Raw genomic sequence first — 61,027 nt, 5'->3', positions numbered from 1 at the left:
CCAGGCTTCCCACGTGACCGTCCCTTTTGCAGGAGGCTGTTCGTGTTGCCGTGATGTTGGGTGCTGCTGGCCCAGCTCCATCTTTCTTCCACAGTAATCAATGGAATCGTGTCCTAGTCTTGAAGTCTGGTGCTTTAGGAATGAAAAGCTTAATGGCTTTCCTCAGTATTTTTTTTTCCTTCTTTCTTTTATGAAGCATAGGGTGTTTAGAGCTATGGAAGCAGTGCAAGAAAAATATTAATGAATAACTACAGAGTGCAGACATTAACGCATTCCTTTCTCTTGAAATAACTGGCTTTTCTCTGTGGGCTCTGTAAAAGAAAAATGTCTGCAGAGTCTGAACCTGCTGTACAGAAGCCAAAGTAGATGGTGATTTACAACTTCACTGGCTTTTTTTGCTAAAATGTTACCTCTGCTTTTATCACGTGGCAAAAAATCTCTCTCTGCCAAATGATAACCCTGTAGAGGTAAGATAAACCGAAGGCACAGGGGCAGTTCCTGAGGCTGATGAATTTTTAGGTGATGAAAACTGTGAATGAAAGATGTTTTCTAGGACCCCCTCCCACACCTCAGGCTCTAACCCCTGTTGGGGGGGGGGGGGGGAATAAAAGCATTGCAAGCACTCCACCACTGGAGTGTTCTCCAAGGGTGGATTTTGGGGCACCGAGTAGCTTTTCAGCTTTGGTTTTCCTGCAGTTATGAACAAAGGGTTACGTGAATTGACTATGGGGCTGCACTACAGTAACGATATTCCCAGCTTTAAATCCCAGCTTTCCCAGGTCAGATCAAAGGTAGTGGCCTTTCACAGCCTCCCTTGTAGGAGCTGCCCATCCTGAGAGGGAATAAAATGCAAAAAGGGGGACAGGGGAGAGGAACCCCATTGCTGCCCACCAGTGGAAATGGGAATAACACATCCCTGTCCCCCAGAGGCAGGATGCCCAGATAGATGTTGTCCATGTGTCCTCTGGCAAAGCAGGAAGCTTAGGAACCTGCTTAAGAAAGATACTTTTGGACCTCCGTTCCATGTTTAAACCCTTGGCTCTTCCTCCTCCTTGACTTGGTTCAAGATCATCCCTTCCTCCTGCCTTGGCTTCCTAACGCGCCTTCGCCACCCAGCGTGCCACAGAGGCTGGCAGAGTGCTCGGTGGCTTTGTCCCTGTGTCCGAACCTGCCAGCGATTAAACACTTGCAGTTGAGATTATTGTGCAACTGAAAAGAAGGAGGGGGGGGAGCGAAAAACCCCTCTTTCGAGGCGGTTTTATTTGGCGGGCTCAGTCCCCTCGCCTTAAACCTCCCCCCTCGCCTTAACCCCCTCCCCGCGCCCGCGGCGTTGTAGCCGCTCCCCGGGAGGACTCGTCGCCTGGGCCAGGCTGGGACCGTGGCTGGGGGGGGCTGGCCAAGGGGGTCCCCGTCTCCCCGGGGGGGCCGCAGGGACAAGGCGGCCGCGGGCCGAAGCAGCTCCGTGGGCAGCGCCCGCGGCCCGTCGCCGCAGGGGGCCCGGGGCCCCACCCACCCCCGCGGTTGCCCGGGACCGGGCCGCGGCGGGTGCGCGGGCGGGCGCGGTGCCGGACTACGCGCCCCGGTGGCCCCTGCGCGGCGGCGGGGCGGGGCGGGGCGGGGCGGGCGCGGCCCTACAAAGGCAGCGGCGGCGGCAGGCGGCCGCTACTCACCGGCACCGGCGGCAGGGCGCGGCGCCGCCCGCGCTCCCGGCACAAAGCGCGGCCATGAGCCGGCTGTAGGGCCCCCGGCAGCCAGCCGCCTGCTCCGCTCCCTTCGGCCGCCGCCGGGGCTCGGAGCCGGGGGTGTGCTTGTGTGTGTGTGTGGGTGTTTCTTCTCGTCGCGGGGTGGATGCCGGCGGGGTCCGGCCGCGCCCGGCACCATGCACACCGTGCAGAAGGACACCACCTTCACCAAGATCTTCGTCGGGGGGCTGCCCTACCACACCACCGACTCCTCCCTCAGGAAGTACTTCGAGGTCTTCGGGGACATCGAGGAGGCGGTGGTGATCACCGACCGGCAGACCGGCAAATCCCGGGGATACGGCTTTGTAAGTGCCGCTCTGTGTGCGTGTGTGTCCCGGCCCCGCTTCCCCACCGCCGCGGTGATGGGCGGCGGGACAGCCCCCCCGCCTCCCGACCCGACCCGACCCGGGGGAGGGGGCTGGCGGCGGTGCCCCCGGGCCGGCGGATTCCCCGGTTGCCGGATCCGGGGAGGGTGCGGGGGTCCCCGGAGAAAAGCCCCCCCGGTGCCGGATGAAAGCCCCCCCCCCCGGTGCCGGCCGAGGTCGTACCCCGCGTTTTCAGCACCGCCGGTGCCGCCGTCTGTTGTTGTTTTTTTTTGGGGTTTTGTTGTTTTTTTTTTTTTTTTTTTGGCGGGTTTCCGCGCTGCCCTCGGGCTCCGCATCCCCGGAGCTGCCGCTGCTGGGGGGGATTTTGGGGACCGGCCCCACCAACCCCCTAAAAAAGCTCCGGGGAGGAGGTGGGAAGGCGAGAGAGAACGGCTGGCGTTAGCCCAGCGGAGTCGCTTGGCGAGGGGGGAGCCCTCTCTTCTGTCATTCCCCAGGAGCCCTTCCCGTCTCGCTGGGCACGAAACAGAGTTTAGGTCCGGATTCAAAATAGAATGATAAATAAACTCTACTTAGTGCCTGTTGCTGGAGCGTTTACAAAGTGCCGTTGCTACAAACAAGGCTGTGCTTGATTCCAGGTGACCATGGCAGACAGAGCTGCGGCTGAAAGGGCGTGCAAAGACCCAAACCCCATCATCGATGGCAGGAAAGCAAATGTGAACCTGGCATATTTGGGAGCAAAACCAAGGAGTATTCAAACTGGTGAGGCATCCAGGAGATCCCGTCTCTCTCTATTAGAATAACTTGTAAGACGAGGAAACGAGTTACTCGGGATGGATTCGTCTGATCCGATGATGCGTGCTTACCCCTCACAGTGCTGGTTGTTGGCTGAGGCCACTGTTGCCCGGTTACCTCCCTTCCCTATCTATCTTCTTACTCGTACCTGTTACACCACTGTTATGCACCTAAGTTTGTATAACTGAGTTAAAGCCATTTTATTCCACGGTTAATCTATTTTCCTGTTAATCCTTTTCACTACGTCAGTATTAACAGTAAGCTCCATTTCATCATTCTGCCCTTCGGTTTAATGTCCACAGTACCCAATGTGTAAAATAACGCATTATACCCCATTGTCTCTTCAGTAACAGCACTTTCATACTGTTCTTTAATCTGAATTCCCATCTGGTCCTCGTGCATAGCGCATACGCATATTAAAATTAACTTGTTTCTAAATGGGGCTCTGAATTTGCTCACATGCATAGCAGATGAAATGCATGTACATGTGGTCCGAGGTGTAATTACCTATGTATATTACAAGATGAATATTACAATGGATGCCATTCATTAATATTGCTTTTTTCTGAACGCTTTTTTAGGTTTTACCATAGGTGTGCAGCAGCTACATCCAGCCTTCATTCAGAGACCCTTTGGGTAAGTGGGAATGTTTCTTAACAGTCTATTTGAAATCAAATTCACGAATCAACTTCCTCATTATTTAAAATGCGTGAAAAAAGCCTCAGCCGTCCAACAGTGGACAGTTTCAACAGCTGTTGTTAATGTTTGTAGTACTTTCTGGTGAAGATTTCAGAAGTTTTGTGCATTTGTCAACTTCAATATAATTCCCAAAGATCCGCCTTTATCCTCAGTAAATCTTAGTCATAATAAACCCAGCGCATTGCTTGCTGCTTTGCCAACTTCAAGAATTCAAATAAACGGAAAATAGTTTCTCTATTATAGTACTTAAGGTGTCAAAACAATTAAGCAAATTCTGTTCTCATGTTTCTTAAATAAGATCTTCTGCTTCCTCCGTGCTGTTTCCCACATAATCATGCTTAGGGTACAGTTTTATCCTAGAAAACAAATTGCATTGGAAACAAAGTCTGTTACTTAATGAAAGTAACATTAGGTCAAAAATTGATTTTGGACAGATGTTATACAAGGCTTGAATAGTCTGCAAAAGTGGGCTTTTGTCTGCTGTTTTCAATAGCTTATACCATCCCTGCTCGGTTAGAAAAGTCCTCTTTTTATACATCTAATAGGATCTGGCAGCTGCTCGGCAAAAGACAAGTGTGCTTCACGAGAACAATAGTGACTGTCATACTGCCTTCATTTAACTGTTTAATGATTGATGCAGTTCTTTTTTTTACACCGTTTCAGAAAGTGAATATTGATAGGGTTTTTTATTATTATCTTCTAAGAGCATTAAGAAAGTAGGTGCATTTTTTAAAGCTTTTGAGCGCTGCTCCGTTGTGTTTTTTGTGTGACTCTAATAAAAATAGATGGGATTTTGGCCTTTGTCAACAGAAATACTTCATCCCTTTCCTGCTCTCTGCTCATGTTTTTTTGGGGGTGGTTTTTTTGTGTGTGTGTTTTTGGTTTTTTTTTGTTTTGGTTTTTTTTTTTTTTTAAAGAAAAAAAACCTGCTAACAACAAAACAGAAACTTTCACTCCTCTGCCCTCATGGCTGCAGTTGCCAACTGCCGGGGTAATCTCATTCCAATGAGTTTATGGATGTAAGAGACTGTGTTGCCACAATAGTGCACACCCAGCGTACGTGTGTTGTGTACGGTTCAAGCATGCCGCTTTTCATAAGCGATTACGGCTCTGTTGGAAAGACTCGAAGAACATCTGTCATGAAATGGAGTCTTTTTTTTTTTTTTTTTTTTTTTTTTTTTTTTGGTGCAAGAGCCGTAGTAGTCTATGGAGACAAGATGCTGCTTTTTGATAGCTCTCCTTGCATGGGAGCTACAATAGCTTTCTTAGCCCCCAAAGCAGCGGTGCATTCGAGATGTGAACCCCAGAGGCTTTCCCAGTTGCACAGGAGTGCACAAGAGAGGCTGATGATAAAACCAGCCTGTTAGGAGTTCTTCACGCGTGCTAACAGAACAGAACAAAAGGGTGAAGCACGTTAAACTCCTCGTGTTGGCAGGAGAGCCGGCGCACGCCTGTTCCTCCCGCAGATAATCTGCTGTTCCTGCGGGTGCTGTTCCTACCCAGCAGCCGCAGCCCTGCAGCTCTGGAAAAACATAGGTTTTTTTTCTTTTTGAACAGTTTGCTTTTGGTTTCGGTGTACAGAGGAGTGTGGGATCAACTGACTACGTGTTCCTTGTGATCTAGACAGTTACTGTTCCAGTTCTTAGGCATTGGTTTCATCATTAAACCAGCAGAGCTGCAGTTAGCACATACAGCAGAGAGTACTATAAATTATTTATCGGTTGCCAAGAGACAGGAACCAGGAGAGTGGAGGGGTGGAGGAAGGGGATTATATATCATTATTTGCAAGCATCAGTAAACAAGAATTTCATTGCACTCAGTCATTGCTGGAGCAGAATCACTGTAAATGTGAGTTTGGCAAAATGTGGAGCCATTTACCTGAGCACCACGGCTGGGGCTGCTCTGTGGCTTCCGAGCAAAGCATCAGGTGCTCAGTCAAGCAACCGAGCTCGGCTGCCGGTTCCCTCTTGGGGACCCGGTTGGTCTCGTCAGTAGACCAACAAAATTAAGAGCCTGACAGGCTCCCCTCTTGCATCTCCTTGGCCTTCTGTGGGATTTGAGGATAGACGAGGAGTTTATCGGGGTCTGTCTGTCTTTGGAAGCTTCACCGAGTTGCCGTTGTCCATTTGCTCTGCACGGCATGGAGCGGATCCTGACCTGCCCCGAGTGAAGCTCAGTGGCTCGCCTGTGCTGCCCTGGAGTGGGACGTCGCGGGGTTCTCCCTCCTGCAGTTCCTGCCGCTGCAAAGTGTTTGTGCCCAGGGGTTGGCAGGTGCTTTCCAAAAGATGATTGTTACGGGATGCGGGCTATGAGGTGCCCAAGCTGGACTTGGCGAGGAAGAAATGAATGAACAACCCGCTAACTGCTAGGCAGTTAAATAAGTGCAAGCCAATCGGTCGTGTTCCAGCTATCAAGCCACAAAATGTGGGTTTTGGTGAAACTTGAAATGAATGGAAACTATGAAAATCACCCAAACATCAGCGAGGATTATTTATAAACTGAAGGTTCCCCCTCCCCACTACCAGGCACCCAAATGCAGCTGTAAATATTGCTTGGGGTATGCGGAACAGAAAGAGAAACCACGAGGAGCCTCTGTCCTTCCTCCCACTGTCCTGGCAGGGCAGGCACTTGCATGGCAGACAGCGCGGAGTCGGTAGTAAATCCTGTTTGGGAGAGCAGTCTCTAGATTGTCGTAACCGGAGATCTTAACAGTAACGCGAGGCAAAGGATGCGCCTGTGTCAGGGTGACTCGGAGATCTGGCTTCTGAGTTTGGGGAAGCAACATTAGGCCTGGGGGCTCAGCCTGGAGCTTACAGACGGTGCTTTGCTTGGAGGCAGCCTTTCCCTGCGGCTACCAGCCAGCACCGAGCTGTGCGTACATGACCAGAGAGGGGGGAGACCCTCTGTCTCCAAATGGAGCCGTCTCTGACTGCAGCGGTGTCCCTTTTTAAGAAGTTTTGAGAAACATGGAAGACTTCTTGGAAGCTGCTAGAGCAACCCTGTATAGACCCCTTGAGCAGGAGTACGTGGCAATGTGGCAGAGCTGCTTGGTGCCCCCCTCTTGGCTCCCTCCTCTGGGACTCTGGTCCTCGAGACAGGCTTGAGGCTGTGCAGGGAACGGGGATTCCCTGGTTCTTCTCTTCCCAGCCGTGCTTGCTGCTCTGGACGGAGCAGCGTATGGCAGATGCATTCCTGTGGCTGTGCCTCAGCGAAGGAGCTATCTGTGTGGGAGATCTACCAGTGCCTGAGCGAGTGACTGAGCTGTTGGAAACATCTATCTGTCTCTTGCAGCAGGATCCAGCTCTTTCCATATCTGCACATGGGATATTGCTGCTCCAGAGACCCGGCTGCTCATCTGTGTGTAGTTGGTTTTTCTGGTGGCCCCCTGACTCTGGCCCACACTTGGTCTCAGGCAGCATTGGAAACAGTTAAATCTGAGCTTGAAATTTCACGCATAGATGCTGCTGCAGTTAGGAAGTGAAGAAAGTCCCTCTTTGTGTCAGCCCACCCTCTCTTGCAGCTGTTTATCCTTAAAACTTCTCTATCGGGTTAAAAATAAAAGGAAACTAACTTTCATCGTTTCTGTGGTTATGCTTACAAAGCGGCGGGTGCTGGCCTTGCGCTGCTCAGCCTCTGTCAGCCGGCATCCCCCGTGCCCCGGCTCCCTGTGGCATCACTTACCAAAAGCTGTCCGGCTGCCGGACCCCCGCCTGCTCTGCCACGTGCTCCCGTGGGGACGGCACAGCCGGCACCTGTTGGTTATCGTGTGCCAATAACATGAAAGCTCTGAGGGGGGGATTTCCTAAGAAACATTCAAATCCATTTTCCAAATGGCTTCAGCTGCTAGTTCTCAGGCATGGTTACTGCTCTTCAGACCAAATGTTTGCCAGTCAGAAAGAACTCCTTTTTTAAATTTTTTTTTCTTTTTTCTTTTTTTTTTTTTTAAGAGTAGGCATGTATTTATAAGCAGATCAGATGGCTTTGCGAATTTTCATGAACACCTCCTTCAAGGTGGCAAATGCTGGCGTCAGTCCCAAGGCCTTGCTATACAATTTGTTTTGCTTTTGGGCGTGATTTGCTCATGTCCTGTGTCCAGTATAGGCCTGTAGAAAAGGAGAGCGCAGTCTGATACACTGGCCTTACACTTGACTACGTCAATGTTGTGCCAAGCTCACGGCAGCAGTAGACCTTTTGCAGGGAACGGAGTCTGGATGGAGGGTGCCATGTGCCGTTCCAGTGCAGCCAGGGCACGGACCTGGGCGTGATGAGAGCCAGGCTGAGCTGTCTCTAGCTTTGTCTTTACAGCACACGATTGGAGTTGTTGACGTCTTCTCTGTGTGATTCCATTGCCTTCAGTGGATTTGCTCTTCATCCTTACCAGCGCGAGAGCAGCCGCCTTGGCAGCAGAGACCTCGGTCCCTTTCCCTTATTGCAGGAGTTGGGGAGGGGCAGATGCAAAGTTCTCCTGTTCGGATCTGGCTGGTGCTGCTTAGTCCCAGTGTGGCGGATTCATGCACGCGCCGGGATTTTCAGAGGAGTCCAGCTTGTACTTGATCTCATCTTTCCTTTGCGCAGCTGTTGGCGTACTGGTCCCTAACTCCGTAGTATTAAATACGTGCCCAGTAATTCGAATGATAAATGCAGCTCTGACCGGCCTGAGGACACCAGAGAGGGAACTAGACAGTTGTTGTGCTGATAATTTGGTAGCAAGGACACCGGGTCACTTCTAAATATTACTTACATGAAGAACTTGTTCCCCACAGATGGGAGCAAGCTACATACCGAAGCTAAATATACTCTATGATCACAAAAGATGAAAAGTCGTGGACCTCTAGAGTTAAACTGAGTCTCCTATTTCTCGGTCTCTAAATCCTGTAAATAGGATCGTGCTGTCCCCTGCCATTTCCCTGTGGCCAGCTTTGAGCGTTTCAGCTCTCCTGTGCCATGGCTGAGCTGCCGCCGGCTCTGCTCCGGGGAGAGTCGTGCCGGGAGCAGGCTCGCTGCTCCCCTGGGGTCCCACCTTGTGGGAAGATGCTGTAGATCAACAGAAGCACAACTGGCAGCAGACATCCCTGAAACTCTTAAAATGGAATTTCTTTCTTGGTGTAGAAATCACTTGTTTTATCAGTGTAGGTTTTCTTTTCTCAAAAAGAGATATTTCGTTGCTTCTTCCATAACTAAAGCATTGTACTTCAAAATACTTCATCTATCCAAGAAAGAGGTTTTGATAAATTGAATGTGCAGATGCTTTTAATTAAAAGTCAGTCAAAGGGATTATGTGTAAAGAAAGTCAGTCCATTAAAAAACGGAACCAGTTTAAAGTAGTCAGTTTAATATATATTATGCCAAAACTTGTCAGGCACTTGAGAAGACTTTAGATATGTTTCTGCAGCCTTTGGTTTTCCCCAAATTGCAGAAGAAAATTGGAAAGCTTAGTTCAAGGCAGAATTCCTGGGGCTTCCTGGGTTAATCTGTTAGAGCCTCTGGTTTTGCTCCTGTGTGGACAGGGTGACTCCAGCATCCTCCTGGGCTTCTCACACCGACGCTGAAGGACTCGGGCTCCTGTAGTGCGCTGGTGTGAAGCATTTTCTGTTTCTTCTGTCAGTTCGTTTCTGGTTTGGCTGTGCTGATAACTCGAGAGGGGAGGGGTTTTTCCTTCTCTGGGTAGCTGACTGGTTGCGGATAAACTTCCATGTGGCTTTTTCCTTGGTGCCAGATGGCTCTTGTTTCAGGCAGATGTTATCTCCTGCTACCTGAGTATTTTTCAGCCTGCTTCTCCAAAACTATTCTTGGTCTGGCTCAACATGCCTTTGTTTGGGACTATTTTTTTTTTTTTCTTTTTCCTTAGGGTGTGGGGGAAGCAAGATGCAGAGGATAAAGCTGTAAATTGTTGAGCCCAGTGAACTCGTGGTGGAGCTCAGCATGTTGATCTCAGACTCTTGGTTAAGCTGAGAAAAGGGATTACATCTTTATGAGAAGATATACTCTTGTCTTTGGTCTGCAACCTCTTTTTTTTTTTCTATTTCTTTTGATTTTTTTTTTTAGCTGCTATTTTTTTTTGATTTTTTTATAGCTGCACCAGCTATAGGGGAAGTTGTAGGTGGCATTTCTTTTTACTTGTTTCTGTGGGATCCACCTTCCTCCACTATGGGCCATTAGTCCATTGCATCATGAAGTCAAGATGTGCTAACGCTGCAAAATGGGGACATGGCTGGTCTATGGTAGGTTCTCAGCTACTGCGGTGCCTCCTGTTCCTTAAATTTTCTCTCTTCTGCCAAAATGAAAATAAATTGAAATCATGGGTTGCTCTCGTACTCTCAGTTGGCATTTGTATTTCTCGAGCAATGGTTTTGGTAGGCTCAGCAACCAGCAGGCATTTTTACTGAATCCTGTAATACAATCACTTTTTCTCTTGTACTGATTCCAGCCTGGGACAGTCTGTTGTGGCTGGTTGTTCCTTGGTGATCGCCACCAGTGTGTGGTGATGTCTGGTCCCAAGAAGGAAGCAGGAAACCTATTTTTTTACCTGTTAACGCAGGCTGCTGTGTAAATCTTCCCAGAGGGCCGGAGGAGGATGAGTAGAAGACAGACAGGCAAATTAGTTACAAGATGAGCAGAAATAGAGTTGGTTGGTTTACTATTTTGGGTTTGAGTCCTATTGTAGTAGGTGAGGATAAATACTGTACTGTGGAGCTGTAGAGTTCATCCTTGCCATACTTTGAGCTGGCTGATGAGGCAGAAGCCATTGACATTTCAATGCATGTTTAAATCAGCTTTAGTAGGGACATTTTGGGATTCAGAGGTTTGTCATGTCAGTGGTTGAAGCCCAGCCCATGTCAGTGAAAGCTGATGGATACTGGAGTGGTTTTGGGCACGATGAATGTCCTGATCTGGTCGGAATTGTTGGTGGAAAACTTCATGAGTTCTCCTCCTGGAGCAAGAGTCCTTGTTGGCAGGCAGGGACTGACCTGGCCATGCTCCGGCCTGTAGCCCCTCCTCATCGTGTCTGGATTTGAGAACAGGGACTGATTTCTCATGTATCTACAGCCTTTCATTGTGGCTGGAGCCCGTATGATATGTGTTGCCAAGCCTACCACCGCTGCACAAAGGTTTACTTAAAGTGGCTCCACGAGGTGAGTGCTTGCTGGCTTGGGAGTGTCCTTCAGGAATGATGTTCTTGGGGCATGAGTTACAGCAGGATGTGTCTGTGCATCACCGGCACCGAGGTGGTGTTGCGGCACTGCTAATGCAAGTGTAGAGCTCCTGGAGTGCTGTTGCTTTCCTTGGGGTTGCTGGGGTGTGCCCAGTCTTACACTCATGAACCCACTTCAAAATACATCTTCAAATCTGTCATCCAGGCTGTGGCTGGAGGTGTTACTTCACCAGAGGTAGTTGTCATGTTGCTGTCATGGTCAGCTGTGTCATGGTTCTGCAGTACCACCTACCAACCGAAGCCTTCACCGCCTGCCATCACGTGTTGTGGCAGCGTGGGTGTCCCTGTAGCAGCTAACGGGTCAACTCTAGTGGAAATGGAGGCTAAATTCCTGGGGTCAAATGCCAGAATTTGTGCCTTCACTGGCAGACACAAAGGGCTCTGTTTCTTTTATTCTTGAAGGAATAAAAGGCTGGTCGTGGCGGTGGCATTTGTGTGCTGATCTCTGTGAGGCTGCCAAGAGCCCTGTCCCCCTCCTTGTTTCCCAAGTGTTTGTGTGATGCCGTGTCCCTCTTGGCAGAGGGTTGCAGTTGTCTCCCACCTCTCCAGAAGCAGCAAAAGCAGCTCCTGGTGTGGCTGGCAGAGCTCGAGGAGGTCGGGAGATCCTGCCATGCTGCTCTCCCAGACCCACGTAGCTTGCAGGAGCTGCTCATGGATCATGCGTAGGAAGTCCTGCAGGATGGAGGAGAGCTGAAAAGGTGCAGCTAAAACACATTTTAGGTGTAAACCTGACCTAAAATAATCAAGTATCTAAAAAGTATCTGTGCGATGAGCTCTGCCAGATAGAGCTGCTGACGGGGGAGAGGGCTTCGTTAGCTCATTCCTCTCCCTTGCCATTTGGGAAGGGGTGAGGGACACGTGGCCTTCTTACTTCTCCCTTCCCCCTGGCTGCCCTTGGGGCTGCCGCTGCCTGCCCTGCAGCTCTCCCCCGGCAGCCCTGCCGCTGTGGTGGGGACAACTGGGTGACGGCAGGTTTTAAAAAGTCCGCTCTTTCAGCAGGCAGCACCTCCTGGGAGCCGAGGGCGCTGGCCTCACCTGATGCCTTTGAATATCTCCACCCAGGACCGCACCAAAACCGGGCTGCTTTTGTTCTGCCCTTCGCATTTTGCACAGCAAAAGCAGAAGCCGAGTCGGCGTCTCCTCTGCCAACGGCTCCGTAACCATCTCTTTTGTTCTGTGTCTTGCAATTTTTGGCTGCCAGGGTAGCGTGGCGTCGTGCCACGTAGTTAGGAACGTGGGCTAATGTGGCAGTCCTGCACCGCGACGGTCCTCCCGAGTCCCTCCTGTGGCCACCGCTGGCTCTAGACTTAGGTTTGAACATGCTCGTTGCGTTTTTGTGGACTTTGCCTGTGATTAATCGTAATGCCATAAGCATCTCGTGTCTGCTGTTCACAGGATGACTTTGGTGTGTGGTGCCGATGGCTGATCACTTGGTTGATGTTTTATAATCGCATTGTGTGGACCGTAGATGAAGTTCTCTTCTGGCTGTCAGGGCCTATCCCAGAGGACAGAGGAACGCTGCGGGGAGGAAGGGAAAGGCATCTTAAAACACAGATGTGACTCATTCTGTAGAAATTCAGATTAGAGTTTGTTGATTCCTAGAAAAAGAACTCCAAAAGAGCTGCTTTTTTCCTGGGGAAAAAAATATGGAGGGGGGCGGAATATTTTAAGACCTTCTGTGGATGCTAAATGTAGCCAACAGAGAACTTCATCGTACTGCACTGGTGGTGTGGGGTTTTTTGTAGCTGCAAGACATCACAGTGACCTTACCTTGTGTTGTGTGTTTTGTTTTGATCAATGAGTTGCCATCTGTCTGCCTAGTTCAGACGTCCAAACTGCATAATGTCTTGATTGAAATTTCTAGCTAAATTATTAAAAGCCCGCAGACCAAAAGAACCTTCCTTTTTACATAGAAGCGGATTCTGGAGTTGCTGAGTGTGATTTTTCTAGTGCAGTAAACTATGGTGTGTGGTATGCATTGGGCTGGGATGTATTTCTGGAAACGGAGTACAGAAATACTTATTGTCTTCTTAGCTAATGGTGCTTTTTATTCAAAGTAGCATTGAAGAGCTGGAATTTTTCCTTGCTGAGCAAAACAGTAGTGCAGGATGTCGCGGATTTGCTGTCTCTCCGGAGCACGCCGTGGGAGCTGCAATGGAGGAGCTGTGTAGGTGAAAGCAAAGCCGACACGCAGAGTTTCTCGGGGATGAGTTGTGAGCATGCGCTCGCCCTGATGGCCCCGCATGTGGCCACGTCCTCCCCATGGGGTGTGCCGGCTCCGCAGAGCAGTTGGGTGGCGACAGGGGACACCGGGGGGTGACCGGCGGAGCCGCTCAGACGAGGTGGTGCCCAGGCTGGGTTGCTTGGAGGCTCTCGGACCATCCTCCTGGTCATTCTGCAGGCACAGGCTGGATGCCTGTGTGCTGAAAAAATGCATGCCCCCCACCCCCCGCCTCTGATCCTGCTGGTGGGGTGTTTTTTTAGTGAGTCCCGAGCGTGAGGATTGTGCATTTGCTTTTTTGTTGCATTTGTGGAGTGGTTTTAACTTTATCAAGCCCTCAAGCAGCAGGAAGCCCGGTGGTGGGACACATGCAGGGAGAAGTGACAGGCAGCCAGAGCATCCCTCGCCAGTCTGGGATGCAGGCTCTTGTCCGAGCTGCCAATGTACGAGTGGGCAGAGCAAGAGGCATGCGCGGGGCCGGCTCTTCTCGCCCCCAAGGGTTGCCTGGGCCAGTGCCTGGTCTGCACAGGCTGTCTCCAGACCCTGGCAGGCCAAGAGAGCAGTATCACACCTCTGCATTATTTAAAACGAAACAAAACAAACCCCCAGTGACAAGGAACCTCTGGGTTGGGACTAGGCCCAGCTCCTCAGAAGATGCGAGTGCGAGTTCAGCCCTTGGTCCAAGCTGGTCCATAAGCTCTAGCTCCGACTCAGCCGAGCGGCGTCAGTTTAGGTCAGAGCTAACCAAAAGTGATTCAGTGAATTTCTGCTGCCTTGTCTCATTCTTGTTAGTCACAGGGTGATTTTGGGTATGGTACATTTATGGACTGAAGGGCTGTGACGTCCCTCTCTCCGCACCACACTAGGGGTGGCTCTGGCCTCTGGAGGTGGTCTTGCACTTAATCAGCCAAAGGTTGAGATGCTGCCCCCCACCACCCATCCTCCTCCCTGGTGCTGCACCTCTGGGGGTGGCCTTGTTCTATCTAAGGACCCTGGTTTTGGAGGCAGTGTTGCTGGGCGGGGGGAGGAGAACATCATTCTCTCATCATGCAAATTGCCTCAAGAAAAAGCAAAGTGCATATGTGAGTGGGAAAACGAGAGAAAACTCGGTTCAGATGAGCACTTGTTTGTGAGAAGCCTTTCTCCTGCCTGAAGACTGGGTTAAACCATCCTGTGCTGGTTGTGAAGCAAATAGGAACAGCCCCGTAACTGCTGGATAGGGGGGACCACTAGCTCCAGGTGGTCCGCAGTATGTGGTAGCTGAGACCTAGAATGGACACTCGGGTGGAACGAGGGCAGCCACGAGCCATCCACAGAAGTTCCCAGTCTCTGGCTGCGGGTCCCCATGAAGCACCAGAGCACTGGGTCCCGCAGCGTGGTGAGTCTGCTGGGGCTTCCAACCTGGAGGTCAGATGGATGAACGGGCAAGATATCCTCTTCCCGAGCAGCTGAGCTCGGCCTTAGAGAGCAATTCAGGCACGTATAAGCCTGCGGCTTGTGAAAAGCCTGTGGGAGGCTTTTAAAAGTGGTTGTGTTTAAAAATGTGCTGTCACACACAGCCACACAAAAATCCCCAAAATATTTGAATCTGCACAAGCTCTTTGCGGAGTTTTACCTTGGGTTTTTTTTTTTTGGTTTGTTTGCCAAAACAAGTTGGACTTGGGGGCAGGGTGGAAGGAGCTCTCTGGAGTGGCTTTTGGTTCGTGCTGTTGCCTTACGTGGTTCAGCAACAGCCGGCCAAAAGGGACCTTCTCCACAGCGCGTGCTTCTTGGTGCATGTGTCTCTGATCTTCCAGCGGTCACGTGCCGTTGGCTGGTGGCAGTCTGCACACCCCAGTTTCTTAAACTAGCCCCCGATCGTCAAGCCTGTGCATGATGGAGCTCTGCTGCTGAGGGCTGGGCGGGCAGATGCTGGTTGCCCATTTTTCTCTGGCCTGTGGCAGTTCGTGTGGATGGACCTAAACCTTCAGGTTTCTGCAGTTTTTGCTCTTGTTTGAGGCCTGACTTCTTGTGGGCCCTTTGGAAAACACAGCCCTTTCATTTTGCTGCTTTTTGTTTTTTGTTTTCCTTTGTTCCTCATTAATAGTTTTTAGCAAATGCGTGGGCAATCCTGCATTAACCATCTCCAGGATCTTTCAAGTCTGTGGACTTTAATTGACTGTGGTGGTGTTAAATTCCTCTCAGCAGCATGGCAACCCCAGGGCAGGGGCTGGTGAAAAGCAACGCTTTAGGACCGGCATCGCGAGGGCAGAGGCAATGCCGGGGGTCGGCTGGCCACGGGGCTCGTGGGCACATGGGCATTGCCCCTGGGCCGGGGGCTGCTGGCACGGTCGCTGCTGAGGAGTGTTACTTGGAGGAACAAAACCAGAATTAATATCTTGTGTTTTACTCCAAACACCCTGTAGCATTGCCCTAAACATCCAGTGTTATGGAAACACTGGCTTAAATGTGTAGTAACTGGTAACAGCTCACAAGCTGGAAGGGCCTTGGCTAAGCCTGGGGACAGTGGTCTTCCCTGGTGGGACGCTACCCTGATGGGATGAGTGGAGGAGGGACCTGGTGTCCCCAGTGCCGGGAGGATGCGGGTCCTCGGGAGCCTCTGCCAGGGTTTGGGTGATGGTGGGACTGTGGACCTGGAGGATACAGGACACGGCGAGACTGCCAGCGCTGGCAGGGACAGGCGGGGCACGTGGGGGTCAGGGAGATAACGGCGAGCCAGTCGGGCAGGGGCTGTGTGGCAGCCATTCAGGGAGGTTATTTTGGGGACCAACAGCCTGGATAGTGGGAGATACAAGACATGGAGACCATGGTGTGTGTCTGTTCTTGCAGTCCATGCGTCACCTTGCACTGCTTCCGCCCTTGGGCTCTAGGAGTGTTTTGCTGTTCATTCCCTCCACCCCGAGCAGCACCCTGCCTCAAGGGCAGCACTGGGGGCAGCACCGTGGCTGATGCAGATGAATTTGGGGGGGGGAGGAGGGCGATACGCAGGCTGGAGGAAGCCCAGCCCCTCGCTGACTCTCGCCCTTTGTCTCCACAGACTCACGCCCCACTATGTTTACCCCCAAGCCATCATCCAGCCCAGCGTGGTCATCCCTACCCCTGTGCAGTCCATCACGTCTCCCTACATCGACTACACCGCCGCCAGCCAAGCCTATTCCCAGTACACCACAGCTGCCTACGATCAGTACCCCTACGCTGCCTCTCCTGCTGCCGGCTTCGTGGGATACGGCTACACGGGCGCCGTCCAGCCGCCCATCACCGCCAGCAACCCCGCGGCGCCCGCCACCGCTTTCGTGCAGTACCAGCCCCAACAGCTGCAGCCCGACCGCATGCAGTGAGGGCCCTGCCTGCGCCGCCTAGGACAATCTTTTACACTTGGAAGGATACGACTAGGACAACAGAAGCAACGACAAAAAAAAAAATCCCAATAAAAGAAAAAAACCAAACCCAACAACAAAAAAAATCGCGCCTCCCCTTTATCCCCTTTACATAGGTGCATATCAATACCTAAGCTATTTATAGTGTTAAGGGCGGACCCAAACCCTTGCAGTCTGACTGTGCTCATGAAAATGGACTTCTGGTAAGTTGTTTGTTTTTTTTTTTTGTTGTTTTTTTTCAATCTGGACAGATACTGTCTTGAAGATGTTCTAGAAGTGACTGAAATGTTTCACGGGAAAACTACAGATTCTTGCACACATTGCGGTCTGCTTCCATCACCCGTCGGTCGTCTTTCCGACCCTCCCCCGTCAGCCCTCCCCTCCTCATCAAACCTGCAGTCCTCTTAATTACTGTTGAGGTACAGAGGTACTCGGAGAACATGGAAAAAAGCAATCTTATTTTTTGGTTGTACAAAAACTTTGTAATACTCAGAGATGCCTTACAGAAAAAAAAAAAAAGAAAAAGAAAAACTATTTTTTAATATTTATTGCGATTTTATTCGCATGAGCTGTGAATTGCAGACAGAAGAATAGTAGTAAGTATCTGCCTTGTTTAATTCTCATTTTACTAAATTATTGTATGTAGGTAAAAGTTCTTAAGTAATTGCTGAATCACTTCAACATGCAAAAGGGAATATTGGCTTGAAGGAGAGCAGAATATTCCTTTAGTCAACGCACTGTACTATTTTCTTATCGTAATTGTTACTCTGTTAAGATTATCTCAAATTTAGGTATATTTTTAAATGCAAAAAACCAACCAAGAATACCGAACATTTTTGTCTACTTTGGTAGATCTTTTGTTACAATGCTGCAACCTATGGAGACATTTACAGTATTTATGTAAAAGAGATTTGGGGCTGTTGGCCAGCGAAGCTTAGGAGAATATCGTGAGTGGCGTAAAAGAGAAAAAAGGTGTTATGTCACTGAACAAATGGGTAAACGTAACCTTTTTATGCCTATAACCCAACAGCCAAATAAAGGAAGAGAACAGATGATGTAAGTTAAGTGCATTTCTACAAAGAACAGCAATAAACTATTTTAACTTTTAAAATGATTCGATACTGTATGGTAGCATGTTTGCTCGGCTGGAGTCTGGTAGGGAGTTCTTTCGGACTGGCCAGATCTGGCTATACTGGGGCTTTGCCCGTCAGCGTGGGGGGGGTGGGAGCCGTGGGAACACGCGTCCTGGGATGCAGTCGGGCCCGGCAGGAGCCCCTGCTGGCATCCGGACCCGGCACTGCGTCGCACGGGCGTTGCGTGGCCACAGCCGTCCCTCCCAGCGTGTCCCACGTGCCGTTGCTCGCTCTGCGTGGCCTGAGTCACCTGTAGCTCCTCACACCTCAGGGGTTGTGAGCTCCTGGAGTGTCACACCAGAGCTGTGTGGTCCCCAGCGCTTGTCCCCAAGCACTGGGTGCTGGCTCACGCCCAGTCTGTGCGGAGCAGAGGCTGTAAAGTGTGCCACTGGAAACCAGGACAGCTGAGATCAGATCTTACCCCAGAATCCTCAGGATATCGCTTTTGTTCTGCTATTTACTTAGGATAAGTGTTTTTCCTAAATGGAATCCATCCAAAAGTGAGTGGTCTGCCAAAGTCCTGTCCCGGTTAAGGGATCGGGCAGGCAGCGGTGAGGCTCTGGCAGGTGCTCGCTCCCCTGCGCCTCCTTTGCTTTACTCGGCCACGTTGGACTTTTCCTTCATCAAGTTGCTTTAAAAATTTGGTTCTCAGATTTTGACCATTAAAAACTGTGAATATCAGCTTTTAAAAGTAAATAAAAATACTCTCTTTGAATGTACTAGTTATCTAGTTCATCTCTGTAAAGGTTACAGCAGAGCTGGTGCCAGGAAGTCCCCGCCTCTTTGGCACTGGTGTATATTGCTGTTTGGAAGGTGACGATGAACAGCATCACCTAAAGCCATCCTGGGGAAGCAGGATGGACGCTGAGGCAGTTCAGCACTGTGTCTGATCAACTGCGGAACTTAAAGGCACAGAGTGGGCACGTCTAACATCATCAGTAGGTCTCAGAGTAAACAGCCCATCTCAATGAATGGAAACAGCTCATTCCTCCCTTGCTCATGTTGCGTGAGAATGCAGATCCTGGTGGGGCTCTTCGTCCTGCCCAGGGTTTTGCTTACAACCATGCGGGTGACATTTATTTCCTTTTTAAGTAATTAGTTTCTGGATACGGCTGTGGGGCTGCCAAAGGAGTAAGAGCCGAGCGCCGCATCCAGCCCAGCCCTGGCGAGGAGCACAGCCTGGCCCGGGAAACCTGCCTTTGAAGTACTATCGGGGCTGGAGATTATTCAGCAATTCTTTTCTCTCCCTGTCATGAGTCTTTCTGAGGAGGAGGAGGGAGGGGAGGATTTTGGAGGCGGGTGAGGGTGCCGGGAGCGTCGTGGTGCCCGTCCCCAGGCAGGGCTCCCGCACTGCTGAACATTGGCTTTTGTCTTCGCCGAGGACCTGTGTCTCCCCAGGTCAATGGGAAGACTGAGGCCTCCAAAGATTAATTTGTCATTGAAAAAAAACCCAAGCAAACCGTGTCTGGTGCATTTTAAAGTTAAAAGAGTGATGATTTTCCATTTAGCTGACTCTAATTTCCTGAAAGGTGGCCAAAGCTGCTGGGAAGCGAGGGGGCAGGCGGCGCTGAGCAGCCTCCTTTGCCCGGCACCCGGCCCACCACTGCTGAACGCCATTCCTGCATCCCGCGCACTTTTGCTCCGGGCTCATTTTGGAGAAACAACCACATCAAAACAACAGCCCGACCTGCCGCCTTCCTGTTTGCGAAAACCCAACTGTCAAATCGTGGCCGGGCAGGATAACAATGATAATAATAACAAGCTGTCTGGCTTCCCGGGTGGAAGTGGGGGTGCGATGGCAGGTGGCGAGGGAAGCCTACGCCCCCCCCCCCGGCCCCGACAAGGAGCCCAGCGCTTCCTTGGCCCGCTGTCAGGCTGGGAAAGGGGGAAGAGTCCGATGGGTCGCTGTGTGAGAGGGACAAGAGTGGAATGCAGCTGGGGGGACTGTGGAGGGTGTGGGATGGCAGGCGGTGGCTGCGTGGCTGCGTGCCTCCTGACTGGTCAGGGTAGCACAGGACGAGTGCTTAAATCACCTTGCAATTCCTTAAAAGCATGATATTTGTTTGTTTGTTTGTTTGCACACATTGCTTGATGGAGCATCCTCTTTGACCTGCACCGCGTGCCTTTCGTTGTCCTGGGACGAAGCGAGCTCGCTGCAGACGGGAGCCGGGGGTGGGCACGGGTTGGGGAGTCACGGTGCCACTGCAAGAGCTGCGGCGTGGCACTGTGCGGCCGCAGGCACGCAGGGAGGAGCGGCGAGGGCTGGATGGTTTTGGCAGGGCAGCCCCCTGCACGGCACGGGCTGCGGGCGTGGGAACGGCCATGGGGTCCGGACCTTGCCCTGGGCACATCACCTGGTCCAGGCCCTCTCCCGGCAGCTGTGCCCACACGCCCAGTCATTTGCATCACAAATTCAAATCTTTTTCATAGGAAACCATCAGAGCGGGGCTGTCAGGGCAAGCTTCGGCTTGTGTGGGCTGGGGCACGTGCAGCCCCTCTTGCGCTCACGGGGAGCCATCACCACAAATACCAGTGCCGGGGCTCGGCCATGGCCCGGACGAGCCCAGCGGACGCCGGCATTGCCTTCCCCCTGCCAGCCCGCAGCAGCACCAGAGAGCCAGCCCCACGTCCCAGCTGCCGGCGGAGCTTCGTGGCTGGTGCCAGGCCCTCCCCAGCTGCCCGCCGCGGGAAGGGGATGGCTGGGGTGGGATTGCTGCCCTTTCCAGCCACTGCCTTGCCCCGGGGTGTCCCCTGTCGTGGGGGCACAGCCGAGGGCTCTGCTGCCAGCAGCTGCCCAAACCTGCTCGTGATAAGGGGCAGGGGGACACCGAGCCCACGTCTCTGCAGCGCTCACCCCCACGTTATCTGGCCGAGACACTTGGGGAGCCCCGGGGGCTGCCATGGAGGTCCCGGGCTCTGCGGTGGCACCCCCAGCTGGTGGCCGTCCCCGGGAGGGAGGGCTGGGGGCACTGGGGACGCTGCCAGCTCCCGCAGCCCGGCTCCCGCAGCTCGTGAGTCCCAGCGCCAAAACTTTACGGCTGAGAGAGAAAGGCCGAGCACAGGATTTATTTGCATAGTAACTGGGCTGCTGTTGGCACTTACCCTTTAAAATAAAGTTCACAGCAAAATGTTTTTACCCCCTCACATACAGGGAATGCTAACAGCATCCCTTTTTTTTTTTTCTTTTCTCTTCTGGCTGAAACTTGTTTTTCCCTCCTTTGTGCCTCTCTGAATCCTGCCAGCGTAGAGATTCCCTTGTTCAGAGAGAAAAAAAGAGAGGGGAGGGGGGAAAAAGGAAAAAAGAAAAAACTTAAGCCTGGGATTAAAAACCATCACTAAAATAGTTTGAATAACAAAGTCAACTGACTCGCCGGGAGCCCAGTGAATGCCTGTCACGTATCGCCCTTCGGCCAGGGGCACGGTCATGTGTTTCACTAGATAGTTCCTGGAAAAGCTTCTGCTCAGCCTGATACACCCGCGGCTGCTGATACCGCTGCGCCCGCGCCGGCCCCGCTCGCCCAGAGGACTGCGGAAAACTTCCCAAACTTATAGAAGGGGGGAGGGCAACAAGTAAATCTCCCTTGGGTGCTAGAGACATCGGGTCCTCTGGTGACCTTCTCCAGCCCCAGGGGTCTCGGCACCCCGGGCCAGCAGCCCCCTCTGCCCTTATTGATGTCTTTAGCAATGGGATTTATGGAGGGTTTTTTTTTTTTTTTTTTCCCCCCACCACTAATTTTTGCATCGTTTTTAGCTACATAAATAATCAAAAAAGTGGGACCTTGCAGGAGATAAAAGCAGAGGGTTTGTAAATTGCCCCCCCCCCCAGGCAGAGCTGCCTCACCATGTCAGACGCAGCCTGTCCGCTGGGACCTGACATGGTGAGGCAACCCAATGTGTTACCGGGGGTGGGGTGGGGTGGGGGTGGGGGGGTGTGCGTGTGTGATTTGTTACCTAAAAATGAAAGCCAAATATGTCGGGTTTATCCTTTTGCTGACACCAGCATCACAAACCTGGAAGCACAGAGGTGTGACGAGGCCCAGCGAGAGGGACGATGGCTCAGGTAAGGCCACGCTGTGCAGCAGTTGGGGGTTGGACTAGAGGATCTCCAGACGTCCCTTCCAACCCTCCCATTCTGTGAGGGCGATTAAAGGCTCAGATTTATTAGCTGTGTGCCCGTGCTCGGGAGGCTGATGGTGGTGATGGAGCAGTTGGAGATGGAGAAGTTGGTGATGAAAAGTTCAGAGATGGAGACACCAGGGATGGAAAGATCAGACACTGTTGGTCTGAAAGTGCTGCGATATTTTAGGGTGAAACTGGGCACAAAAGGCCCAGCCCCGGTGAACCGGACCGTGGTGGGTACAAGCTGTACCTGGCCTCAGCCGCGGGCCGGGGGCCGGGCTGGGACGTGGGCAGTGCCAGCGTGGCACGGTGTTTGGGTGTTTGCCTGCAGGGGGACTCCGGGCAGCGCTGCCCATCAGCACAGGGCTCACGCCTGCCTCTAAAGAGCCCTCAACACGTGTGGAAGAGTATATTTATTTGTATATACATATATTTAAACATATATAATTACATGCTGCTATGTTTAAACACACGTATGTCGGTTATATATAAAAATACATATGCATATACACGAAGTATTTTTTCCTTCTCCCCCACAGGCGCCTTTGAGCTGCTTGCTGCAGTCACACGCCATGAGCTGCACATTTACCGGAGGAGTGATGGTGCCCCGTTATCCCCGTTATAGACCACGTTGCCTCCCTCCGTGCGGGGAGCTGGCTCCTGGAGCCAGGAATGAGGGGGGCTGCACCCCCATCACACACCCCGTCCACCCAACTAGCACCGACCAGCAGGGAGGGGAGACACTATTAAAAACTGCACCTGGACGCCATTGGTATTAGTGGTGCCTTATTTAAGGGTGTTTTGCATCTTCTTTCAAGAGCCGCCATAATCAGCTTTAAATAGAAATGAGATAAAGAAGCACAAGGTGAAATAATCTAAAGAACTGACATGTGAGAGGAGCTCAACTCCCACTTTCGGCAGCGGCTCGGGCAGCCCGATCATTAAGTCCTATTGAATTGATGAGCCCCGAAGTCCCAGGAGATGATTTTTTTAAAAGCATTTACCCACGTGAAGCCGGAGAGCGTGGCCTTTTGTAAATCAGCCAGGACCACATCTTGGTTTGAAAACAGCCCTAAGCATCTCATTACATGTTTAACACTCCAAAGATCTTTTAAAAAAAATCAGCCTAAGCACGCTTGAGCGGTTCCCGTTTAATCTCTGCCTCTCAGTAAACACCGGGGGGGGTGTGTGTGTGTGTGTGTGTGTGTCACTGTGCACACACGGGTCCCCCCAGCCGCTGGCCTGCTGCGGCAGCTGGGTGTGTGTCCGTGAGCTGCTGACACGCCGGCGCGGTAAGCAAAGCTTTGCGAAATGAAAGTGAAATGAAATAAATAAATCCTACCATGAGTCTCCTGTGAGCCGGCTTTAAAATTAGCAGGGTTTAGACATAAACATGGTAGAATGAACCCTCAGGGGAAGAAAAAAAGTCCTCCAAAACCCACATCCGATCCCTTTCCAAAGGCTACTCATTGTTTCGTGCCATTTTAGGAAGATAAACTAATTTGGTTTCCTTTTTCCAATGAATTTTATATGCATAAAAATATGTATACTATATTTTTATATTATCTAAATATAGATAGATTATGGATTTATAAAAATATATATCTCTATATTTCTATATTATCTACATATAGAAATATGTATTTTTAGAAATCCATCTCTAAATCTATGAATTTATAACATATATGACTATATTTATATAACATATAACTCTGAGTAGAAACATATATGTACGAACATGTGTGTATGAACAAACACCTATTTTCTATCAATATCTGTGTGTATTCATATGTGCGTGTGAAAGACTACATACAAATGCCTTGTTTTTCATAAATCCTGACTGCTGAAGATGCCAGATGCAGTTTAGGTTAGGTGTTAATTTAAAATGAGGAGCCTAACATAGCAGCAATATAATATAACCGATTTAATGGAGGTAGGACCGGCTTTCGGGTGCTGAGGCATTTCAGCCCGTGACGCAGCTCTCACCGCCCAGCTCCTGCCCACCGTGTGCTGCGGCTTTGTCCCTTCGCTGGGTCCCCGTTTGCTGAGCCCACGCCAGAGCACCCCGAGGGCTGCAAGAGGCTTTGCAGGAGCCCCGTCGTTCGTTGCCGCCCCAGCCCAGCCCTGCAGCTAAATTTGGGACCGTGTTGTCAATTTACTTAGGGCTGGAAATGCCATCTCTGTCTCAGTCAGACGCAGCCATCGCCGGCATGGATGCAGCCGGTGGGGTGGGTTTGCCGGGGGGCCGGGCAGGTCTCAGCCCTAGAGCTGTGCCCCAGCATCGCTGGGATGAGCATGAGCTGGTCCAGGTCAAAACCATGCCCTGGGCTGTGCTCACATTTCAGCAGGCTGGAAAAAAAAATAGCAAAAAAATAACGTGCTGGAACAAGAACCATGGCTGGGAGACGGGCATGCACGGTCCGGGGTCATCCTTGGCTCCTGCTGGGGGGAGCCCTGGGCTGAGCAGCACCCGGTGGCGTCCCCCAGCCTCTTGCCACCGCTGCCATACCATGCTCAGGCACTTTGCCCATGGGTGTCTGTCTGTATTCCCGAATGCTGTCTTCAATCAGCCGACCATGAGCACTTCAGCCTCAGTCTGCTGGGTCCAGAATACAGATATTTTGGGCATCTGCAATCTGGGCGAAAGCTTCAGTCCTGCCAGCAGCTCTGCACCGGCTTGAATGGAAAAAAATAATATAAATATCCCACTGGGTTGGGTAAATGCTGCCAGGCTGCCCTGGCCGGGCACTGCCAGCCGCCTGCCCTGGCTCCTCTCCCCAGGGGCAGGGGACCAGCCCCAGCCCCAGCCCCAGAGCAGCTCTGCAGCTGCCCAGCAGAGACACAGCCTGCAGAGAAAAGAATAAATTGAATCCAAATGTTTGTACCATTGGCACTGTCCGGGTCATGTGCCTAGTAAAGTTGAAGAATGCATGACTATTTTCTTGTAGCTGCTGTCTAAGCTGCCAGAAATGGCTGCTGTGCAGAGCATCCCGGTGTGGCGTGGGAGGAGGCTGGAGGGGCTGAGACCTGCTGGGACGGACGGACAGATGGATGGATGGATGGATGGATGGATGGATGGATGGATGGATGGATGGATGGCTGCACACAGGAGCTGGGTCCAGGTTCAGAGACTGGACTGAGTGCCTTGTGCACAGGCAGTGGGTTCGGGGGCAGGTATGGGGGGGTTTCTGTGCAAGGGAGGCCCTGCCAGATTGTCGGCACAGTGGGGACCTGGATTTCCCTCTCACCCTCTTACATGCACAGGCACACAAGTGTTTCCTCTTCCCATCCCCCCCAGGCACGGTGGTCTCCATAGGTGAACGGCGCTGAGCTCCAGCACGTCGGTTGCGCAGCCCCGGCTCCCGCGGGCGTCTGCGATGCGTCCTGGTTGCTATAGGTTTCTGTGCTGAGAGGCTTTAAAAAAAAAAACCAAACCACCACCCCACCCCAACGCAACCGAGCGCAGCCCGAGCCTGCTGCCCGAGAGCGTCACAGCGCGACGGTTACAACGGGCTTACTCATTTCTCCGGTGAGTAAGAGCGAAAGAGGAGCCCCACGGGCGCGGGGCCGGTGGCTGATAAGGAGCAGCTCCCTAATCTCCAGCCCCAGCAGCGGCGAGGGCGAGGGGTGATAATTTGCAGAACCCCGGGCTCGCGCCCCTGCGGGGGGTGGTGCTGCCGGGCTGAGTGTTTGCAGAGTTTCCCTCACCTCGGGGGTGGGTCCCCCAGCATCCCTGCAGCGTCTCCCCACAACCTGGCACCTCCTCACCCTTCCCCAGGAGCCAGCGGGAGCTGGGGGTGGTGGCAACCACAGGGCAGGCCCGCTGGCCCACTCATCTGGCCTCTGCACTTGATGCCCTGTGCTCCCTGGGCCACAACCATGGGGAAAAGTGGCTACAGTAGGCAGCAGCTTTCATCTGATAAATCTCCCTGTTGAGGACCATCCAAAGTTTAGAAACTGGAGGCAGGAAAGGTCCCAGCCAAGGTCCGACCTTGGTTGCCGTGTGGGCTGTGTGATGCTGGGAAGCCGGGAGCCCAACGAAGCCTGGCGCTCCCCTGATTGAGACCTGGGCTGGGATTTTGGCTCAGATACCTGTTGCTTTTTTTATCTGCCCCCTTGGAGCGCCGCCAAACGGGCCGGCTGGGTCAGGCCCGTTCCTGTTCATGCCCGTCTCCCGTGGCACGTGCTCACGGCTGCGCCGGCAGCACCCACCGCTGCCGCACCACCAGCAGCACCCACCGCCGCCGCGCCGCCGGCTGCCCTGCTCCCCATCGCCCGCCCCCAGCTCACTGGGGAAAAATCGCTCACCCCCTCACCAGCCCCTCCCCCAGTATGTGCCAAACTGCACACGATAAGCCCTGCTCCAAAGCGCATTTTTGTCAGAGGGCAGCAAGATAAAAAAAATCTTAAAATAGCTCAGTGTGACATTCGCCAGGGTCCGTGCCACCGCTCTTCCCACACGCCTCCGTCCCCCATCTTCCCTCCCCGGCTGCAGGCATGAACATTCCCCAGGGGAAGGCTTGGTTCCTAAAAACCAAAGCAGGACATGTGCAGAGCTGCTCCTGTCCCCGAGCATCGTGCTCTCTGGGTGACATGGCACCGAGCGCGATGTGGCACTGCCAGCGCTATGGAGCAAGACACTGTCGCTGCTTTTGGGGTGCCCCTGCTCCCGCGGCAGGGCCCCCGTCCCTGGCTTGCTGCTCTTGGCCATCTCTCCTTTGGCTCGGGCCAAATGCCGCTCGGCCAAGTCCCCAGCAAGGGAACAAAAGTGGAGAGCCCCAGCGCCGGGCCGGGGAGCTGGGGGAGGGCGCAGCTCCCTGCATGGCTCCTCTCCAGCGCTGGAAACCAACAGGGCATAAAAACTAAACATCCCCCTCGCTGCCTTCGCCGCCCCCTGTGCTCGGCGCTGCCCAGGGACACTGGGGGCTGCGTCGTGCCTCGCCGGGGCACACCGGCAGCGCTCTGAGGCTGGCTGCCATGGGGAAGACACTGAGGGAGCTGATGCCAGCATCCTCTCCTGGAAAGGCCAGCTCCAGCTCCAGCTCCCTCCTCGCAGGGTGATCCCGCTTCTTTAACCCCTCCGGCGCCAGCTGCCCGTGCCCCGGCCCTGGTCCCTGGGCTCTCGCAGAGCTGCCAAGCCAGTGTCATAAAAGGCTTCAGCCTTTCACAGCTTTTAGGCGCATCCTCCAGCTCTCCCTAATTTTGTGTTTAGTTTTGTGCAGCGATTAGCATGCCGTATTTAAAGGCACAGTTTCAATTCATATCTATCTTGTTCTTTCTTTTTTTTTTTTTTTTACATGGAAAACAAGATTAAAAATAGTCATTGGAGAAAACAAACATTGTAGTGCCCACACAGATTTTTTTCTAACAATTTCAAAAATGCCCATGAGAGCAACTGCTTTTAAGCAATGAAGAATTGCAGTGGACAATTTGCAGCGCAGACATGGCACTAAGGAACCGAAGCGTGTGCCACTGTCACCTTCAGTCTCAGCCGGTCACAGTTCGGCTTCAAGGATGGGCTGTCGTGGCACATTACGCTTATTCTGTTATTCATGATATTAATTAATTCTTTTATTCATGATATGACTAGTAAAAGCAGCTGAGCTCACTCCAGTTAGCTCATGGCCCCGGAATGAGCCTTTTTGCTCTCACTCCATGGTGCAGACGATGGTGGGGGGCTTTGCCCAGACCTCCCCCCTCTCCCATGCCCTCAGGATCCCCCGAGACGAGGTGGTGGCAGCAAGGCAGGGTGATGTGTGCGACTGGGAACCGCCAGCACGGCAGCTCACCCCCTGCCACACACACGGCACACGTGGCAGCCGCTGCCACACGGGACGGCCAAGTGCCTCCGGTTCCCCTGCGCGCCGGACAGAGTTGAGCCAAGCCAGGGATGAGGCCAGCCGGGAGCTCGCAGGGATGCCACACGCTCCGCCGGGATGCCGAGATGCAAGCTGGCGCTGGGCTGGGGAGCTGGCAGAGCCCGCACTGGCTTGAACTTGGCTGGCTGGGGGTTTTGGGGGGTGTTGAGGTTTGTGGAGGGTTTTCCCCAGTCTCCCTGGCCTCGCTCACCTCCCTCAGCAGCAGCAGCAAAGACACGGGTGTCTCCGGGCAGCTGCAAAGGCAGCGGCAGGAGTGTTTGGGACAGGGGAACACAGCCACGCAGGAATCGTTGGAAGTGACCCCGTATGATATGCTCCACATGGAAAAAGCAAGGTTCCCCCGCCAGTGGCCGGGTTGTGCCCAGCAGCCCCGTGGAATGGGGCTCTTTCACTACACCCACATCTGGCCACAGGGCTGCAGAACCAGCCGGACTCTTTGGGAGGGTGAATGGGTCTGTGGGGAAACCAAACCCCCTCCTTGCCCCCCACAGCCCCAGGCAGGGGAGGAGGCAGGCAGACATCACTGCAGGGAGAGGGATTTCTCCTGCTTCCCAGGTGGTGACCGACACGGCCAGTCATGGGCCCTGAAAGACTCGTGTTAATTCAGTTTTGCATCATCCCGGCGCCTTCTGCTGTGCTGGTATCCCCAAAATACAGGTCTGTCTCATGTCCCCCTGTGTTCCCCACGCAGCTGCCCCAGCTGGGGAGCAGCCAGTGGCTGCCCGAGTGCCAGCAAAAGCAATGGCCCCTCTGAAGCCCTTTTTTAAAAGCAGATTTGTCCCCAGTTTAACCAGCCCTTTGAACACTGCACATCAGAGCGCAGCTGCCCACCTGGCTTTCACGTGGTGTGGGGGCACAGGGATGCCGAAGCCAGGGGAGGACTTGGCTCAGGGCAGAAACTATTCTGGAGAGGTGCAATCTGTCTGGAAAAAAGGATTTTGCTGTGGCTCCCGCTGAGCAGAGTATGGGCAGTGCCGCTCCCTCGCCCGGCCACTGCTCCGGGAACACACAGCACGGCATCAGCCGCTCTCCCCACGGGAACAGCGTCCTGCAGCCCGCGTGGGAAAGGCTCCACTTTGTCCCCTCGACGCTATGTAAATACTGACGGGATTTTCTTAGCAGCGTGAAATGCACATCTGCTGATGCAAAGCCGCGGCTGGTGCCCCGGGCGGGAGCGGGCGGCCGGGAGAGCCCAGCGCAGGAAGCTTGCTGCCATGCACGGGTGGCTTTTCTGCACGAGCCAGGCTGCCAGCTTGAACTATTGGCCTGCAAGTGCTTCGTGCATCCAAAATAGCCCCCCCCTGCTCCCCTCCTTGCCCGGAGAGCCTGGGCTGAGCCCCAGCCCGCCCCTGCCCCCAGGTAGGCAGCGGGGCATCTCTGCTGGTCACCCAGGGACAGCCCTGCAGCACCCCTGTCGCCTGCACAATCACGGAGATAAGGCTGGAGGATGACTAGTTCGTGCTCTCATCGAGACAAAATAAAGCCCGGCTGCTTCCAATACAGTCTTTTTTTTTTCTTAATTGTTCTATTTCCATGCGCCTGTGTACACCCGGCCACCCCGCTCTTGCCAGGAAAGCCGAGTGCTGATCATTGTCAGATGGTTCATGCAGAGGTTTCTGTTTTGTTTTGTTTTTACAAGGATCCAAGATGATAGGGGGAGGGAAAGAACTTTTGTCCTCTGCTTAAAATAATTCAAGAGCTTTCCACTGTCTACGCCAGGCTCAAGCAGACATTTGCATAACAAATGAGCTTCTCCCCACTCTTCAGCCCCGGGTGACCCCTGTGGCTCCTCCTGCAGGAGGAGGCTCCATCTCCATCACCTCCATCATCTCCATCACCTCCATCATCTCCATCTCCATCTCCCATCCCAGCCCTGGGCCTGGGTTGCCTCTGGGGAGGGGAGGCCATGTGGAGGGTTGTAAGTTTTTAGCACTTCTGTCAATCAAGACTTTGTAAACGGCTTCTGGAACATTTCAGCAGTAAATCATTTGCTTGGTGACCAACAAATAATTCCAGGCATCTTTTATTTCGCTGTAAAAATGCTACAAATCAGCTATTAGTGAAGGTTTCTCTCCAAGCTAAAGCCAGTTGACACCAGGACCAAACACCGACTTTCCCGTTATTAGCAGAAGTGGCCACTCTGTGCCAGGGCTTCTCCTCCACGCAGCGATGCACGGGCACAGGCCTAAGAGCCTGTTCAGGTGCAGGAAAACCAAGCAAAGCCCCTAGAAATTTCACAGGATTTTTTTTTTTTTTTTTTTTTTGCCCCTGAGACAGATTAACACCTTTGCTAGTTTAGATGTATAACTTTTTCCAACGGTTCTGCTATTGCTATTGAAAGAGATTTAATTTCAGAGTGCTTCCAGAGAGCATCTGCTGCGATGGCTGCGGTCAGGATCTTCAGCCCAGCAAGCAGATAAAACTGCTGCGAGAGCCCATTGCCAGAGATGTTTTCTGCAGAGCCCTATCGCCTCAACCCTTTCACTGAGGAACTGGAGGAATTTTCCAGTTCCCATCCTCCTTCTGGGAGAGAGAAAGTGGAGGAATAAAGCTTACGTACCTTCATGTAGCTCTGTGAGGTGGCAGGAGGCTTGGAAGCAAATGCTATCAGAGCCCAAATGCCCCAAGAATTATATCAGAATATTGTGTTCTGGTAGAAGAGAGGTGGGAAAGGGAAGTCCCAGCAATACTGAAACATCCCTTCTAGACAATGACTGAAAAGAAAAAATGCTGCAGTTATTCATTTTGAAATGAGTTTCTGTAGGGGTCAGATTTTTTTTGCATGACAACATTTTATGGGTACAGAGTTAAAAAATTAATCTATAATCTGTCAGAAACTGTCATGCCTCCACCCCCCTACTTTCTTTAAGAGCAAACTCGGAAATCAGGCATTTTTGCATTATGAGAATTATAGACCAAACCTCCAGAAACCTTTGCAACATTAAACATCCATCCTCTGCACCAGGTCCTTGCCCTTTCTGGCCAGTGCCCTGAGCTCAGTGAGTTGCTGTGGCCTCCCCGTCGCTCCAGGCGGGAGGGAACACATCCCTCCTCCAGCCTGAGACATCCCGGCCCCGGAGATGCCGCTCACAACCACTCGGTCCTACCAGGGCAGGGCTGAGGGCTGAGCCTGGCCCTGGAAGATGGCTCTGCCCTGGAGACCAGACATTAAATGCTTAATATAAGGTTTGAGATTCAATGGACCTGGGCTGCTTCTTTTTCCATGGCAAACTTGAAGCATCACAAAGTGCTGAAGCGAGGTGAGAGGTAAAAATCCAGCAGAAATTCTCCTCTGTGAATTTTTCCTGCCGCTGTGGATTTGCAGCTTGTTTTGGCGGACACCAGCAGGTTAGACCCGAGTCCACACCTCTCCTTCCAATGTGCTCCAGGACTGTTTATCCCCACCAGAGAGAGCAGAGCTGAGGTCAGGCCTCTCCTGCAGTTCACGGTGGCTTGGCAGAGCCAGCCTTCATCCTGAAAACGAAGTCTGAATCGTGGCTTTTATGGGCTGGGTTTACAGCAAACACCGCGTACCCCCACTGACAGCTCCGCTGACCCACCGTCTCCCTGCCAGCTGTTTCAAACCTCAGCCTGAGATGCTCTTCCCTCCACGTGTGTCACTTGACCACAAACCCATCCTCCTGTACGTGCAAACCCCCCGGTCCCGCCAGCACCTCCACCGGGCACTGCCGGCAGACACTAAGGCGCTTAGTTAATGCCCGGGCTGGCAGCCTGCATGCCCCAAGCAGGGTAGGACAGGCCCCCCCCAGGCTCGCCACGGCTCACAGTGCAACCTGCCGGGCTGCTCTGGGTTTCATTCAACTCGATCAAAGCCTCCGAGATGCCATATGGCTCCCGAGGACGCTTTGCTGCAGGGGGTTCTGGTTTGCAGCACGGCGGTTACGGCTGGCGGAGGCAGGGGAGCAGCTCCCGCCCCTGCTCCTCAGCCCCCAGGGGTGACAAACGGCTCTGAAGGCACCACGGTGTCCCCAGCCCACGTCAGCGCCCGACGCACAGGGAAAAGCACTGCTCTGGAGCTGCGAGAGGATGCTTTCGTACTGCATGGTCACTCGCAAGGCTTGGGTTTTGCTCCAGAGCTGAACAAAACTAACCACCGAAAAACCTGCAGCACAGAACTGCCCTCCCTGCCCGTTCCCACGCTGGATGGTGCAAGTGGAAATCACTGCAAAAGGTTCCCTGAAACAGCCTGGAGAGAAGCGAGGAGGGTGCTGTGCTGTGGATGCCGCCTGGGAGCCACTCTGTCGGGACCGGTGTAACCGAGCCCCGGACATGGGTCCCGGCCGCCCGGGTGAACACTCCAGCGCGGCCGTTTGTGAGTCACGCCTGGCTTCACCCCAGCACTTCTTCATTTTTGTGGTCTATTGAAATAATGGTTTCTAAAGGACGTCAGCTCAGGGTGATTTATTTTCCCTGCCAGCCAGCCATCCCCTCCGTGGCATTAGAGAACGACTCCCATTTCAGACATAGCTGAGATACCGAGCTGCCATTATGGCAGAGGTGTGCCACGAGGACAACACAACGGTGGGAACAGCAGCTGCAGTTACCTGGTGGATTTCGCTTCTGCTTCAAGACACAAGACTGAGAAGGCAAAGCCTATAAAAAACTCACTAAGCGGAGCGTTCACGGCAAAGCAGGTCACAGGCAGTATTTTCTTCAGCATATAAATTAGAACCCTCTGGGCCATTTTCAAAAATAATTTAAGAGCCTAAATGTCACCTGGAAAATGCGTACCTGTTCATCACAGCTGCTGTCCCGGGGTCTGCTGTGTCCCGGTGTGACGGGGCAGGGGAGGCTCGGCCCAGGCTTTTGGAGCACCCTTCCATGGGCTGTAGCTGGAGGGACAGGCAGGGATGGGAATGGGGACACTTCTCCTGGTGTCTGCCAGGAAGAGACCGCACCAGGAGCTGCCTTCACTGCTGCTGCACATGGATGGAGAGGCCAATAAAAGTTTGCCCTTGAGCTAAAAGAGCCTCTGGCTTCCTTCTCTCTCTACCGTCTCTCACTGCCTTCCTTCTCCCAGGTGTTTTGCCCAAGCTCATTTACAAGAACCGGTCTCCTCCCAGCTCAACTGGGTGCAAACATCACCAGACCTTGTGTTGGGGCACCATCTCGAAACAGTGTGCTGAGAACTGGGGAAACTGAGGCACGTACGAGGACCAGGAAAACCCTGCAGGCTATTCCCACATTCTCCAGGAGGCAGTAGGGACCACCGTGCCCTTTCATACTTCCCACTTGCAGTTCCCTGTCCTCCTCCGTGACTGCCCAGGGCCATCTGGTAACAAATCCTGCAACACCAGTATATGCTGCACCGCAGGTACCAGTAGCCATTTAAACGGTCACCAGTTAAAAAAGGAAAAAAAAAACCCAACAACAAAAGACCAACAAATAGTTGACTCTGTTCCCAGGCAAATACAAAGAACGGTTTTGGATTGTCACTGCTGTCCCTTTGTTTACTGAATGCAGTAACAGAAAAGGCAAGGAAAGAAAAAAATACAGCCCCTGATAGCAACAACTTATTGTGGGCGAAGCAGGCTGGGGCATGCCTGAGAAAAGGAGGGTCAGGCTCCATGTGTATCTGCTGGTGACGGGAAATAAATGTGCCCAAAAGCACTTAAAAAAAATAATAAAAAGGACCAGACCTGATTGCAAGCAGTTAGAAGTGATATATTCTTGGCATGGAAACAAAAAGCAAATTCATAGCAGGTTTGGAGCTGATCTTGCTGGCTTACATGGGATTTTATACTTAGGTAATTCTATTGTTGGCTGGAGCTACCTGATTTATGCCTGAATAAGGTCCTGATCCTGCAAACATTTACTTATGTAGTTCAGTTTTACCTTTGCCCCTGGACACCCTATTAATTTCCCTGCAGCAAGGACAGTGATTGTCTCAGAGCTGGGGCCTTTGCAAGAAGAAAATCTGTGCCATAATGCCCCAAACGAAGAAGAAATTCTCCAGCGAGACATGAACTCCCCCGGGCTGTGGTTGTGCCGCACCCTGAGACCCTGCCAAGCCCCAGGCACGTACACCCAAAAGCCGAATGATGTGTAGGTCCCTCTAACCCACAAGCTTTAGGAGGCAGCAGGGGAAGAGCCTTAGCACAAGCCTGCAGCTGTGCCGAGCTCTGAGTCAGCCTCTGCAACAAACTGAACGTAAAACGGCAGCGTAACACCAAGTTCAATCTGATGACACCCTCTCCCCTGGGCAGACCATCCAAATGGGCTGCTAAACCATTTGGATTGGTTGTTTCTCTTCAAGAAAGTGGCATTTATCATTAAAAACACTGAGTTTGCCCTGTACGCTCCCCATCAGGCAAGGTAAAAGAGAGGGATTCATCCATCAAACACCATCCTTTGACAATGAAACCTCTGGGTTTGCTTCAAAAGAAGCATGAGAATAAAAACCTGCTGGAGATGAGATGAGGAGGACCAGTGGAGAGAAGATGTGTGCTCACACATGAATGGGGAAGGCAGCAGCTTCAGCTAAACAGCCAGCGAGATGCCCCGGTGTCTGCATGTCCGCCAGTGCCGTTGCTCACGTGCCCATCACATGCTGCTAAAAACAGGCAAATGAAATAAAAAGGGGCTGTGAGTCTGGGAGCAGCTGCTTTCCTCGCTGCCGCTGCCAAACCTTCCCAAGAGCACGGCTATTCCTCGGTGCAGGGGAGAATTAATTAGCTTGACAATGGCACCGGGGAGCTCGGCGGGCCGTTGGGTGTCTGCCGTGGCGGGCGCAAGAGCTGCTGCAGCCTCGGGACCGCACGGGAGCCAGGAGCAGCACCTGGAGCCGGCCCCAAGGGTGCTCGAGGAGGCTGGAGGAGGGCCTGGAGCAAAACCCCTCTGGTACAAATCCCCGCTGCTTTCCATCTGAGACACTCAGCCAAGACACAGCAGTTCCCAGCCCCCAAACCCAGCGATCTCCATCGGCAAAGCTGAGATGCTGCTTGTGGAGCAGCGAGCGCCTGTGGACCACAGGCACTGCAGCTCCTGCACACAAGCCGTGGGACCTCTCCCTCCCGGACACAGAATCACAGAATGGTTTGGGTTGGAAGGGACCTTAAAGACCTTCCAGTTTTACCCCCTGCCCTGGGCAGGGACACCTCCCACCAGCCCAGGTTGCTCCAAGCCCCATCCAGCCTGGCCTTGAACCCCTCCAGGGATGGGGCAGCCACAGCTTCTCTGGGCAACCTGGGCCAGGGGCTCCTGGCCCTCAGAGTGAAAAATTTCTGCCTGGCAAAGGGTGCTAGCTGCAAACACGAGCTGCGGAGCCTTTCACTGCAGTATCTCTACAGGCTTATGGCAGCCTTTGGCCCGGCCTCCCAGCTGCACCCTGCTGCTGGCAAGACAAGAGCTGCAACAAATGGCACCTCCTGCACCTCGGGGCCACATCCATGCCAGCATGGTTCCCTTTGGCCACTCTAACCCAGGTGCACTGGCTGCGGCTGAGCTGGAGCAGGGCACACGGGGTGCTGAGCCTGCCTTCATCCCATGCTAGCCAAACCTGCAGAGGATGGGGGGCCAGCAGAGCCCTGACCAGCACAGGGCGGGAGGGAGGGCTGTGGGCACAGCCCGGTCCCCCAGTGCTGGCGCTTACGGTGCAGCAAGCTCCAGGACACTGCTGTGACCACACGGTGTGGCTACACCAAAGATTTGCACGGCGTACGATGAGGGTGCAGGATGGGGCCAGAGACCACTCCCAGGAGTGCCAGTGCATTTCCAAAGCATCTTCTCCGAACTGGGCTTTGCTTATGCTGTAGCAGCCTGGAGAACTGAATATTGCCTCCCTAGAAAGATTTAATTATACATAAAATTAGAAGGAGGAAGTGTTATTTAAAATTTCATACTTCTGGAAGGCAGCCGGTTCGTTAGCATTACTTTAATGAGGCACTAACCTCACTGTAATGCTTTTATTAATGCTCGTTGCTTATTGAGTGCCAACTGCTTGGCTCCTCTCCGACAGGCCGGCTGGCCCAGAAAGCGAGTGGTTTAGGGGTCCTTTGATGCAAAATGTGAGCACGTTTACACCACAGCCAGGACAAACGACAGTTGGTGAGATGAGACAGCCCAAAATTCACCAGATGGTGCCCAGAGCAGGCGCTGCAGTGAGAGAGCGAGACCGGGGCAGGCAGGAGGGGATGCAGGAGGGAAGAAACAAAGGGAGAAGAAGACATGCTGGTTCCACCAACACCACCGACACCATTCATGTTGACTACAGTAGGGTCAGGATGAGGGCCAGGACAATGAACAATGATGGTACATCAAGACATGACATGCTGGGGATTCGATGACAAAGGAAGGCACCGGGTAGTACGGGATCCAGGAGGCAGGTTACCAGTGGCTGAGCTCTGCAGCCTGCCCCCACCTACCACCGCTGCAGACATCTCATGTGCTTTGAGGCCAAAGCTGTGCCCAGCCTGGATCTCACCATAGACCCTCTTTGGTCAAATAAAAGTCCTTAATCCAACCAACTTCCAACCCCCTAAGGCACCTATGCCCTGAAAGCCTCTGCCCCACTGTGACTGTTGTGGGATAACCTGCGCCTTTGAGATGCTCCCAGCACCACTGTGGAGCTGGTCTGCCTGAAGGAGACCCAGGAGAGGATGGAGACCCTCCTCCAATCCCTCTGTACTGCACATGCCGTTGCCCATGACCCTGTTGGGCTGCAGAGGGGAGGCATTGGTGGAGCCCACCTGCCTGTGGGGTGATGCCCAGGCACTCTGAGCACACTTTTCAGAGGTGATCATGGACAGAAGGACAAGGATTACCCCAGCAGCTGCTGGGACACACTCCCCCACACCTCCTGGGAGCCGAGGTGAGCATATGCCGTATGTTTCTCCTCCTGTTCCTCAAAACACTCTGAATAGAGGGATTAAAAATTACTCATTGCGGTCTGAAACAACAGAGCCAAGGCGCCAGTGCCGGCTGATATTCCAGCACAGCGGAGAGCAGGTGGGCTGCCGCATTCACGGTGAGAAGGAATGGGAACAGCTTGTTGGAGAGCCCGCCGTGGTTCTGCCTGCAGGGCCACCCCTCCAGGAGCTACCACTCAATGGGAGCCGAGGCATCAAAGGCAGCGTTGCCACCTCCCTCCTTCGGGCTGGCTGAGGTCCAAGGCTATTTCCCAGCAGCGTGTACCAACCTGCAGTTAGGTGCTTCCCCCTTCCAAGCGCTCAAAGGTGGATCTCACCCAGGCTAAGCCAAGGTTTTTCTCTGCACGTGAGGTGGGCAAAGCAGCAAAGAGCTGAGCTAGGGCTGCCTCAGCATGAGCCCACCAGAAAGGCCTCCTCACGGCGCAGAGGGTGCCTTTGCGCCCAGGACCATGCCATACGTGACCCCATACCAGCCCTGGGTGCAAGCGTGGCCGCAGCACTGTGCCTCGGTTGTCATCACAGCACAGAGTCAAGTTCAACCACAGGTTGAGTCCGGTGTCCCACCACCGTCCATGAATGCCTTCACAGAAAACCGGTGAGTCCTTGGCAAAGAAAGGTTCAGCGCCGTACCATAATCTTGATTTTTTCCTGCAACTGAAATGGAGCGTTTCACGTCATTTTAGCCAACAAAAAGAGCGAAGAAGATTACCTAGAGAAAAGGGGAGGAAGCCAGTTGGCTGCCTGGGCACAGAGCGATGGGCTGGGGCCAGCTGGATGAAACGCAGGGCAGAGGCAGGACTGACCAGGGAGAAAAGTTCATCCTCCAGCATATTCTGCCCAAACTGTAAGGCAAGAGCACCGCACTACACAGTCACTGAACTGCAAAATTCACAATGTAATTTTTTTCTCCATGTAACCTAACAGATTCAAAGCCAAACATGGACATTTCACAGGGTGCTGATGTGCGTTTTGCCTGTCAAAGTTTCTCTGAAAACCAGCCTGGTTCTTGTGAAGGAAGAAAAATTTAAAAAAAAGAGCAAAAAGAAAGGATGTTTTTAAGTAAAACCAGTTCGATGCAGCCATTTTTTAAGTGACTGCCATAGACAACTGGGAAATTAGTAAAAGGAAAATGTTTTGTCAAGTATTTTTTTGCCAAAATGTGGTGTTCAGGGTTTTTTTTTTTGGTAAAAATAAGACTGATCCAATGATTTAAATTTTTCAATATTAGGAATAAAGCATAATCTAGGAATGAGAGGGAAAAACACAAAATAAAATAGGGCAAAATGAAATGGCAAGTGCTGTGAAATTTTCATCTGGAGTTTACAGCAGGGTCTAGGGTTCGCTGACACCAGACAGCACAGTCTTGTCCCCACCACAATAAAACAGTCCCAGGCTCATCTTTTTAGTTTCTGCTGCCCTCACCCAAAGCTTTCCTGCACTGACAGCGGGACCGTGCAGGTCTGCTGCGGCCCAAGCGTCACCTCGCACACACGAGTGACGTCCCGGCTTTCTAGTTCCTATGGCTCTAGTGGCAAAATACTAGAAACTTGATATTTCAAATGGGATTTTATGCAGGGCGTAAAGCAGAAGCGTGTTCTCCTAGCCAAGAAACGGGAAAATGCACTGAAAACTCAGCACAGCTGTAAACAAGATGCGCGTTGGCAGGGTGCATCACCCTGGCGAGGGTAATCGCTCTCAAGTTTAATCAAGGTAGAAGGGGGGGATTTGGAAGCATTGCATCCATGGCACACTTCCCTGCTTTGTCACATCACACTAAACACTCGATAAAAGCTCCCTTTGAAGAGGAGCCAAGTCCTTCCTTGCTCAACTATGGTGATATTGGATCGGATTTGCTGAGCTGGGTTTCCAGTTGTGCAAAGAATTTGTAAGAGGTAGAAAAAGAGTAGGAGGTAACAGAAAGTGTTGCAGCTCAAAGAAAACTACAAAAGATAGAGCAGTAATTAATTGTTGGGCTTCACTACTTTTTTTTTTGTTGGCAATGGGACAAATAGACTACTGTGTTGGTGAAATGTATTATGAGGGGGCCTGCCTTCTCTATAGATTTGTATATATGTCATTAAATATTCAAAAATCACTTGCCATCTCCCCAAAATCATGAGATTAGTAAGCAAATCATGAGAATAAAAAAAATCTAATAGTAACAAAGGGTTTTCTTTTGTCTCTCAGCTTCTGAGTTGTTAGCCTGCCAAGCTAATTTCAATAGAAACTCAGCTAAAGGAAAATAAAAAAGGGAAGGTGAGACTTTCCCATGACTACACTAGGAGCTTAGTTTCCCAGGAAAGTGAATCTGTAATGCGATGAGATCATTTCCAGCTGATGAATCCGAGGTTTTTTTTTAGAAGGCTAAAACAAACAAAAAAAAAATTAAGAAAAAGCCCCCCAGCACCCAAACGCAGATCACTTGGACATTGGGTATTTGGGCCATGCATATGCCCAGCCAGAGCACGTAAAGACCATACCATCTCCCCTGCTTCCCAGTTAGGGCAAAGCGATACTGGTTTCCTTAGCAGAATTCACACTTGAGGTGTGAGCGGTGAAGGATTTGCCAGATAAGGGACTGTCCACCTTTTTTCTCCTCTGTGACAACCCTGCGATTTCTCCTCTGGTGTGACCCACACCCCAGCCAAGAGCAGGACCTGCCTGGGGGCCGTTCCACTCCAGGGTCCTTCCCCCTGGCAGGCACAGAGGAGCCACAAGAGGAGGAGCCTCCTGAGACCCATCGCTCACTAGCCAGGGCACCGGCAAGCAGGGCACTCGCCCGTTCTGCCTCTTGCATTAGCATGGCATTAGCATGGGCTGATGGAGATACCATCTTCCTCCCACTTCTGCCAGCAGCCCCACCCTGGAGACCAACGGCTGCACAAACAGCCGCTGCCCACCAGCCTCCGCTCCCTTTTCAGCCCGTGCCCAGTTCCTCCCAGGCAGGTGTTGTTTGCTCTCCCACCCCAGCTCTTGTTCGCAGAGAAGTTGGCTACAAAAGCTCAGCAGTCGTTGCTATTTGTTCTCAGCCCTGGCTGGGTTTTGTTGAGATGACCAGGTGAGCAAGGCAGGTGGTTGATTCTTCCACTTATTTTCTAGTGGATGAGGACATCAAATATTTGCTTTCAGAAATATTTTCAGCAGCTCCACTACAATTAATAATATCAACCGAAATGTTCAAAAAGCATGGGGAGGTGCCCCTCTGCCTTCACTCTCTCCTGAGCTTTGCTAAGATGACCCAGAAACTCTTGGAATTCGTTGCTTCGCCATTGAGTGCATCTCACAGGCAACACATTAAAATATGTGATGGGCTTCCCTTTGGTTTCACTGGAAGACACCCACAGGAGTGATCTGAGACCTCCTGGCTCCTATTCCATACTAGACAGCTTTGCAGCTCTTGGGGAACAGCTTTCAGTAACACTAGCGCAAACACAGAGCAGCTAATGGACTCACCTTAAGCCAATACTATTGCAGCAGAACACAATTTAGACCTTGCATTTCAGGAACAACAAAACTGCCTGAGGTTATGTGCTAATTACAGACTACTCCTCCCCTCTATCATTCTAGTTTACATTGCAAGACACCATCCAATCAACCAACCTGGGGAAGAGTGTCTTATCTTTGACGTGAGGAAGCTCCAGCTGTGATCGAGTATGGATGCTGTGTTTGAGGCAAATTGAGGGAAGGGTTTCACTTGACAAGGGAAGGCTGAGCCAAGACCTTCTCCGTATGAGCTACACAGCCTGTTGAGTAGCTGCTGTCAGTAATAGAGTTGCCGAGCGAGTTGTCCTCATCTGAGACCTCCAGAAGTGGACTGAATCCCAGATAAGTTTTCCCTCCCTCAAAATATACTCATATAACAGCCATATTTCAAGAGCAGACTAGGAATTTTGGAGACAAAAATCTCAATCGCTGAGATGCGTAAAGGCCTTTGTGCTCCGAGGGACTCGCAATGTCTCCAGACGTGGCGGAGGCAGTGGGTTTTCTTCCAGGCACAAATCGTTGCTCGCTGCTGCGATAGGTGTTCAAAGCCACAACTCCGCATAAGCTTTGCAACAACAGAGACACCTACCCAAACCACGGCATTGCTTGGTACTGAGCGTTGCCTCCAAAGACCTGCCAGTGAAATGCCACTGCCTGCAGGGCGAAACACTGCAGCGCAACACCAGGAGAGCAGAGGACAGGTCCATCCAACCAGGAAAGTCTGTGGCAGACTTGTCAGTGGGTTCAAGCCGTGGCAGTCTCTTCCCCAGCTCTCACTACTTCATCACCTCTCCTGAATGATTGACAACAGGCAGTTTAGGAGTGGATTTTTAACTCAGTGCCATCGATCACTGATAGGACCAGACCCACGCAGCATGCAGGGTATGACTCGGTGCTAAGTGCCTTTGATTCTACATTCTTCCTAGGCAGAGAGTATGCTTTTAGCTTCATGTACTCTGCAGTTTCTCTCTTTTCCTTCTTTTATTTTTTTTTTTGCCTCTTGTAAAGACTTTACTATGTCAGAATCTGTCAAACAACTCCTTGTGCCATGTTTTTACAAGAATCCTACTTGCTCCTTGGTGCCAAGCGCACTTTTAAACAATACTCAGTGAAGTATTGCGTCGCCTGTGCTCTGCTCTTGCATGCCATATTTAGACAAAAGCTAGGGAATTCCCTGCCCTAGATGAGGACTTGAATGAGTACATTCTTTTCCCACCTCAACTAAAAACGTATGTCTTCACATCAGCCAGGCCTTCTACCCAGCTCTATTTTCAATTGATTCCACGCTTTATCTACCTAGAAATCAGAAGGGAAAAAACAAGCAAAACAAAAAAAAAAAAGAAAAAGAAAAAGAAAAGGAAATGAAACAAGTGAATGTGACCACAGACAGATGCTCAGTCCTGCCGGGTGCATTCCCAAAGAGACCAAAACCCAGGCAGCAGTGGAAACAAAACACCCAAACCCCACACCAACACACTACCGGAATGCACAGCTAACAACAGCCGGATCACAGCCAAAGGTGGCTTTTAGTGCTTTGGCCCAGGGTAAACAAACAGCAAGGCTATGGCCTAACATTGATGAAGAGAGGGGCCTGTATGTAGGTGGATTGTGCCTCTCATGATTGCAAAGTCTCCATCCTTGGAGACGCTCAAAAGCTGTCCGGAGATGGTCGTCAGCTCTAGGTGACCCTGCTTGAGCAGGGGGTCGGAGCAGATGATCTCAAGAGCTCCCTTCCAACCTCAACCATTCTGTCATTCATTCTGTGATTCTAAGATTATCAAGGGGGTTTCTGGCAATGCACGAGGACCTTGTCAGCCACTGGAATCATTGGGGCATCAGATTTCCCTGGAGCAAAGAACACGCCAGTCAGCAGGCACGGGGACCATGGTGCACAGTGCCCCATGAGCAGCCAGAGCAGGGAGCTCTGTGGTGGCTGCACACACTGCCCCGCACGTTCACCCATTCAAACCGGCAAAAGCCGGAGTGCAAGGGCTCTTTCCTGACGCTGCAGAAGTCAATGGGGCTGCAGATCCTTCTGGAGCGGCTATTGAAACGCCACATTCCAGAGCGCTATGCTAATCGCATTTAGCCAGCCCTCCAACATCACTCCCATCGCTAATGTTTAAATTCTTTGCCATACTTTTGTCCACAGCGCGTGGGGCCCCCAGATTTTCTGACATGTGGTTCTTCCACTCACTGCCAAGTCTGCTGGGAGACGATGTCAGCCTCGCAGGACCGAAACAGATGCCTTCCATGCACTAACTCTGTTGGAAAAGCTTCAGATAAAGGCCTGTCTTCCCTCCTCCTCTGGCCCGCAAGCACTAAAAAGTGTTCGTTATATTTGCCCCAAGAACCTACTTAGGAGACAATTTGACTCCTGAGAGTCAGAGCATTGTCAAGTACAGTGTACACAGCCTGAATCACAGGATGAAATCCTCTGAAAAAGAAGGCAGAGCCTGCACTAGATTTTTGTTTTCGTATACATACATAGATATAAAGCCCACTACGGCCACCTCAATAGTATCTGTACTGCCGGTAGTGATGATGGGGAGCCTATTGCAGACAGGCTGCAGACAGGCACCCGCCTTTTAACTGCTGTCATTTAATTCCGCTCAGTGTTGCTCGAGCTGGCATCATAACTGAGACATCACTCAAGCCCTGACTAGCCTGGCGCTCCTAGTGTTATTGCCGCTGCTGGGAGCATTCTGGGGACAGTGAGAGAGGAAAGAAACGATACGGACAGAGCTGTAGTGTTATAAAATGCACCCTTAGGATCATATGTTCAAAAGCACTCAGTTCCCATTTAGGAACCTAAAAGAAGTTGGCGGGATTTCAGAAGTGCTCAGCATCTATCAGCTCCTACTGAGAACATGCTGAGCTCTTCTTAAAATCGTTAGAGAAAAACAATTCAAAGATAGGAGCCAGCTTGTGGCTTACAATTAACATCATTGTATGGGTCTTTGGAGCAGTTTGGCAAGAGCAAGAATAGCTGCTTTCAGAGAAGATATTGTATATGAATTCACATCTCAAAGCACGGGGCCAGGTCTGTAAGCAGTCACCCCCACTGACTGCCTCCTGAGAGAGCTGTGCACCCCAAGGAGAATTTTCCACTTTGTGTCAGAGCGATGCCTTTTGCAGCACTCGGTAAGTGGGAGTCTGCACCTGATCATGCTAGGAGCAACCACATCAGGGGAGACGCGAAAGAGCAGTATGAGTACCTCACAGCTCAGAACATAACCCGTTGTGCTGCAGTCAGGGCAACTGTGAAAACATCTGGACAAAGGCACTAATTTAGTCCTAACCTATATTAGTTTTTAACATATAATTAGTAGCGATATTAAATGTCAGTTGGTACCTTCTGTCTTTGATCCCCAAAGTGCTCTTTGTGAATGAGAAACATGTCTTCTCCCAGCGGTGACAGAAACAATAGTTTGCTTCATGCGGTCATGGCTGGGCTAACGCCAATGTGCACCTCCAAGAGAGAGAAAGATCTGTCAAATCTCTCCAAACACTTCCAGAGGCATCAATCCAGTCAAGAACTTAAACATTGCAGCAGTCCCACTCACTTTCCCGAAACCACTGATCTATTTAAAAGAATGCGAATTCAAACCCTCCTACTGTTGGCAGCTCGCAGCTCCTCCAACCCCGAACCAGCTCAACCGTGGTACCACACCATAAATCAAGCGCAACAGCTTGTGTCAGGCTTCATCTCACTCAGGGACACATGATTCTTGAAGGGGACTAAGAAGCAATTTTTCTCATCAAGATCCTCTTTTTCACCGTGTCCTTCATCTTACCTTGGGATTCCAGAAGCTACCTTCCAGGTAGGAGTCCCTTGCTTATCTTTACTTCCCAAGTATTTCAAGAGTTACAATGTCTGTCTACCCCTTGACTTGCTATTTTGCTGGGTCCAATTTCATACAAAAACTCCAGAGATGTCTGGGGACAGTAGGAGCTTGAAGGGTGATGAGTCTTGCTACCAATATGTCCCCTTGACTCACCTTGGTATGAAAGGTGAATCAATCATTTAATCTACTTCAGTATTTTCCTAGATGAGGGTGCTACACCTCAATCAGAACTGCCATGTAGCGCTACCACCCATAGTATTAGGACAACACAACATTTTTTTCTCTTGTGGCTTAGGAAAATGTTGTGTTTTCTCAGTAATAGGTCAAAATCACATTTTCTGAAGGTGGGAGCAAATGTACGGATTCCAGAGGAGCCACAGCTCAAGAACTCAGGAGAGATATTAAACGTTGAGCAATCAAGCATCACAAGACCTTACAAACTCAGGCCCTGTTGATTTACTTCCCGACAAACAGAAACAAAAGCAGAACAGCAGAAAAACGTGTAGCGCTATTTTCCATTCTGACTAAAAGAAGTCCAAAACATGCATGAATTTATCTTGTCGCTCCTCAAACATAACAATTCATTATGATTCATTACTCCCAAGTATTCTAGCTCATTTTCTCCAGCTAATTAACCTTGTAGGCAACAATTTGCCCGACAGACACCAACCTGACAGGGGATCACTCTATTCCCAGGAGGAAGGCAGCACTGTCTGCCTTCTTCTCTATGAGAACATAATGCTTGCCATAGTTTGGCCAAGGAGCACTGCTGCCCTTTCTCTCCTGAATGTGCTGTTTACAGAACAGGGTAAGAATCACTTAGCCAAGAAATGGAGAATTCTCCAGGCCAGTGAGCAACGTGTGCCCAACCCAAACGCAGCCTCCTCGGGAGCAGAGAAGAGCTGGTTGGTCATTGCCACAGCTACTGAAGATTAACAAATACTCGTCCTTCTCGCAGCTGAGCTGAGCTCAACTAGGCAGGAAGCAGGAAGGCAAGAAGAAAGACAAGGACACCAACGCTCATCCTGAAGCAGTGAGGGCAATGGTGACTAGTGCAGCTCCCTGGGATGATGTCATACCCTAGGGAAGCCGGTGGCTCACGCAATTGTGCAATAGAATCATAGAATCTTCATCGTTGGAAAGGACCTTTGAGATCATTGAGTCCAACCATACACACACAAAAAACCCCCAAACCCCTACAATCTCTGCCACTAGACCATGCCCTGAAGTGTCAAATCTAGATGTTTCTTAAATACCTCCAGGGATGATGACTCAACCCCCTCCCTGGGCAGGCTGTTCAGTGCCTGACCACTCTTTCAGTAAAGTAATTCTTCCTAATATCTAATCTAAACCTCCCCTGCCGCAACTTCAGACCATTTCCTCTGGTCCTGTCATTATTCACCTGGGAGAAGAGCCCAGCACCCACCTCTCCACAACCTCCTTTCAGGTAGCTGTAGAGGGCAATGAGGTCTCCCCTCAGCCTCCTCTTCTCCATGCGAAACATGCCCAGCTCCCTCAGCCTCTCCTCATATGCCCTGGTCTCCAGACCCCTCACCAGCCTGGTAGCTCTCCTCTGGACACGCTCCAGCACCTCAATGTCCCTCTTGTACAGAGGGGCCCAGAACTGAACACAGCACCCGAGGTGAGGCACCATCACTTCCCTGCTCCTGCTGGCCACGCTATTCCTGACACAAGCCAGAGGAGTGGCTAGCGTGGAGTTTGGACAAGATCTTTGAGTCTTTCTCTTGGTCCTTTTTATCCCTGTCTCAGGCTTACACATCCTCTCAACTTCTCGTGTATATTTAGACCAAAGAAAAACACCATTAAAATGCCAAGGAGGCTTTCGAGACAATTGTTTTCTTATATTAAACCAGCGTAAATCCTAATTTCTGCTTCTGTGAAATTACTCATTGGACAGGACACCTCAAACCTGACTTACTAATTAAGTACCATTGTCACTGTCAGACGATTGCTGCTTTCACAGGTCAACCACAGCAGGAAAGAGAATTTTAACAAAACATTGCCCAACCCTGGGGATTTATAGGCAGCCCCTTCTGCATCGGGCACCTTGACGTAGTACAAAGGCACGCGTTCTTCACTGCAAAAGTCGTCTTCATAAAGTACCAGTGCTGAGACCCGAATATCGCTGCTGGTTTTGAAGCACTAAATGCCATTTCATGGGCGTGCACTCGCGCTGCTCCCATGGATGCGTCACAGGAGACTCTGTACCAGCGCCGCTGCCCGAGTGTCACCCAGTGAAACCCAAGAGCTGCATCCATTTTTAGAACCAGCCTGCCTGAAGATATTGTTGCATTATCTGGGCAACACGTAAGGGAACAAAATGAACTGCAGCTCCCTCTGCCACTTATTTACCTTCTGTTTAAACAGTGCCGCTCCAGCCTGCTCCGTTCCCCTCCCGTGCACCCACTTACTCGGCACCTCTCGCAGGGCTGCCCGGTCTATTTTTAAAAGCATGCTGCTGGCTTTTATCTTAAGCTGCCTGATTTTTTTTTTTTTTTTTTTTTTAGCTCTTGTACTCTTTAAACTTATTTAAAACATGTTGGCAGATAAAAGTAGTGAGAGGAGATATAGCAAATGCACCACGCTTGGCATTGCGAGTTGAGAATTAAGGCAAGAGATAAAAACCGAACAGATTAAAAATGAATACTTAATCTCAACAATTAGGGCCAAACAGCAGTGGTCTGCACTCAGGGGAGTATCTCCCATGTACTCAAAGCGGGGGTTATTTGAATCAAGATTTTAGGACTTGTTCTCATCCAGCCGCCGGCAGCAAACACGGTTGGGTGCCCACAGCGGGGAAGAACAGCAGCCTGACAGCTGCCAGGAGTCCTGTAAAGGGACTTGGTCCCCCAGCTGTAAGCCATTTTGAAATTGTCTGGGGTTTGCCGGGTGGTTAAAGGCTCTGCCCGTTCCAGTTCTGAGCCGACGTTAGCAGCACTGAGGTCAGTGGACTGGCGCACTCACACAGATGGAGGAAGCACTGGCAGGAGAGTCTCCAGCACCCTTGTGGGAAGGTGCCAGAAACCATGTACCTTGAAAATCCAGTGTCCCCACCCGTGCCTGCAGTCCTGACCCCAAACCAGGATGCACTTAGCACCCTCGAACAGGGAGGCTGGTTTCGACTTTGAGCCTAAAACCCTCAGCAGTAATTAGAATTTATTAGACTTGTGAGGCCGTGAATATTGGCACGCCACTGGACGCTGCAAATAGGGAAGATGGGTTGACTACACCGATTCAACACCTAACAACATGAGAAACCACTTCCAGAACTTCGCATTTTGGTAGCTTGGAGATTTTCTAGCCCATGCCTTCGATGTAGATTTTTCTCAACTATCACTGAGGTGCTCTGACGCCACCGCAGAGCTGTCCTAAGCATCCCACCGATGGTCCTGTAGGGTCCAGACACATAGAGCTGCCTCCGCTGCACTCTGCGTGTCTCAGGCTGAGCTCAGCTCCATTTCAGATTCAGGACATTTCTGAGAACTGGTTGAAACGAGGACTCACTAACGCTTCCATCAGATGCTGACGGGCCTTTTTGTGCCAGGAAAACGGATGTGTGCAACAACAGCAAAAGTGCCTGGAAGCATCCCAAAGCCTGAGTGAAATGAGGGAATTTTGAGTGGCACCAAACAAAAGGAGCAGTGATTTAATCTCCACAGATGGGGAGGGGGGAGCAGTGTCAGGAAAAGCAGGAGGATGAGATTAGCTAGGCAATAAAATGAAAATGAGCAAGAGGTGGAGCGAACTGTGCTGAGATAAGAGGAGGTGGATTACAGGGCTGGCAGATGGAGGGGGAGCAGGCAGCCAAACAGTGAACAAAAAAAACAGGTAATAAATCTGAAAAAAATCATAATCAACAATGTTAAATACCATTTTCAACCCATTTTCTCCAAGGCGGTACGCGGTTATGGCAGAGGGATGTACAGTGCTGTCCCCTTGGGGCGCGGTGACACTGCCGGTGGCTATTGGCCTGGGCCACTGCAAATGGCCAGCAAGGTGTGTTTGCTTGGACTCTAAAGTCCTGCAAGCAGCCAAAATCCTTTCTGGCACATGGCTAAAGCGGTCCTGTAACACCAAAAGGTGAAAGAAATTGCATCTTTCCGGAGGGCCTGACCATCCATTTGACTCAGCCTAATTCAGGGAAGCGACACATCGTCTGTTTTGCTGCTGAAAGGAGCATTTCCTCCAGCCTTGCAGGAGCACATTAGACTGGGTATCTCAGTTCCAGGTGATAAGGCAGCTTTTATCAAGAAACTTTCATTAATGCAGTTCAACTGGCAATAGGCAATTGATAATAAGCAGCCATTCGACCGCTATTTAAGTCATTAAGCCCTTGGACCACGGAGTTTTTGGAGGATAATCTCTAGAATATCTTTGGCTGTGTCATTTTAGCAAAGCCATGCTGCAGCTTCCCAGATCTGCGTGTCCCCCCGACGCACCCCCAATCCTCCATTACCTCAGGGAGTCAGTGCCTGATGGCAACACGTCTGTCTCGGTTCCCCCTATCTCAGGAGGTTACAGGAAATCATTTATTTGTTGTTGTTTTATTTTGAGTCTGGGAGAGAAACGATATTATCTGGGTAATGCAAAAAAAAAAAAAGGGGTGGGGGAGGGGAAGGTTAAATTAGTGGACGAAGATAAGTAATTACCTTGTGAGCCTGAGACCTCTTTGTGGCAGGGGCAGGTTTTTGCTCTGCGCCGGTGAAGTGCCCAGCCCAACAGGGTTTGTGTCGCAGCGCTATTGCAAGGCAAAGGAACAGCGGTGATGGTTCACACATTGCTGCCAACATCTGCGTGGAATAAGAAATACTTGTTTTGAGTTGACACTTTCCCACCCAAATGTAGGGCAAGGTCAGATTAACCCCGTTTGCTGCGGAGCCGGGTTAAATGATCCCTGTTTTCTAAGGGTGGTGAGCCCCTGGCCCAGGTTGCCCAGAGAAGCTGTGGCAGCCCCATCCCTGGAGGGGTTCAAGGCCAGGCTGGACGGGGCTTGGAGCAACCTGGGCTGGTGGGAGGTGTCCCTGCCCAGGGCAGGGGGCGTTGGAACTAGATGATCTTTAAGGTGCCTTCCAACCCAAACCAGCCTATGATTCTATGATTCTGTGCTTTCAGCCTGCCCCTTCCTTATTCCCAAAATGGATACCTCTTCCCTCCCTGCCCCTGAGGCTTATTTTGCATCTCTCTAACCTCCAGCATGCCCAGGAGAGGAGACAGCAGCAGGCGGAGCGCAATTTGGGGAGGATGATGGGGTCAAGGGAGAGCCTTGGTCAGGAGATCTTTGTCCGAGAGTTTTCTTCAAAATCCACGTGACTCCTAGCTCTCGGCATGTTATTAGGAATAAAAAAACATTTCTACCGTGCTGAAATGACTGCATTTAAGAGCTCTTTTTTTTTTTTTTTTTTTTTTCCTTAGGAAAGCACTGTGGTCAGCCAGTTCTTGGACAGACTGTGGGAGTTAAGTGCATGAAATTCAATACTCTATGTTATATATCGGAGGTCAGGCTAAGGGTCCCTTCAGATCTAAACCATAAATTTAGCAAACTGTTACCAAAAAAAGCCCCTCTAAAAACCCCTGAAGTCTTCCACTCAGCTCCTAAAAAACTCTTAAAGAACAAGACCCGCTTGCAGAAAGTTAGCAAAGTGGCCAAAACCATCGGGACTCTATATCTGACTTCCTTTTTCACAGCGCCCACGCTCCCTGCCCAGCCACGGTCGGCGGGGGAGGCTCAGCATCGCTCCGGCGGAGCCCGGGGCTACCAGCTCCGCAGGCACTCGCTCCTCATTTGACCCTGGAAGCGGCTGGATTTCACATGCTGTTCCTCCCTCGCCCAAGCTGCGACGCGAGATAGCTCATCCTGCTGGAAACTATAACTAAAAACATTGCCTAAAAACAAATCCTCTTTCTGGGCACCCGGAGGGGAGGAGCGGTCCCCGACGAGCACAGAAAAATGGAGCTTGAATAAATAGCTGAGCTGAGAGCGACCCAGGAGGGCAGCCCAGAACGGAGGGGCTGTTGTACAGGAGGAGGCGGGAGGACCTCGGCACGCAGCACAAGTCAGAGAAAGCGCCCGGCGTTGGCTTAACCGAGCTGCGATGTGCCCAAAATCCAGCCCAGGAGGCTGCAGATGCCGCAGCTGAAATCACTTGTGTCAGGTTCAGGCAAATAGTTGCGTCTTGGCACCAGGTGTTAAGAGCAGCCGATTTCCACCACAGGATTAGCAGCAGGATATACAGCACTTAGTCACTGCAAAACTGTGATAATATCAAAGCTCCATCTGTACTCAGGCTGGAACTCAGAGCTATTAATGACTGCTGTGGGAGAGCTAGCATTTTTTTCTTATTACCAGTTAAATAAGCCTTCCTACACCTTGAAAATAAATCATTCTGTTTTCTTTAAAGATATATGTATATATATGTACAACTTTTCTTTTTTTAATATAAATAATATACATATATATAGAGGAAGAGTTGCACAGATTTTTTAAAAAAACCCCAATATTTAAAATGCTGTGTTTACTCTTTTCTTTAGAGGAGCTCAACTGTTCTCTGCTCGGATGCAAATAAAGCACATACTTCCACTCTAGGTATTTTTGGTCAGAAGGAAAAGATAAATAGATAGTGTATTTCAAACGTCACACTTTCAGCCAGCTTTATCTAACTTTGGTCAAGAATTTAAAACTTTGCACTGGACGCTAGCACATTTCAAGCTTGAACTGTAATTCTCTTCTCCTGACAAGAATTTGCTGCTAACCGAGCCTATCTGTGACATGGGAACCAACAAGCTCAAGCTGAAACCAAGGCTGTCAAACTCATTTCACTTATTAGTTAAGAAATGGGAAAAAACAAGTGAGCTGCAGTGTCACATGGAAACATGAGCGCAGTGGTGACACGGCCTTTCACACACAGCGTCAGCACTAAAAACAGTGTATAGATTATTTGGAAAGTAATAAGCACCCATCTCGTGATTCTATTCTGGGCTGGTCCTATGACAAAAAAGGGAAAAAAAAATAAAAATCATCAAAGCAAAACCAGAAGCGGAGAGCCCAGAGCGATTCGCCGTTGCGCCCGTAACAAGGGGCGAGGGCGGCGCGGTGGCTCTGCTGTTTCAGCGGAGCTTGCCCTGCCGTCGGCAGGGACCCCCAGCTCCCCCGGCACCGACCACGTGAGCCCTCTGGTCCAGGGACAGGATGATTTACACGGGGACAACTGCTGAAGTCAGCAGCCCCAGCCGCCTGCTGCACAGAGAGCTTGGCTGCTCCCAGCCCCTCGACACAACAGCTTAGAGCTGCCTTTTCCCTCCTGCTTTGTTTTTATTTTTCCTTTTCAGGCCACCAGCCGGTGCAATGTCATCCTGCTGGTTTGCCCGCAGAGTTCAGAGATGGCTTTGCAAAGAGGTGAGCTGCCTGTGCAGCTCGCAGCGGTGGGCCATGTCCCATCGGCCATCCCAGGAGAGGACACCCCAGCCCCGGGGACACACACATCTCCGTTGAGCCTCCCACCTCCGAGGTCAGGGCAGATGTTTGGAAAGGCTCTTTCTAATCTTCAGCACGTCAAACCTTATTAGTTGATTTTATTAAGTCTCTCTCCAAACATCTCTAAAGTAATTCTTGGTGTTGATCTATCCCAAAATAGCAACTCAGTATGAGATTTTGGCAGCCAGCACAGAGGCTGGATGAGACCCTGGAGGACGGGGTTAAGAAGGAAAGTCACAGCCCAACCTGCTCATCCTTTCCGCTTGCACAGCTCCTTCCCAGCCCCATTCAGCCCCCAAACCTCCTTTACCTTAGGAACCCGGCAAGCATCCCTGCTCCTCCGGCTACCTCGAGCTCAAAACCAGGCCCAGGACAAAATTCTGCTTACGAACAGCTTCAACCCCAGGGGAAGATCTGCATTTGGACCCAGAGTGTACAACGGCGGGTACCTTCCACCAGCACTCAGCCCGCATGACTCTTCCAGTTACAACAGGCCTTTTTTCTACTGTCAGAGAGATGAGGTCTCTGTCAGACAGAGGTATGGAGCCCCTGCAACTGTTAATTATTAAAAGCATTTATCAGTAAATCCGGGACTGAAACTATAGCAATGGGCAGGTGGCAAATCTTTTGCGAGCCATAAAATTTCCGTGAGAGAACTTTTCAGGCCAAAGAGCTGGAGGAAATCATAGTGTATTTTAAGTGTAATACAAATTCTTATCAGTGACTGTTTTGACACAGTTTTAACCTCTGGCTACAGAGGTTTACAATTTAAAAGACATCTGGTAACTGATGATTTTGCAAGATAGACAATTTAAAAGACATCTGGTAACTGATGATTTTGAAAAGCTAGAAGTCCATTGCAAACATTCAAATGAGCTTGAAAAAAGCACAGGCACATCTGGTTTCATGAATCAGAGCTCCGAAAAAACCCCATTCTCTGTTGCAGCGTTGCTGCTGGTATTGCTTTTGCCAACAGTGAAGTTGAGGGTGAGCAAAAAGCAGAGCAGACCTAACTTCAGTCTGGAGGGACGAGACGTGCAGACACCCTCCTGGGCTGGGCAGGCTGGAGCTGGACCTCAGGGAACCTCTGCCTGGTCTTCACCCAAGTCCCAGGTCCGCGATGCCTCCTGCCTTCCAAGGGAGATCCTGGATTTCTTACCACCATAGCAATATTTTTGGGGTGCAGCCACCGTGCAGTGGCCACCAGCTTGGCAAACCTGGGGGCACGGTATTGCTTCCTGCTGAGAAGACCACCGTTGACAGAAAGAGGCCCAGAATGTCACAAAGTGCCTGTTTGCCTGCACTGTGCTAGTGCTTCTGCAGGACTGAGCTCAGAGGCAGCCACGTTGCTTTCCGTTACAGTTCTCTTTCAGTTAGACAACAGTAACGTGCAATAACACCAAAGAGTTCTGTCCACCCACCAGCACTGCTGCTGTAGCCTCCCTCCCAGCCTGGTGGACCTTCCACCACTTCCCATCGTACCTAACAAGCAACGCTGGTCCTGTGGCTTGGTCCTCAACCCATCCTTCCTCTTAACGCCAGGCCAGCAGCCTGGGCCACCTTTCCTCATCCCAAGTACCACCTTTCTTCATCTGCCCATAGGACTATTCACATCTTTTCCATACCAGAAGAAGGGTCAGATTCAGCCCTAAGTGAAAAGATCTTCATTTGGCCCTGGGTGTGTTGGGAACGTGACACAAGAGCTGGAGCACAGAAAACCCTGGCTATGTAAGTTACAGGGAATTCTGCCAAAAAGGCCAGGGATTTTTTCAGTGGTTGTCCTTGGAGAATGCTTTCTTTGACAAAAAAAAAAAAGTATATTGAAAAAATCCATCCATTGCAAGCTTATGAAAGCATGGCCATGCACCATGGAGGTTAATGGGCTTTCTAGCTCCCCAGTAATGTCCCCCATCATCATTCAAATGGCAGGAACACACTCTAACAAGTCCTCACTCCCATTTCTCTTTTTTTTTTTTGGTTTGTTTTAAATAAAGCCATTAGATCCTCGGAAAAGCAGCCAGTACAAACTGTGGGAAGAGTTTTCCAAAGAGGCTGGAGGTGCTGAGCAGCCCCACTCAGAATAAGAAGGTAAGTTTTCCATGAAGTCCATGTTCTCCCCTGCACAGAGGCAAACACTGGGAGGGAAAAACCTCTGCCTTTGACAGCCTGGGAAAAATGTCTGTTCCAGCCTCAACTGAGCAAGGCATGATTTTTCTCTTCCCTTCCATTCCTCCCAAAGGGGATAAACTGTCCTCTTTTGTCAGACTGTTTCAGCTTCCCTCAAGCTTCTCTTAATGACCAGAAGTTTTGCATGTCTCTTTAACCACCATGCCCATGCTGATGGAGATGCCACCAGAGGTCTGCCATTTCAGAGAGCTGCTACGTTACGAGCATGCTTAATAAAAAATGCAACCTCGGGTCTTCTGTACTTCACAGGGACCAGTCTTCCAGCTAGGAAAACTCATTTTCCTCTAACAGTCCGTTTCCACCATCTGGCTAAAAACCTCACCGAATTTAAGGAAAGTACGACTTGACTCCTGACCAGGCCTTGCCAGGAGAATTACCTGAAGTCCTATTCACCAGGGTCCAGTTTTCTTGTATCGAATTTGGTGGGAACTCCCTGCGGCCACTGACTCCAGCAAGGGGAGGCTCAGCCCTCAGTTTCCGCGCTGTCACAGTTTTCCAGGGTTTGTGCTATCTGTAGTTTTTCCTGCGGCCAGGCTGGCTCTATTTCAACGGCTGGAAACGAGCTTCCTGAGCCATCCCCTCTCTTATCACTCACTGCCTTAAACAAGTTCGACCTTTTGATTGATTTGAACTTTGGCCAGCATTAAAACACTTGCTCTAAGTGATGAGGTCAGTCACTCAGCTTTCTGCTTTGTGTAATGGGGCAGTTAATGCTATAGTGGTTTTAAATCACGGCACATTCCCAACCGCAAGGACAGGGGAAGAAACAAAACTCACCAGAGGCTGTCCCCGACGTTGGACTGGGCCAGGCTTTAGCGTAGCAGTTTCAGCTTTCACCTCCCGCCTCGTGGTTACTTCTGGTTGTACACATTTCAAAGACAAAGAAACCTTTCAAATCATCTAGAAAAATTTCGTGTACCTCGATCATCCTCTCCTCTCCATCATCCCCTCATGACTTCCCAACGCCATCCCTGGACTGTGGAGGATGCCTCCTGCAAAAGATGGTTGAGTCACTGCTGACCTCGAGCATAGGTTTTTAATAACTAACAACGACAAACAAAACCTCAGGACTAAGAGAACGTTTCCATGGCATTTAAAATAGACTTGGAAGGAAAGAGATTTTTGTCTAAACAAATAAACATAGTCCTCAAGCTGTCACAGGCCAGAATTCATAACATCATGCTATATGTCAGACTTGGAAAGAAAAAAAAAACCCCAACTGGAAATGGACTACAAAGAGCAAACAAAGAAATGCAAAAACCAACCATGCAGGGAAAACCACACTGGAGTGAATCCAAATCTTTTCATCATTGTAAAAGTATTTTATGTTAACGTGAAGAAGAATTTATTATTTTATTAGTGCGGGATTTTTTCTCTGCCACCTCTGCAGGATTCTATATAGACAAATAAAAGTGCTGTCAGTGTCTTCATTGCTCTCAATTTTATATAAAATGATTGGGAACTAACGGACAATTCTTTGGGTCATGTGACAAACCGGAGTAATGATGGGCCATTTTTTTCCCCTTGCTTGCAGAAGAATGCTCATGAGTCGAAAAGATCTGATAATGTTTGCTTGTTTACAATTATGGTTGGAAAAATTACAACCGGAAATCTTAGTTGTAGAAGGAGAATTTATATCTCAACCTAAGCATTGAGGAACAGGTTTTTTTTCAGGGGTTTCCACACTGTGAAGCTATGCACTCACAAGCCTCCTCCTTGTTGGTCATCGTGTCATTGCTAGAAGAAGAATGTGAAGGGTTATCTCAGATTGTTAGGACATAACCAAAGGGAAAGTACCTGGATACGATCACTTCTAAGGATGGCGCGACCACCATCTAGGTAGATGTGCTGATGCATCCTCTGCCAGCTGAAACTTTTTCCTGGTCTGTAGATTGATTCTTAGGTGCAATGAATTCCAGTTAAAGTGCATCTGGTAAACTCATCACAGCAGTCCACTTCCGAAGTACAGTCTTGTGGCTAATTTCCTATGGGAACATTTTGCTGCCATGGCTGTTTGGATCTCCCACAGCGTTTGGGAAGAAGAAAACACCGGAGCATTAGAAAGGACCTCCTAGAAGCACAGCATTCACAGATCAGTGTCTCCAGCATCACCTACCCAGCGTCAGCTTCAGCTGAGCTCGTCTCCAGCCAGAGGCTGATGCTGGTGCCACAAAAGCAGCTTTCTGTGTCAACAGCAGCCGTGGGTCGGCACGGTGGAGGGAAGCTTGGCATTGCTTAGCCGATGAACCGGGCTCGGTCCTCACTGCATGCTGACCGCATGGGGTGGAAGGGAGATCAGGGACAGCCACCTCCACAGGGTCCTCTCCAGCAAGACGGACTGCCCAGAGTCTCGCAAGGACGGGGCTGGACCGCAGCCAGGCAGGGGGACAACACACAGAGGCTGAGCAGCGGGGAAACCCGCTCCGTCCCTGCAGTGACTCATGAAACCAAATTAAGCCTGTGCCGCTTTACTGCTGCTCCCTGGGGGCTGATTTAAGAAGTACTATCACTTAGCAAAACCACTTCAACCCTTGAATAACACCAGTCATTTCCAGTTTTCAAACCCTACAAGATTTTTTTGATTTATTTACAAACCCACTTACAGCCAGTGCCAGAAGGCTTGTTAATCTTGGTTAGCCCTTCCTGTTTCTTTAGAAGAGACCCACAGAGCCCCAAAGGTCTGCAACTACCATACTCCCTGATTTCCTGTCAACTCTAGTCAAGAATCTGGTGTTGCTTGCCCAAAAGATGTCATTCCTTCAGGGGAAAACAGCTAAATCTCGAGTTCTGAAGGGCCCGGTGGTTGCGGTACGTCAGTGCTTGCCTACAGCAGATAGAGAGTGATGCTGTGCGCTTCCCCCCGGGGCTGTGCCACAGCACGGTGCTCTCCGCACAAGGTAGCCCGACGCGCCTTCAGGAAGAACACAGCCCCGCGATACTGACGGCATTTGAATGCAAAGGGAGGAAGGAAGGCAGGAGAGCAAGAACGCCACTTTTCAGAGCTCATCGTTCAATACACACACAAAAAAAATCCACAGGAGCCACTTGCAGGGCCCTGAACACCTGCCAGCAGAGAGAGAAGAAAAAAAAATATATTTTTTTTAAATTTTATTTTAAAAACAAGCACACAAACATGAGTGCCTATAAATTTTACATAGCAACATTCTGTCCTTCGGATCGTCTCCCCATGTCCATGCTCATCTGGAAAGTTAAATAAAGCTAGTATCTTGTAAAATATTAATTAAAGCAAGCATTATGCTGGGTCCCATGAATCATTTTATGTGTGTTCAATATTTGCAAGTGTCACCATGGTGAGGAGTTGCACCTAGCTACGCTGTATTAGTTATAAAGACTAGTGAGCGATTGCTCAGCCATTGCTACTGGCTTCCCAAACCATAAACCTGTCATCTGGACTACGACAGCTCAGAGATCATAAAATAAGGCTTACAAGTCAACAACACTATTTGAAGTTAATCCATGGCTCATGTCAGCTGTAAAAGTTAATGTTACAGATACAAAAATATCTACAATAGGAAAGTATTGACTGCTAAATACGTACATCGACTGAGATAACACAGAAGTGAAGATAGGGCCTTTCGCAGAAACCCGAGCCAATAAATTGACGGGCAAGTGATTAGGATATAATATGAAGTGTGAAAGTTTTAATGATCACAAGAACAGAAAAAGAAAATCCTTTGAAAGCTCACTAACGTGCCCTCTCCAGAGATTCTGTACACCCCCGTTTCAGGGCATATCTCTAGATCACCAGGGAAAGTGTCTTACAGATTATATTTTTTGGAAAGAGATTTGCAGAATGTGCCCCTACATTCACGGAGATCTAGTGGCCGCATACAAATATTCAGTGTGCTATGAAAAAGCAGTGTCTCATGCCCACCAAAAATGTCATTAGCTGTACTTTTAGCAAAGTTGGATCCAAGTACAAGACACTAGCTTTATTTAACTTTCCAAATGCGAGTGAGTATGGGGAGATGATCCATTTGCCACGCAATCGCTGCCACCTGGTAGCCAAAGCATTTTGTACAAAGTACCTGATGTGGCCAGTAGGACACTTACCTGAGTCTTTCTACATTAAATCAGTCACAACAAGAACAATTGAAGACTGTTGAGCACAACATCTGGATCAGACTCTGCCAAATGCTATTCTTTTATCAGGTGGCTTCTCCGTGTGTCTTGTGTCGTGAGGAGGCTTTCCGTGCTCCCCCGTGCTCTGTCGGGGCTGCAGTAACGAGACCAAGCCTTTCCCCAGCGCTAAGCATCCCACCAGACGAACCACCTGGGTGCAGAGAACCTCACACATCCCTCCTCCTCCCCTGCTCTCGGCTCACTGATTATCTCAGATCATCAGTGTTTTGGATGACCGAATAAACAGGATTATCCTCTCCCAGCGCCTGTTAAGTCAAAACTGTATGGCGATCCTATTAGTGGATCGCAATAGTGTGAGTATATCCAAGCAGGAGATTATCTTTTGCTTGCTCTGTGGAGCTGAAAAGAGTACCGGGAAATTTTTAATCTCCATGAAGGGGACACTAGAGCTCACAGAAAGAAAATCGAATTCATTTTTGTTATCCTTCTCAATCAGCTGCCTAGCTCAAAAAAATCATCCCGATTGACAAAGTCATAGCCTTCTTTCATTGATATAGTACCGGATTTGGGGTGCCAGTGACAAACATCTTACACGCATAGCCTTTTTCATCCCAGCTGATCCCAGGATGCTTTACAAGTGCAGCATGCAAATGGCACGTGGGATTAGCAGCGCTTCACAGTGCTCTGTCGCTGTTCCCACCGAGGGGAGCGAGAACTGAAGTGGGACTGGCTGTTGAGTAAAATGTGAACCAGGCGGGAACGCGGCCAGGACACTGAGATCAAGACTCGCATTCATTTGGGAACTGCTGGCACAATGGCCCTGTTGATCAGGACTTTGGGTTTACGTCTTGTCCAAAACAATGTAGCAAGCTACAAATGGGGCATAAAAGGATGCCGTTTAAAACATGTTGGTAATTCATCATTATTTATTTTTCAAGCACTCAAAGATAAAAATATTGAAAGAACAAGCAAAGGAGGAAATACCCATATCTAAATTAAAATCTTCTTAAATAAACTATCTAGGTTTTAACACAGAGTGGCATGCAAGCAAAGCCAGCCAGCTCCCAACCCTTTTACACACATGCATGCAGAAAAATAAATTCCTTCAAAAGAAGCTTTGAAGAGCATAATTAAGCATGAAAGTTACCATATATTAAATTATACATCTAGTAAAAAAAGAGTCATTAGCCCAACAAATGGGCTGTTAATGATTTTAGGTTTGCCTAAGGCCATGAGCTAATAAACTAGTGATTAACCAGTATTTCTGGGATGCTGCTGTTGAAAGCTGGCAGGCTGGTGTCACAGCGCTCGCACACAGCTCAGGAACTGCAGGAAAAAATAACACCAATGAACACCGTATTTGGGCCGTAGGAACAACAGGGGTTTGGGGCGAGTGAAACCTCTGCTCTGAGGCACCGTGAACTCCGACACTTATCAAGACACCCGATTTCCATCTGTGCGCTGGGATTACAAAACATGGGACTTCCCAAATCCAAGCAGAACCAAGTGGAGCAGCCAGGAGAGCCCCTTCCAAGGCAAGAGAAACTCTTCACGGATCTCCCAGCACGGACCATGCCCAGCAGAGCCCGTGTCACGAATACACGAATCCCTGTCTATGTGAAAGTTGTTGCTGGTACCCACTTGGGACACCTCCCTGCTGTTTCTGACCTTGGGAGCAGCTACCTCCTCCTCCAGGACCACACACTCTTGCTTTGGTGACCCTAGCAGCCATTTATATGGAAAGTAACACCACAAAAGCGTGCTTGACAGCTTCCTTCAGACATTTCTTAGCAACTGGCAATAAAAGGGAAAAAACCCAACAGGCCATTTGGCCAGCCAGCTCTCTCCAAAGCACCCATATTTATTTCCCTTGTCACTATTTGAAGAGCTGAGGATGTGGGAACCAAGACTTGCACAAAATAGTCCTCTCCAAGGCTGGAAATGGCAGAAGCGGGGAGGATGGTGCCCACACACTGTTGTCAGGACTGCAGCATACACGAGAGCTCACGGAGGTGTTACAGTTACTTGCGCAGGGCAAACTTTTTGAAATGACAACACAAGCACGTGCACAAACCTCACCTCCACATAAGCACGTGTATGTTTGTCAACGCATTTTCAGACAAATAAAACACTTCTTCACTGACATAAATACAGCGCACTGGGCAGCATTATAGGTCCGAAGAACTAGATAAATGAAGCGAAGTTTTTCAAAGGAAACAATTACTCAGCAGTTCAAAACAGAGAAGGGAAGCAATCCAGTAAATTGAAGAAAAAAGTCGTTCATCCCTCAACCAGCACCTTCACCAGCAGGCTCAAAGCCCCTCGATTTGGCCGTACTGTGGGCAAGGGACCAAGAGCTCCCAAAACTCGGAATGAAGAAATGCCCATCCATCTACATATTGCAATCCACAGAACAGTCCAAAACAGTCAAAGGGCCCCAGGGACCGGGGCCAGCCGGGCCCGCTTGGGTGCACGGTTCACATCGCACATCGTCTGCCCAAGCTCAGCCCCAAGGGTTGGCCGGGGATGCCCAGCGAGCCCAGCCCGGCTCCCCCAGTCGCAGCTCAGCAGCCGCCCTGGGAGCTGCTCCCTTCATTGCCAAATTATCTACCTCTCTCTGGCTGATTTGTGAGTCCTGTGGCGAAACGCGAAAGTCTAGAAACTGTATTTCGTCACAGCGGCCCCGAGCCGTGCCCGGCACTTTGCTGTTTGCTCCCCGGAGAGGTCGCTAATGGTTTGATCTGACATAAAGTTCTCACACTTAAAATAAATGGTATAAACAAGGCACTCTCCAGGAAGGACTAAAAGCAAAATGAGAGATTTGTTTGATTTAAGGAAGCTTTTCCTCCAGTATTTTTAATGCTTTTCACTAACCAGTAGTTCCGATGACTTTTTTTTTTTTAATAAATGGACAATGTATTTTCCTTCTTAAGTGTTCTTATGATTAAGGTTCAAGATTTATATTTCCACATAAGAAAAAAAAAAACCAAACAACTAGATCCTGTTTCAGTAGAGACAATCGCAAAAACTCCTGCTCACTGCAGTAACCAATAGAACAAGGTCCATGTGCAAACTTTGGAAGTAAGTTTTTCTGGAATTTACCAAATACTGCAAAGAGTTTACAATTTTTTCTGCTTTACTTATGGTAACATTTAAAGCACAACCTCAGATGGTTTTGTTGAACTATTTTTTAAAAATCTACGTTATTGTGTCATATGTATGGTTCCTGATTCTTCACATAAATGCTGTATTTTTTTCTTATTATTCCTACCAAAAGACCACGGCTTGATTTCGGCAGCAGTCACAGATTTCAGATTAAACAGAGCAGTCATTGACTTTCCCTGAGACTCAGACACTTCTGAAAATAAGCTTTTTGGCACCCACTATGGAACACACTGAACATCTCCTTTAGTTACAAGCCCTCAAAATAAAAAGAACTTATAAAGTTCTTACATGTATCTATAAGAATTTGATCTGAGATCTTATTTAACTCTCCCTATAAATATTCAGGGCTGGTCCTGCTC

General features: G+C 50.4%; 1 protein-coding gene and 2 long non-coding RNA genes across 5 annotated transcripts; 2 read left to right on the top strand and 1 right to left on the bottom strand.

Moving 5' to 3' along the window:
• The first annotated feature begins 1,649 nt into the window (after positions 1-1,649).
• On the top strand, positions 1,650-17,484 carry RBM38 (RNA binding motif protein 38). 2 transcript variants are annotated; one of them, XR_008469010.1, is made up of 5 exons: positions 1,748-2,047; positions 2,704-2,827; positions 3,442-3,496; positions 16,031-16,486; positions 16,622-17,484. XR_008469010.1 is itself a non-coding variant. In XM_054218466.1 (4 exons), the coding sequence occupies exons 1-4, from the start codon at positions 1,880-1,882 to the stop codon at positions 16,329-16,331; spliced, it is 648 nt and encodes a 215-aa protein (XP_054074441.1). In that variant the 5' UTR covers positions 1,650-1,879; the 3' UTR covers positions 16,332-17,484. The 2 variants fall into 2 exon arrangements, 1 of the variants encoding a protein (XP_054074441.1); XM_054218466.1 differs by having other exon boundaries at positions 1,650-2,047; positions 16,031-17,484.
• A 3,724-nt stretch (positions 17,485-21,208) lies between these two features.
• LOC128916806 (uncharacterized) lies at positions 21,209-22,969 on the top strand. 2 transcript variants are annotated; one of them, XR_008469053.1, is made up of 3 exons: positions 21,209-21,381; positions 21,504-21,563; positions 22,162-22,969. It is a non-coding gene; the product is annotated as an uncharacterized LOC128916806 (long non-coding RNA). The 2 variants fall into 2 exon arrangements; XR_008469052.1 differs by lacking the exon at positions 21,209-21,381 and having other exon boundaries at positions 21,389-21,563.
• Positions 22,970-43,250: 20,281 nt separating this feature from the next.
• Positions 43,251-55,597, bottom strand: LOC128916753 (uncharacterized). The gene is made up of 4 exons (XR_008469043.1): positions 55,197-55,597; positions 54,177-54,391; positions 48,391-48,531; positions 43,251-43,344 (listed from the first exon to the last, which is right to left on the bottom strand). It is a non-coding gene; the product is annotated as an uncharacterized LOC128916753 (long non-coding RNA).
• Between the last annotated feature and the right edge of the window lie 5,430 nt (positions 55,598-61,027).

The sequence above is a fragment of the Rissa tridactyla genome, chromosome 12, assembly GCF_028500815.1.
Source record: "Rissa tridactyla isolate bRisTri1 chromosome 12, bRisTri1.patW.cur.20221130, whole genome shotgun sequence".
In the NCBI taxonomy this organism is placed as follows: domain Eukaryota; kingdom Metazoa; phylum Chordata; class Aves; order Charadriiformes; family Laridae; genus Rissa; species Rissa tridactyla.
Note: the sequence above shows the minus strand (reverse complement) of the source record. Positions and strands in the feature narration are given on the sequence as shown.

Coding starts and splice junctions, on each gene's coding strand:
- RBM38 (XM_054218466.1), top strand. CDS start 1,880: ATGCACACCGTGCAGAAGGACACCACCTTCACCAAGATCTTCGTCGGG. Junction 2,828..3,441: donor ACCAAGGAGTATTCAAACTG/GTGAGGCATCCA, acceptor ACGCTTTTTTAG/GTTTTACCATAGGTGTGCAG. Junction 3,497..16,030: donor TTCATTCAGAGACCCTTTGG/GTAAGTGGGAAT, acceptor TTGTCTCCACAG/ACTCACGCCCCACTATGTTT.